This window comes from Dendrobates tinctorius, unplaced genomic scaffold (genome assembly GCF_039654945.1).
Source record: "Dendrobates tinctorius isolate UK_male_01 unplaced genomic scaffold, ASM3965494v1 ptg000156l, whole genome shotgun sequence".
In the NCBI taxonomy this organism is placed as follows: Eukaryota; Metazoa; Chordata; class Amphibia; order Anura; family Dendrobatidae; genus Dendrobates; species Dendrobates tinctorius.
Genome location: NW_027361823.1, coordinates 21,250,741 through 21,322,829, shown reverse-complemented (window position 1 = coordinate 21,322,829; position 72,089 = coordinate 21,250,741). Strand labels below are relative to the sequence as shown.

Here is a 72,089-nt window from a genome sequence, read left to right as displayed (position 1 = left end):
ATTAATGGGGTTCTTTGGTTAAAACAAGTTATCACCAATCCATGGGCTCCACAGGATAGGTGATCGCTTAGGTCCGACCATTAGATACTGCACTGATTGGAAGAATGAGGAAGTTTTATCGTTGATAGAACACTTATCCCCATTTTAAAATGGAGCGGCAGGTGGGATATCTGACAGCTTTTTTCGCCACTTCTTCCAGCCAGGACTCGTCTCTGCAAAAAATAACACAGTCATCAATAGCTGATCGTTTCCAGAGCACGTTCCCCACTTTTCCCCTGACTTCTACACTACGTCAGATGAAGAAGAAAAGCGATATAGTACCGCCCTGCACAGTAACAGGAACTCCCTTTTGTTCCCTACATGGAAAACAGGATACTAAAAAGTAAATTATATTACAAAAGTAAATTATATTACAGTAGTAATAATGTCCCTAATTGGACCCTAAAGAAATTATGTTCCCCACTTGTCACCATAAACTAATATATCATGTTCCTCATTCTGGCCCTCAAACAGTAATTAAGTCCCTCATCCTGGCCCCCTTTATTTAATATTCTCACCCAGCCTGGCCCCCTTTATTTTATAATATACCCCAGCCTGGCCCCCTTTATTTTATAATATGCTCCAGCCTGGCCCCCTTTATTTTATAATATGCCCCAGCCTGTCCCCCTTTATTTTATAATATGAACCAGCCTTGCCTCCTTTATTTTATAATATGCCCCAGCCTGGCCCCCTATGTCCCTTGTCCTGCCTGGCCCCAGATATCCATCCAGCTTCCTCAGCTATACATTCTGGCCCTCATATGTCCCATGTCCTAGTCCCTTTTACTGCCCCCTTCCCCCATAAATCCATCTTGGCCCCCCATATATATGCATCCTGGCTCCCCATATACCCATCCTGGCACCTTCCTCCTGTATATACATCTATTCTGGGCCCTTTCCCCCTTATATATATCCATCCTGGCCCCTTCCCCCTGTATATAAATCTATCCTGGCCCCTTCCCCCATATATATATATCTATATATATCCATCCTGGCCCCTTCCCACTGTATATATATCCGTCCTGGGCCCCTTCCCCCTGTATATATATATATATATATATATCCTGGCCCCTTTCCCCATATATATATATATATGTGAACTGCATTGTATTTTTACATGGTATGCATTGCTGAATTCCACCCTTCTTTCCCGTGCTCCTGAATGCCCCATGTGAACTCCATTGTATTTTTAAATGGCATGCATTGCTGAATACCACCCCTCTCTCCCATGCTCCTGAATGCCCCATGTGAACTGCATTGTATTTTTATATGGTATGCATTGCTTACCCATCTTCTTGTATCCTTAATTGTACTCCATTCTTGTTATCTCTGCCACACATCTAAGTGGTCTGTATAACCCCTTAAATAATAATAATAATAATGCTACATTTTATTTCTATAGCGCCGACATATTCCGCAGCACTTTACATTTCAGAGGGGATTTGTACAGACAATAGACATTACAGCATAACAATAATAATTCTGGAGTGGATGGGTAGCCAGTGTAATGACTGGCACAAGGTAGAAGCATCGGTGTAACGATTAATGAGGAATATGATCCTGGCTGCAGCATTCAAGACAGATTGGAGAGGGGAGAGTTTGGTAAGAGGGAGACCAATTAGAAGAGAGTTACAATAGTCGAGACGAGAATGAATACGAGAAACAGTAAGAGTTTTTGCAGAGTCAAAAGTAAGAAAAGGTCGAATTCTAGAAATGTTTTTGAGGTGCAGATGACAAGAGCGACACAGTGATTGAATGTGGGGGGCAAAGGAAAGCTCGGAATCAAGTATGACCCCAAGACAGAGGGCCTGTTGCTGGGGAGTAATAGTGGAACCACACACAGAAATGGCAATGTCGGGTATAGGTACATTAGTAGAGGGAGGAAACACCAGGAGTTCAGTCTTTGACAGGTTCAATTTCAGATATAGTGAGGACATGATTTTAGACACAGCGTTTAGACAATCGCCAGTATTTTCTAGAAAGGCTGGCGTGATTTCAGGAGAAGAAGCGTATAATTGGGTGTCATCAGCATAGAGATGGTACTGGAAACCAAATCTACTGATTGTTTGACCAATAGGGGCAGTGTACAAGGAGAAGAGGAGGGGGCCTAGAACCAATCCTTGAGGAACCCCAACAGTAAGGGGAAGGTGAGAGGAGGAGGAACCGGCAAAAGATACAGTAAAGGAGCGGTCAGAGAGATAGAAGGAGAACCATGAGAGAACGGTGTCCTTGAGGCCAATGGAACGGAGCATAGTGAGGAGGAGCTGATGATCCACAGTGTCGAATGCTGCAGAGAGATCCAAGAGAATTAGCATGGAGTAATGACCATTTGATTTACAGTAGCTGTTAGTAGATCATTAGAGACTTTAGTGAGGGAAGTTTCAGTAGAGTGTAGAGAGCGGAAACCGGATTGGAGAGGGTCGAGAAGAGAGTTATCAAAGAGATAGCGGATAAGACGGGAGTGGACCAGGCGTTCCAGGAGTTTAGAGATGAAGAGAAGATAAGAGACAGGTCTATAGTTAGCGGCACAGTTTTGGTCGAGGGATGGTTTTTTAAGTAGTGGATGTATGATGGGATGCTTAAGTGAGGAGGGAAAGATACCAGAAGAGAGAGAGAGGCTAAATATTTTAGTTAGGTGAGGGGTGACAGCAGGGGAAAGGGACTGGAGGAGATGTGACGGAAATGGGTCACTGGTGCAAGTGGTAGGGCGAGAAGATGCAAGGAGCCTGCTTGCTTCTTCTTCGGTGACTGGTTCAAAATCAGAGAGTGAGCTAGATGCAGTGAGGGAGGGAGGACAGTGCATGGTATGAGGTGATTGGGAGATAATTTCCTGACGAATCTGGTCAATTTTTTCTTTGAAGTAATTGGCCAGATCATCAGCTCGGAGCGCCGTGGTTGGGGCCTGTACTCTTGGGTTGAGTAGAGAATGAAAAGTGACAAAAAGACGTTTCGGGTTATTGGACAGTGAGGTAATGAGGGTGTTGAAAGAGGCTTGTTTGGAGAGGTGAAGGGCAGTGTTGTATGTTCTAAGCATCAACTTAAAATGGATGAAATCTTCGTGTAGATTGGATTTTCTCCACAGACGTTAGGCGCACCTGGAGCACCGCTGCAGGAAACGTGTTTGCAGGGTGTGCCAGTGTTGTCGTCGTCTGCGTTGTGGTATTCTATTTATAGGGGATGCAAATTCATCCAGGGCACTTTGAAGTGTTTCATTGTAATGCTTCAATGCAGAATCAGGACATGAGAGGGAGGAGATGGGGGCCAATGAAGACTGCAAGTTCTTCATATGTTTCTGGGTGTTAATGGCATATATGTTTCTAGAAGTATGGACAGTGGGGGTGACCTGAGCAGCCTGGCAGTTCTTGATAGAGAATGAAAGAAGACTGTGGTAAGAGAGCGGGAGAGGGGAGTTTGCGAAATCATCCACTGCACAAAGCCGAGAGAAGACCAAGTCGAGGGAGTTTCCGTCTTCATGCGTTGGAGAATTAGTAAGCTGCGAAAGGCCAAACGAGGAGGTTAGCGATAAAAGGTGAGTAGCAGATGGTGAGAGGGGAAGAGCAATGGGGATGTTGAAATCTCCCATGATGAGGGTAGGGATGTCACAGGAGAGAAAATGTGGAAGCCAAGTGGCAAAATGATCCAGGAACTGATGGGAGGGGCCGGGAGGACGATACACCACCGCCACTCGAATGGAGAAGGGGGTGTAGAGTCTGACGGCATGGACCTCAAAAGAAGGGAAGACTAGTGAGGGTGTTGAGGGATAACCTGAAAGGTACATTTTGGTGATAGGAGCAGACCAACGCCTCCACCTGCTCTATTGTCTGATCTTGGGGTATGAGAGAAGTGTAGTCCCCCGTATGAAAAAGCAGCAGCAGCGGTAGTGTCTGACTGCTGGATCCAGAGCCAGGAGGTTAAGAGAATTAGAAAGGAAAAAGTCATGAATGAAGGAGAGTTTGTTACACACTGAGCGAGAATTCCAAAAGTGCACAATTAAGAGAGACAGATGGCATGCAGGGAATATTAATAAGATTAGAGGGGTTTCTGAGTGTAGCAGTTGGGGGGTTTGACTTTCTATAACATGGGGGAACTGGGTTGGGAGCAATGTCTCCTGCGACTAGGAGAAGGAGGATAAAGAGTGAGCAGATGGTTAAATGATTTATGAGAGCGTCTCTTATGTTGAATGGTAGGACTGACTGGAACTGTGCAATTTAACAATGTGAAAAGAGTGTGAGTGTTATACATAGGAGAGGAAAGGAGTGAGGGGCCAATATGGATGGAGTGTAGAGAGTTAATGCCAGGGAGGTGGATGTGTGTGAATGCAGCGGCAAGGATATAAATTACACAAATGCATATGGTATATATTTGTTGTACTCCAAATGTAGAGGGAGTAGATATATATAAATGTCTTACCTGTCTCCTGCCCTGTCTAAGCCTGTCTAAGTGCCATGTTATAACTGCCAGTACTTTGATAAACTGTACTTCGATAAAGTGTGCATAAATGCCCCCTGCATAAATGCTCCCCCTAGCTATGTCTGAATATAAAGGAGGATAAGGCTAATATTTTTTTTTTGCTCTCTCTCTTCTTGTTAACCCCTTAAGCCCCAAGGGTGGTTTGAACGTTAATGACCAGGCCAATTTTTACAATTCTGACCACTGTCCCTTTATGAGGTAATAACTCTGAAACGCTTCCATGGATACCGGTGATTCTGACATTGTTTTCTCGTGACATATTGTACTTCATGTTAGTGGTAAAATTTCATTCAAATAACTTGCGTTTATTTGTGAAAAAAACGGAAATTTGGCGAAAATTTTGAAAATTTCGCAATTTTCCAACTTTGAATTTTTATGCCCTTAAATCACAGAGATATAGCACACAAAAAACTGAATAAGTAACATTTCCCACATGTTTACTTTACATCAGCACAATTTTGAAACCAAAATTTTTTTTTCTTAGGAAGTTATAAGGGTTAAAAATTGACCAGCGATTTCTCATTTTTGCAACACCATTTTATTTTTACGGACCACATCACATTTGAAGCCACTTTGAGGGATCTATATAATAGAAAATACCCAAAAGTGACACCATTCTAAAAACTGCACCCGTTAAGGTGCTCAAAACCACATTCAATAAGTTTATTAACCCTTTAGGTGCGTCACAGGAATTTTTTTAATATTTAAAAAAAAAAATGAACATTTAACTTTTTTTTCACTAAAAAAATATTCAGGTTCAATTTTTTTTAATTTACCAAGGGTAACAGGAGAAATTGGACTGCAAAAGTTATTGTGCAATTTGTCCTGAGTACGCCGATACCTGATATGTGGGGGGGAACCACTGTTTCGGCGCATGGCAGACCTCAGCAGGGAAAGAGCGCCATTTGACTTTTTCAATGCAAAATTGGCTGGAATTCAGATCGGACGCCATGTCGTGTTTGGAGAGCCCCTGATGTAACTAAACAGTGGAAACCCCCCCAAGTGACCCCATTTTGGAAACTAGACCCCCCAAGGAACTTATCTAGATATGTGGTGAGAACTCTGAACCCACAAGGGCTTCACAGAAGTTTATAACGTACAGCGGTACAATTAAAAAATCATATTTTTTCCACAAAAATGATCTTTTCACCCCCAATTTTTATTTTTCCAAGGGTAATAGGTCCCTAAAAGTTATTGTGCAATTTGTCCTGAGTACACTGATACCCCATATGTGGGTGTAAATGACTATTTGGGCGCATGACAGAGCTCGGAAGGGAAGCAGCGCCATTTGACGTTTTTGGCTGGAATTGAGATCGGACACCATGTTGCGTTTGGAAAGCCCCTGATGTACCAAAACAGTAGAAACCCCCCACAAATGACATCATTTTGGAAACTAGACCCCCCAAGGAACTTATCTAGATGTGTGGTGAGCACTTTGAACCCCCCAGTGCTTCACAGAAGTTTATAAAGCCCGTGCGTGAAAATACAAAAATCGTATTTTTTCCACAAACATGATCTTTTAGTACCCATTTTTTTTATTTTCCCAAAGGTAACAGGATAAATTGGACCCCAAAAGTTGTTGTCCAATTTGTCCTGAGTACGCTGACACCCCATATGTGGGAGAAAACTACTGTATGGGCACACGTCGGGGCTCGGAAGGGAAGTATTGACGTTTTGGAATGCAGACTTTGATGGAATGGTCTGCAGGTGTCATGTTGCCTTTGGAGAGCCCCTAATGTACCTAAACAGTGGAAACCCCCCACAAATGACCCCATTTTGGAAACTAGACCCCCTAAGAAACTTATCTAGATGTGTGGTGAGAACTTTGAACCCCTAAGGGCTTCACAGAAGTATATAATGCCCAGGCATGAAAATAAAAAAATCGTATTTTTTCCACAAACATGATCAATTAGTCACCAATTTTTTTATTTTCCGAAGGGTACCAGGAGAAATTAGACCACAAAAGTTGTTGTCCAATTTGTCCTGAGTACGCTGACACCTCATATGTGGGAGAAAACTACTGTATGGGCACACGTCGGGGCTCGGAAGGGAAGTAGTGACGTTTTGGAATGCAGACTTTGATGGATTGGTCTGCGGGTGTCATGTGCGTTTGGAGAGCCCCTGATGTACCTAAACTATTGAAACTCCCCACAAGTGACCCCATTTTGGAAACTAGACCCCCCACAGAACTTATCTAGATGTGTGGTGAGCACTTTGAACCCCCAAGTGCTTCACAGAATTTTATAACGCCTGGGCGTGAAAATAAAAAAATCATTTTTTTCCACAAAAATATTTTTGCCCCCAATTTTTTACTTTCCTAAGGGTAACAGGAGAAATTGGACCCCAAAAGTTGTTTTGCAATTTGTCCTGAGTATGCTGATACCCTATATGTGGGGGTAAAACACTGTTTGAGCGCATGGCAGAGCTTGGAAGGGAAGGAGCACCATTTGACTTTTTCAACGCAGAATTGGCTGGAATTGAGATCAGACACCATGTTGCATTTGGAGAGCACCTGATGGAAACAGTGGAAACCCCCCAATTATGACTCCAACTCTAACCCCAACACACCACTAACCCTTATCTCAGCCCTAACCCTAGCCCTAACCCTAATGGGAAAATGGAAATAAACACTTTTTTTTAATTTTATTATTTTTCCCTAACTAAGGGGGTGATAACGGGGGGTTTGATTTACTATTCATGGCGGTTTTTATGTTTGGCGGCTGTCGCACGCTAAAAGACGCTTTTTATTGTAAAAATAGTTTTTGCATCACCACATATTGAGAGCTATAATTTTTCCGTATTTTGACCCACCGAGTCATGTGAGGTCTTATTCTTTGCGGGACGAGTTGACGTTTTTATCGGTACCATTTTTGGGCACGTGACATTTTTTGATCGCTTTTTATTCCGATTTTTGGGACGCAGAATGAACAAAAACCAGCGTTTCATGAATTTCTTTTGGGGGGGTGCGTTTACACCGTTCCGCGTGCGGTAAAATTGATAAAGAGGTTTTATTCCTCGTGTCAGTACGGTTACAGCGATACCTCATTTAGGTCGTTTTTTTATCTTTTGTCATTTTTTTTGCAATGAAAACAATTTTTATATAAAAAATAATTATTTTTGCATCGCTTTATTCTGCGAGCTATAACTTTTTTATTGTTTTGCGGATGATGCTGTATGGCGGCTCGTTTTTTTTGCGGGACAAGATGACGTTTTCAGCGGTACCATGGATATTTATATGCGTCTTTTTGATCGCGCGTTATTGCACTTTTTGTTCGGTGGTATGATAATAAAAAATAAAAATAAAAAACGAAGCAAAAAATTATTTAAGGGGTTCGCTACGGACGCAGCGATACCAAATAGGTGTACTTTTATTGTTTTTTTTTTTCAAAAAATGAATTTATTGGGGAATATTTTTATTTTTTTTTACTAATTTATTTAGCGATTTTTTTAAAATTATTTTTACACCTTTTTTTTTTTTTTTTACTTTATTACATAGTCCCAGGTGGGACATCACTGTCCTGTGACAGATCGCTGATCTGTTACATCACAGATCACTGTGACAGATCAGCAATCTGTCACAGGCAGTTTTGCAGACTTCCTCATGCCTGCGCTTTGCAGGCAGTGAGGAAGTCAGCTCCCTACAGGCCCCGTCCCTCCCGAAGCTTCCCTTTAACTCCCGGTACACCGCGATCGTGTTTGATCGCGGTGTACAAGGGGTTAACGTGTCGGGGGCGGTCCGTGACCGCCCCTGACACATTGTGCCGGGTGTCAGCTGTGATAATCAGCTGACACCCGGCCGCGATCAGCGGCGCTCACCACGTGGGCGCCGCTTATCGCATTAGACGTACTATCCCGTCCTTGGGAATTAAGTCCCAGGGCACATGGACGGGATAGTACGTCTAATGGCAGAAAGGGGTTAATCAATCAAACTAAATTGAGACAGCAGGACCCAATAAAATGTTGTGGTCAGATAATTAATAAGTGACTAGCTTTTCTAACAACTTTTTTCAGCGCGAGTCTATCACAAATATTTATAATCCTTTTGATTTCCTTGTGGTTGGTATCTAGACTCACAGCAGTTAGAAATCCTTTTACACAGGCGCCACTTTATCTCTCTTCTTCATTTTTTTGTTTTTAAAAATTTTTCCCTGAACCTGTAGCTGGATATTTCCTTCTTTTGAATTCCCTGCGACCTATAGTATGATTTTGCACATCGCTTCCTATACACAGTACGAGCACCCACATAGCCTCCTATATACAGTATGAGCACCCACATATAGCCTCCTATATACAGTATGAGGCCACATATAGCCTCCTATATATAGTATGAGGCCACATATAGCCTCCTATATACAGTATGAGGCCACATAGCCTCCTATATACAGTATGAGGCCACATATAGCCTCCTATATACAAGAAAAAAGAGGGGGAGAAGCCAGCGCTGCTTGTGGTCAGAACGTAATACATAAAGTGTGAAAACACACATCGGTTTCTATCTGTATTCAAAAATGAGACATTTAGCAAAAAATTGATCAATTGTTTGAGCTACCCCGCCACGTCAAGGCAGTCTCGTATGGGGAGTCCTACTCTATGTTTTTTATGTTCGCTGTGCCATTACGGCCTCCTAAATGTATAAAAGCAAGACCTCATTACATGCACACTGTACCTCAAGCATTTCAGAATCGCTATATATATATATATATATATATATATATATATATATATATATATATATATATATATATATACAGTATGAGCACCCACATAGCCTCCTATATACAGTGTGAGCACCCACATAGCTTCCTATACACAGTATGAGCACCCACATAGCCTCCTATATACAGTATGAGGCCACATATAGCCTCCTATATACAGTATGAGCACCCACATAGCCTCCTATATACAGTATGAGCCTGCACATCGCTTCCTATATACAGTATGAGACCGCACATAGCCTCCTACAGTATATACAGTATGAGCACCCACATTGCCTCCTATATACAGTATGAGCACCCACATAGCCTCCTATATACAGTATGAGCACCCACATAGCCTCCTACAGTATATACAGTATGAGCACCCACATAGCCTCCTACAGTATATACAGTATGAGCACCCACATAGCCTCCGATATACAGTATGAGGCCGCATATAGCCTCCTATATATAGTATGAGGCCACATATAGCCTTCTGAATACACTGTTTGCCACCATATTGCCTCCTATATACAGTGTGAGTCCCCATATAGCCTGTCATATACAGTATGAGCCCTTATATAGCCTCCTATATCTAACTGCACTCACTTCGGTATCATTCATTTTCTATGAGACTGCTCTGTTCTCATGTTGTGCATTTATACATTTCGTAGGGCTTAATGGAATTATTGTGCTTGTTACACATCAACTCTGAAGATGCGCTCATTTATTAGACTTTGGTTAGAGCAACTTTAAAATATAATAATGATAATGGTCCTGTCGAGTAACAAGTTTATTTTACAAGCTTCTGGAGAAAGGCATAATGCCAGTCATTCAAGGGTTAATTCTTTGGAACACTAAGAGGGACTTTCCAGCCAATGAAACAACAGTATAAAACAACTGTGGTATCTATGGCAACTGTGCTGATGTCATAAACACATGCATCTATGATACAGGAGAAGATTCCAGAACCACAAGTCATTCCGCCGTAGGAGGAGCCGTACTTGATGTGTCTGGAGACCTGGAGCTTCATCACTCCACAATGGGAGGAAGGGGACACCGCCTAGCCAGCCAGATCAGCCATACCGCCTAGCCAGCCAGATCAGCCATACCGCCTAGCCAGCCAGATCAATGGGGTGACAGATGTTGCAGCCAGATCTCCCTCATGTCCAGTACTCGCCGCCTTCACCTTTATGTGTACGGCCTGGAGAGGTCGCATTAGGCTTCTCCATAACAAATAGGATACAATGTACAAATTCTGGTACAATTTGCTGTTACATGTTGGCATTAACCTTCTAAGCCCAAGGGAAGGGCAGTCCTACAGCCATGGTTCCCTAGAGGTTTCCTCCACAGGGGGTTTTTCCTCTCCTGAGTGCTGAAGGATGATTCTTCGTGAGTCGGGGGTTGTGCCATTTTCAGTGTCTTTTTCATAGTAATTGGCTGATTCTAAATTTCAGACACTGAATGAAATAATAATTATGAGATTTGGAATAAAATTTGGTCCATTTAACATCCAATAAAAGTGTTTTGTGTGTTTCTTTCACAATCTTGGGTTGGTGGGATTTTGTTGGGGATCAGGACCCAGCATCTATGATCAAGCCATGAAGCCAGATATGGAGTCGGAGCAATTTAACCCTGCGCTGGAAGACAGGACGGAGCAGAGATGACCAAGTCTTACTGCACAGTGAGCACAACTTCACACTCTTCCTTGCATTCAGATACACGAGGGGATTCAGGGCCAAACTGGGACTAAAAAGCAGCCCTTGTACACAAAATTCACCAGCCCACACACAATAAGTGTCCTCAACGAAAAATCGTAGAACACTGAGAGGTCATGTGGGATTTTGCTTTATTCGTTACCAGGGCCAGAGTAAAGTATTTTGGTGCCCAAGGCAGATGAAGACGAAGGTGTTAGGAGTGGCGGAAGGCACTAAAAAAAAAAAACAATTATTAAAGTGTCTTCGACACTCGGGGGCCACCGTGCTGCAGGTGATATGACCGCTGCTAGAGAGGCAGACCACTATGGTATTAATGTGCACGGGGTTAACTGCACCCGGAGTGCACCGAAGCAAGCCCTGTTAAAGACACAGAGCCGCAACCTTAAAGCACACAAAAATGCTGTGTCCGTTTAAGCCACAGAACAACAGCGACACGGTAATAAAGCATCACAGGAGCAGTCTTAAATGTCAGAACTACTCAGACAAGACCTACCGTGAAAAAGAGGTGCGAGACGTCACAACTGTGAACGCTCGAGGAACTGCAATCGCAGCGCGGTGTGAACGGAGCCTCAGCGGAGACACCGCGATATCGCTGGCGCGATGCAGGACGCTAGCTGCTGAGACAGGAATAGCTGGAGCGCGCTGGCGCTGCTACTGGTGGCTACCCAATCACTCACATAATCGTATTATCAGAGGGAAGGGGTTTCTTAATAAGTCAGTCACCAGTCCAAGCATCCGTCACCATACATACAGCAGCAGTATGAAAATACTAGCGCATGGCATAGCGGCCATGCGCACTTTTTATAGCGTGCGGGACCTGCCAGAAATCTCCAGAGGCCTGAGCTAAGCCAATAGAATCAGGAGCAGGACCTGAGCACCTGACTCCTGAACTCCAATGGGAGCTCATTCCAGGAGCATGCTCAGAAGCTGGCTGAAAGGACTTAGCCTCTGGAGACAAATGTGAGGATCTGGATCTCTGCATAAGTATGGCAGGACACCGATTCCTAACATTACCCCCCCTCCTAAGGCCCCCTCCTCCCTGAGCCCTCCGGGCGAATGCCCTGTGCCCAACGGTGGCATAGGGCTCAAACTCTTCAGAGGGCGATCTTGGTGTCCAGGTAGGGGTTACAGTAACTCGAGATACCTGGAAGGCATCAGAGGAACCGAGGTCACCAGGTTTCAAGAGGGACACTTGGGATATAGTAGGAGCGGGAGTGACAGAGGCACGCTGCCGCGTGTCGACAGATGTCGCCACCCTCTTTTTAGGAGGGTTAGTCTGAGCACAAGGTGCAAGCCTGAATAAATTTTTTTATGTCCCGAGCTCTATGGGCCACCAATACGCATCAGCCAACAGTTTTGAGACCTGCATATAGCCCCGATGGTGGTGCGTGTTAGATGCATGTGCCCAAGCGAGCACCTGAGCCCTGAGATGAGGAGGGACAAAGGTCTCGATAGCCGGTTCAGACTCCAACCTTTGCGGGGAACCGGCTTCCGGAGAAATTGCACAGACATAGTGAATACCGCAGATGGATTCCTGGTCAGAGTCTGTATTAAAGTTGGTGAGAGACACCTCCATGGGCTCAGGGGGTAGAACCTCTGGCTCGTCTAGCTCAAGGGGTACAAAAAATTTGGGAGCCGAAACGGATTTGCGCTTGGAGTGAGCACGCTCCATACCGCGCTCCGAAAAACGGAGATCGATACATGAGGAGACTGAGATTAGCTCTTCCAAGCTAGTGGGAATCTCTCTAGTAGAGAGAGCATCCTTCACATGCTCTGCTAGACCTCGCCAAAAAACGGGGATTAGGGCCTTGTCGGATCATTCCAACTTGGACGCCAGTGTCCGAAAACGGACGGCATACTGGCTAACCGAGAGTGACCCCTGAGTAAGGGCGAGTAACTGCAGGGACGTATTATGCGTGACCCGAGGACCGAGAAAAACTTGCCTGATGGCAGTTAGCAAGTTAGCTGCGGACCGAATCTCGGGGTCACCACGCTCCCACAGAGGCGTAGCCCATTCCAGCTCCTTGCCCGACAGTAGGGAGATAACAAAAGCCACCTTAGCCCGCTCCGTAGGGAATTGCGCAGCCAGCAGTTCCAGGTGTATCGAGCACTGGCTGATAAAACCCCTACAGGAGGCCCAATCCCCAGCATATTTATCGGGCAACGGGAGGCGGGTAACTGTCGGTGCAAGGGCGGACATGGACATACGTCCTACCGCATCTGTAAGTGCCTGGACGGCAGCATCTGTAAGTGCCTGGACGGCAGCATCTGTAGCCTGCGCAGCTGCGAGAGACCTCTCAAGGGTAGCAGGACGAGCCTCGAGCTGACGCACAAGCTGTAACAGCTGCTGCTGATTTGCCATCTCTAGCTAGACCCTGGCGCTAGTATTATGTTAGGAGTGGCGGAAGGCACTAAAAAAAAAAAAAATAATTAAAGTGTCTTCGCCACTCGGGGGCCACCGTGCGGCAGGTGATATGACCGCTGCTAGAGAGGCAGAGCACTATGGTATTAATGTTCACGGGGTTAACTGCACCCGGAGTGCACTGAAGCAAGCCCTGTTAAAGACCCAGAGCCGCAACCTTAAAGCACACAAAAACGCTGTGTCTGTTTAAGCCACAGAACAACAGTGACACGGTAATAAAGGGTCACAGGAGCAGTCTTAAATGTCAGAACTACTCAGACAAGACCTACCGTGAAAAAGAGGTGCGAGACGTCGCAACTGTGAACACTCGAGGAACTGCAATCGCAGCGCGGTGTGAACGGAGCCTCAGCGGAAACACCGCGATATCGCTGGCGCGATGCAGCACGCTAGCTGCTGAGACAGGAATAGCTGGAGCGCGCTGGCGACTACGCAATCACTCACACAATCGTATTATCAGAGGGAAGGGGTTTCTTAATAAGTCAGTCACCAGTCCAAGCATTCGTCACCATACATACAGCAGCAGTATGAAAATACTAGCGCATGGCATAGCGGCCATGCGCACTTTTTATAGCGTGCGGGACCTGCCAGAAATCTCCAGAGGCCTGAGCTAAGCCAATGGAATCAGGAGCAGGACCTGAACCCCTGACTCCTGAACTCCAATGAGAGCTCATTCCAGGAGCATGCTCAGAAGCTGGCTGAAAGGACAGCCTCTGGAGACAAATGTGAGGATCTGGATCTCTGCATAAGTATGGCAGGACACAGATTCCTAACAGAAGGCGCCCATTTTGCCTTTCTAACCGGCTAATTCTTCCCTTTTCCATTAGGTCTATGACATCATGTGATTAACATAGAAAGAACACCGTGAGCACAACTCAAGATGGTGCTAAGGTTAGGTTCCCAAACCGTTAAAGCAACAAATATGAACCTAGCACTCAACTTAAAGGTATTTGTAAGGCGGTTTATTGTAGTACACGAAAAAAGACGTTTCAGTCAATGTGACCTTCTTCAGTTACGTGTGGTATATAGATTGTGTAGAGCTTATAGGCATCTATCAGAAAGGACGACGGTGCTCTAGGCATTGAGGAGAATGATCTCTCTAAGGTAATGAGCTTGTCAGTATATAGGAGAGGGGCAAACGTGCCTCCAGATGCGGTGTCCGCCTTACAAATACCTTTAAGTTGAGTGCTAGGTTCATATTTGTTATCATGTGATTAATAACTGACGAGCAGAATCCTGCTAAGTCAGGCACATATACAGCACATTTGTATCTCATGAACCTACAACTCCCAGTATGTCCTTAACAATGGTAAGGAGATGCTGGGAGCTGTTATCAGTCTTTATCAGACTGCGGACTATATAGGAACCACAGTACTGATGAGACGCCGTCAGTATCAACAAGTAAAAATGTACATCCTGGTACCTTATAAGTGACCTCTGCTCTGATTAAGTCTTTTCTTTCTCTTAGTCTCCATCTTGTCCAGACGCCATGATGACTTTTCTCATCCACATCTCCTTTCTTTAGACTTCCCTCTTCTCCAGCCTCCTGCAGCACATCCCGACACGGAGTCCTTTCAAAATAACTGTTATTAAAATGCTCCTGAATAAAAAATATCTGTCCATATTATGACCTAAATAAGCCTCCTATAGTATATGGCCTCCACACTGTCCTGTAGTCCATCTGTTCAGAGATGGGAGCTGGAAAAACACAGAACAACCACTGAAACCATATCATCAGAACAGAAAGCAGGTTACACTCACAATATGCCAAAAACAGCCCTATGCCTTAAATAGGGGGATTGTAAAAGGGAGCACAATGGACACTCCCAACATGGAATTATCTACTAAAGACATGGAGTCAACAATCCACCAAGAAAATATAACAATATTTTGTATCATTAAATTGTAGCATCAAGAAGGCATACCCGTCTATATACACATATCTCAGGACCCCAGATATTCACCTCATTGGGGATACAATTGTGGCATGCCTTTATATGACCGGGGATCGTCTGTAACGTGCTCACACCATCCACATCATGTGCGGTGAGTTCTTACACGTAGTTCCCGGGATGTGAGGCCAATATAAATCAGCTTACAAGTACATATGGCATAATACACAACATGAGTTATATTTAGTTCTCACTTTAAGATTAACACATTAGTTTTTGCCGGTATTAGATTGGGTCATGCACAATACCACTAACCAATGTATTCTGTCTATGCTTAGCCTAGAAACGTATTAGCGTGTAGCCATTACTAATTTGCCCATATCCAAGATGGAGTCTGGTCAGCACGCCTGAGATGTGATGCGCCTCAGAGAATTGCCGATGGCACCTTTTCATTGACACCTGACAATCAGTGACGTCACAGGGGATTGTCGCATGTCCCGCCGTGTCACCTAGGTCGCCAGAAGTGATGTAATCTCCGCAGAGGCGTAGCTAGGGGTTCAGCTCAGGGGGGCAAAACATCTGAGTGGGCTCCTAACAGGAGAACATATCATTGGTGCAACCTGCGCAACCGCACATGGGTGCAAGAGGTATGGGGGCCCATATCTACCTCCAAAGAAGGTGCTCTTGGGCTGCAAAGGGCCCATATATTGTTCTTGCACAGGGGCCCTTTCTGTCTGTGTCTCCTTGTGGCCTCTAACTAGGTAATCATGCTATGGCGGTATAGGGGAACCTCAGGAGATGACCACACTGTTATTGAAAATAAATCTCTATACAAAGACCAGCACTGATATTACCGCCATATGGTGACACATAGTGGTAGATACCAGTCCTACAGAACACATAAGAGATTACAGTACAGTTATAGATGGTGACTTACAGCTGACGTTCTTTCAGGTGGAGTCATTCACTTTTCCTCTCTATTCCATGTGGCCCAGACCGACATGTCTACTTCTCCAGCCAGGACTCATCTGCAGAGAATACAACAATGACACATCTGACTTCTCACATTTCCAGCACCATTCACATGTAGAATCTTAATCCTTGTGTCCAATCCCCTGCTCAATGCTGGATTCACTAAACCAGCTCAGACAGATGTCTGTCCAGCCTCTGTTTAAAGACCTCCATTGAAGGAGAACTCACCACCTCTCATGGCAGCCTGTTCCACTCATTGATCTTCCTAACTGTCAAAATGTTTTTTCTAATATCTAATCTGTATCTTCTCCCTTTCAGTTTCATCCCATTGCTTCTTGTGTTTCCATGTGCAAATGTATTTCCAACCTGCACAAACTCCTCATCCTGCTGATACCCCAATACTGAGCCGCTGCTGCCATATGATTCCCAGAGCTCCTCTTACTGCCCCATATAGTAATGGCTAACATGAAAGGTAGACTCATCAATCCCTGACTGATGCACTAGCAGGATGCAGCAGACCTCCATTGAAAAAGGCTTCGTGCAGCACAGGTGCAACCCACTGATGAAGACAGCCAGTATCCAAAGAAAAAAGAGGAGCTGGCTGCGTAGTGGGAAAAATGCCCACAGATAAGGCTTGCATAGGACATCAGTCACACAGTGCGGTGCAAAGTGTCTGAACAGCCTATTGATCACGCCCATAGTATTAGCAGGCGGGCTGTTCAGCACTATATACATGCATCACACAGAAAAAACAAGCCAACAAAAAGAGGCCCAGCTGCATCCTGCAAAAATGATAAAAAGTGCAAAAAGATAAAAATACATGGGGTATTAATCAGGGTCGGACTGTGATGTCTGGGGCCCACCAGGGGAATGGACTCTAGGGGCCCACCCTACAGCTATATGCAAATATCTGTCAGTCGTTATCCCCATTAGACTGTGTTCACACACAGCGGCTTTTTTCGCGGTTTTCCCGTGAATTTACCAAAATATCCGCTCAAAAAACGCTTAAAAGAAGCTTCCCATTCATTTTAATGCATTTTGCACTTTTGTGCATATTGATGCGTTTTTTTACCGCGAAAAAAACGCTTCGCGGTAAAAAAAAACGTAGCATGCTCATTAATTTTGCAGTAAATTCCGTATTTCTGGCTATTTTCTATGTGTCTGGGGACACGGCAAAAACGTGCAAAAATCGCGGCAAAAGCGCTCGTTTTCTGGGAAGGAGTCTTGTTTTAATGCAGAAATTTTCTGCATGCGTGTGCACATAGCCTTATAGTGGAGCTTCGGCTGTAAAACACAGGCGGCTCCTGCACATCTACTGTGCGCCCCCATAACTGGGATGTATAATTATGGTAGTTTACATTAATGGGGTTCTTTGGTTAGAACAAGTTATCACCAATCCATGGGCTCCACAGGATAGGTGATCGCTTAGGTCCGACCATTAGAAACTGCACTGATTGGAAGAATGAGGAAGTTTTATCGTTGATAGAACACTTATCCCCATTTTAAAATGGAGCGGCAGGTGGGATATCTGACTGCAACTCCATTCATTCTCTTTGGGGCTTCTATAAAAGAAAACAAGTGTAGCCACTGAGGGAAAGAATGGATCAGTGGTCAAGTCAGACATGCTACTCCAGTCTAATGGGGATAAAAAGTTCCACATTTTGCTGAATAGGTCCTAGCAGTCAGACCCCCACCAATCAATACGTTATCACTTATCCTGTGGAGAGGTGATTACTTTTTTCCACAGGAAACCCCTGTAAGTGCATCTCTGCAGCTCTGTACAAAGGATTTAATCTCTAATAGAAATAAAGAATCTTCTCCTAATTAATAGAACAAATGACCGCCATATACAAAATAATCCCCTATACCAAGACCAATACTACCACATACAGGGGAGAAATCACACCTTGACCAGACCACATATTGACCTAACAATACTACTTACAAGGAAAAATACTGCCACACCATCACCAGACCACATATTACCACCACATAGTGATCGAATAATATGACATATTACCAGCATATAGGAACCAAATAATACCACATACAAGGAGAAATACTGCAACACCGAGACCTGACTACAAATTACCACCACATACTGACCGAATACACAATACTGATTATGAATACCAACCACAATACTAACAACACTTATTACCACCAGTCACATTATACACAGGAGCTCTGTATATAGTTTACAATGTGCGTGTACATGCAATATATGTGCAAAGAAAATTGTTTCAGCTCATCCCCATCTGTTTTCCATGAGATGTATTCAATCCGAGCACGGACCAGTCTCCACCAACGTCAGAAACATCCAAGAAAAAGTAAACGTCCATCTCAAGGAATAAAAATGATGAAGCTTTATTGCAAAAATCCAATAAAAACAATTTTTCAAGAAAAGGCTGCTATGTCCATAGAAAGTATACCCCGAAGGGATTACTTGGAACTGATCTGCAAGGTACCTTGATGTGTTTCCAAAATCTAGTGTTCTTAAACTTAGGTAGTTTAAGAACACTAGATGTTCGAAACGCGTCCAGGTGCTTTGCAGATCAGTTCCAAGTAATCCCTTAGGGGTATACTTTCTATGGACATAATTTAACATAATCCAACATAGCAATGAACATGATACTTTTTCCTATCTAGAAAAAAGGACGTTCATAATGGCATAAACAAGAGGACAACTCCCTTAGAAATATATGAACCTACAAAGAAAACGGAGTATAACGCCATAGAGTCAATAAACATAAATGGTTATAATATCAAAAATTATTCGCTCTTTATTAGTACAGGTGCATAAAAGGTGTACATTACAAAATACAATCATATGATCAGATGTCGGACATGACACTAAGAAAGAGAGGGGATGGATACACTGCACATGTATGGTAAATGCAATGGTACAAAAAATGATAATACATAGCCCCAAAAACCTGCATAAAGACTGATACCCATGCTGAAGAGTCTCACACTTGGCCGTCTAGTGTTACTACCAAAGTGAAGTATATACCAAAAGACATGGGGAATTCATACAGGGCCTTCCAGTAAAGTGCTATGTGTAAAAAGGTGTGGGGAAAATTATGGAAAGGTAACCATGCTTACCCATAAGGAAAGTGCATGTGCGTGGTGTCCAGCCCCAGAGCCCCTACGCACGTTTCGCGCTGGGCTTCATCGGGGGACATAGCAGCCTTTTCTTGAAAAATTGGTTTTATTGGATTTTTGCAATAAAGCTTCATCGTTTTTATTCCTTGAGATGGACTTCTACTTTTTCGTATACATGTAATACACTGACTCACCAGTGACATCTGTAGTTTAAGTCCTTCATCCTCGCTTTTCTTCTTCAACCAGCACAGACCGCCACTTCTTCCAGCCAGGACTCGTCTCTCCAAAAAATAACACAGTCATCAATAGCTGATCGCTTCCAGAGCACGTTCCCCACTATATATATACACACATACATACATACATACATACACACACATACATCTTGGCCCCTTACCCCATATATATATCTATATATCCATCCTGGCCCCTTCCCCCCCATATATATATCCATCCTGGCCACTTCCCAAAGTATATATATCCGTCCCGGGACCCTTCCGCCTATATATATATATATACAGTCATGGCCAAAAGTATTGACACCCCTGCAATTCTGTCAGATAATACTCAGTTTCTTCCTGAAAATGATTGCAAACACAAATTCTTTGGTATTATTCTCTTCATTTAATTTGTCTTAAATGAAAAAACACAAAAAGAATTGTTCTAAAGCCAAATTGGATATAATTCCACACCAAACTTAAAAAAGAGGGCGGACAAAAGTATTGGCACTGTTCGAAAAATCATGTGATGCTTCTCTAATTTGTGTAATTAACAGCACCTGTAACTTACCTGTGGCACCTAACAGGTGTTGGCAATAACTAAATCACACTTGCAGCCAGTTAACATGGATTAAAGTTGACTCAACCTCTGTCCTGTGTCCTTGTGTGTACCACATTGAGCATGGAGAAAAGAAAGAAGACCAAAGAACTGTCTGAGGACTTGAGAAACCAAATTGTGAGGAAGCATGAGCAATCTCAAGGCTACAAGTCCATCTCCAAAGACCTGAATGTTCCTGTGTCTACCGTGCGCTGTGTCATCAAGAAGTTTAAAGCCCATGGCACTGTGGCTAACCTCCCTAGATGTGGCCGGAAAAGAAAAATTGACAAGAGATTTCAACGCAAGATTGTGCGGATGTTGGATAAAGAACCTCCACTAACATCCAAACAAGTTCAAGCTGCCCTGCAGTCCGAGGGTACAACGGTGTCAACCCGTACTATCCGTCGGCATCTGAATGAAAAGGGACTGTATGGTAGGAGACCCAGGAAGACTCCACTTCTTACCCCGAGACATAAAAAAGCCAGGCTGGAGTTTGCCAAAACTTACCTGAAAAAGCCTAAAACATTTTGGAAGAATGTTCTCTGGTCAGATGAGACAAAAGTAGAGCTTTTAGGGCAAAAGCATCAACATAGAGTTTACAGGAGAAAAAAGAGGCATTCAAAGAAAAGTACACGGTCCCTACAGTCAAACATGGCGGAGGTTCCCTGATGTTTTGGGGTTGCTTTGCTGCCTCTGGCACTGGACTGCTTGACCGTGTGCATGGCATTATGAAGTCAGAAGACTACCAACAAATTTTGCAGCATAATTTAGAGCCCAGTGTGAGAAAGCTGGGTCTACCTCAGAGGTCACGGGTCTTCCAGCAGGACAATAACCCAAAACACACTTCATAAAGCTCTAGAAAATGGTTTGAGAGGAAGCAATGGAGACTTCTAAGGTGGCCAGCAATGAGTCCAGACCTGAATCCCATAGAACACTTGTGGAGAGAACTAAAAATGGCAGTTTGGAGAAGGCACCCTTCAAATATCAGGGACCAGGAGTAGTTTGCAAAAGAAGAATGGTCTAAAATTCCAGCAGAGCATTGTAAGAAACTCATTGATGGTTACCGGAAGCGGTTGGCCGCAGTTATTTTGGCTAAAGGTTGTGCAATCAAGTATTAGGCTGAGGGTGCCAATACTTTTGTCCGGCCCATTTTTGGAGTTTTGTGTGAAATGATCAATGTTTTGCTTCATTCTATTTTGTGTTTTTTCATTTAAGACAAATTAAATGAAGATAATAATACCAAAGAAATTGTGTTTGCAATCATTTTCAGGAAGAAACTGAATATTATCTGACAGAATTGCAGGGGTGTCAATACTTTTGGCCTTGACTATATATATATATTATATATATATATTATATATATATATATATATATATATGTGACCTGCATTGTATTTTTATATGGTATGCATTGCTTAACCATCTTCTTGTACTTGTATCCATAATTGCACTCCATTCTTGTTTTCTCTGACACACATCTAAGTGGTCTGTATAACCCCTTCCCCCTTTTATGACCTTTGCTTAAATAATAATAATAATAAAAATAATAATAGTAAATTTTATTTCTATAGTGCCGACATATTCCGCAGCACTTCACATTTCAGAGGGGATTTGTACAGACAATAGACATTACAGCATAACAATAATCACATAGATTATAACAAATACCAAGAGGAAAGAGGGCCCTGCTCGCAAGCTTACAGTCTATAAGGAAAGAGGTAGACACGAAAGTTGGGTGGTAACAGTTGCCCTGATTGTATGGACCAGCCACAATGTTAAGTGTGTAACAGTACAAACACAGAGGGCTAATGGATGCATAAAGCATGTGGGAACATGATGCGGGTAACCTGGTTATGGTAAAACTTTTGGCTGTGCCACACAGGGATAGATTAGGTTAATGTGTTGAGGCAATAGGCCAGTCTGAAGAAATGAGTTTTCAGGGCACGCTTAAAATTGTGGGGATTGGGGACTAATCGTATTGACCTGGGAAGTGCATTCCAAAGAATTGGCACAGCACATGTAAAGTCTTGGAGACGGGAGTGGGAGGTTCTGACTATTGAGGATGCTAACCTCAGGTCATCAGCAGAACGGAGGGCGCGGGTAGGGTGGTATACTGAAACAAGGGAGGAGATGTAGGGTGGTGCTGAGCCATGGAGGGCTTTGTGGGTGAGGCTATTAAGTTTATACTGAATTCTGGAGTGGATGGGTAGCCAGTGTAATGAGTGGCACAAGGTAGAGGCATCGGTGTAACGATTGGTGTGGAATATGATCCTGGCTGCCGCATTCAACAGATTGGAGAGGGGAGAGTTTGGTAAGAGGGAGACCGATTAGAAGAGAGTTACAATAGTCGAGACGAGAACGAATAAGAGAAACAGTAAGAGTTTTTGCAGAGTCAAAAGTAAGAAAAGGTCAAATTCTAGAAATGTTTTTGAGGTGCAGATGACAAGAGCGAGCCAGTGATCAAATGTGGGGAGCAAAGGAAAGCTCGGAATCAAGGATGACCCCAAGACAGCGGGCCTGTTGCTGGGGAGTAATAGTGGAACCACACACGGAAATGGCAATGTCGGGTATAAGTACATTAGTAGCGGGAGGAAACACCAGGAGTTCAGTCTTTGACAGGTTCAGTTTCAGATATAGTGAGGACATGATGTTAGACACAGCGTTTAGACAATCGCCGGTGTTTTCTAGAAAGGCTGGCGTGATGTCAGGAGACGAAGCGTATAATTGGGTTTCATCAGCATAGAGATGGTACTGGAAAACAAATCTACTGATTGTTTGACCAATAGGGGCAGTGTACAAGGAGAAGAGGAGGGAGCCTAGAACCGATCCTTGAGGAACCCCAACAGTAAGGGGAAGGTGAGAGGAGGAGGAACCGGCAAAAGATACAGTAAAGGAGCGGTCAGAGAGAGAGGAGGAGAACCATGAGAGAACGGAGTCCTTGAGGCCAATGGAATGGAGCATAGTGAGGAGGAGCTGATGATCCACAGTGTCGAATGCTGCAGAGAGATCCAATAGAATTAGCATGGCGTAATGACCATTTGAGTTAGCTGTTAGTAATCATTAGAGACTTTAGTGAGGGCAGTTTCAGTAGAGTGTAGAGAGCGGAAACCGGATTGGAGAGGGTCGAGAAGAGAGTTATCAAAGAGCTAGCGGATAAGACGGGAGTGGACCAGTCGTTCCTGGAGTTTAGAGATGAAGGGAAGATTAGAGACAGGTCTATGAGGGGCGTGGTCTGGCAGGCAATGTGAAAGGACGCAGGGTCTGTTTCTCCCTCTGGTGCCTGGAGTAATCCGCAGCCCCGCTGACACCACTGATATCCTCGGCCGGATGATCAGATAGATAAGAGGGGAGACTACCTGCAGCTGCATTCTGAAGCCCTGGTGAGGAGCAATGACCCGCCGGAGACAGAAAGATGCAGGGGAGATGGACTCTGCTCACAAGATGGAGCTGAGGCAAGGAAGGAGGCGGAGAGAGCCAACACTGAATGTCAGAGACGTATGGAGGCTCCAGCTAAGGCCTCTTTCACACTTCAGTTTTTTGCATCAGTCAAAATCCGCCAAAAGGACGGATGCTGGATCCGTTTTAGAACTGATGACAACGGATGCCACCCAGAGAGAGAGAAGGAGAGGAGAGAGAGAAGGAGAGAGAGAAGGAGAGAGAGAAGGAGAGAGAGAAGGAGAGAGAGAAGGAGAGAGAGAAGGAGAGAGAGAGAGAATTTTTTTTTTTTCGTCCGGCACCTGGAAAGAATTTCGGGTTAAATGAGTGTCTGGAGGATCCACCACAGAAAAAAACGTTGCAAGCTCAGTTTTCAAATCTTTGAGGATGGTGACGGATAGCAACTTTTGCCGGATCCTCAAAAAAAACGGATGCAACGGACGGCAATCCGTCACAATCCGCCATTAATGGAAGTCAATGGGGAAAAAAACGGATCCTCAAAAGAAAATTGAGGATCCGTTTTTTTTCAAAACCTGGCGGATTGTGACTGATTGCAAAAAACTGAAGTGTGAAAGAGGCCTAAGCTGAAGAAGTTTGCTAGAACTGAGGAGGATTCGCTGCGATCTGGAGGTAAATGAGGGGAGGAGGAGGAGAATGATTCAGAGGATTCCCCGGGAGAGATGGGGGAGGAAGAGGAGCAGCCGCAAAATGGAGGAGCTGTGGTGGGGGCAGGTGAGACCCAGGAGGCAGGGGAGGATCATGAGAATCCCACACTGAAGGACATATTTGCCGCCGTCTCCTTCTGTAAGAATGCCTTAAACACGCTGACATAGCAGGTTCTGGGAATTCAATCTGAAGTGGCTGGTTTAAAAAAGATATGAAAAAAGCTGATACCAGAACAGAAGAGGTAGAAAAGAGAGTGGGGCAAGCAGAGGACCACATCACTAAACTCCAGAAAGCAGAAAAAAGATTCGCTCAGCAAATCTCTGAAATAGTGGGCAAAAATGATGATCTAGAGAATCGCTCTAGACGTAATAATATAAGGATTGTTGGCCTCCCGGAAAAATCCGAAGGGAGAAACCCCACAGAATTTATGGAAGAGTGGCTCAGGGAGAAATTTGGCACAGATACTCTGACCAAGTTTTTTGCTGTGGAGCGTGCACACAGAGTTCCCATGCAGCCACAACCACCGGGTAGGGGACCACGCACTATGCTTGCTAAGCTTCTCCATTATAGGGATAGAGAAATAATTCTAAGGAGGGCGAGAGAGATGGGGGATCTTGCCATGAATGGTGAAAAAGTAGCTATCTACCCAGACTTTTCTATTGCAGTCCAAAAACAGCGTATGTAATTTGGAGGAGTGAAGAAGCGTCTTAGAGAGCTGGGAGTGCAGTACTCCATGATTTTCCCGGCTAAACTAAGGGTGGTGGCGCTTGATAAAGTGCAATTTTTCATCGATCCGATAGAAGCTAACCAATGGATTGACATTAATGCGCATAAATTCCGGTGGAAGACATGAGCTGGAATTGATTGATTAGTCAAGAGGACTATGCCTGAGATTGTTGGCTGAGGACATATTACATCTTTCACAGCTATGAGTAAGGACCCTCTAGTCCGAAACGCGTAAGCGTCTGTCACATTGGTGAACCATATGTTTTTTATGCATCTATTCTGTTTTTAATCATTTTTTTGGAATAAAGTCTTTTGATTTTAACCATCCTTTGGTCGAAGTTGCTAGAACATCTCCTAAGTATTGTGCCTACAAGATTTTCCGGAATCCAAGTTCCCTGCACCGCCCAGGATTGATTGCATTCCTCCAGACTTCACATCTGCTACGGTTTGGTGAGCTGACAAAAATTTTTTTCTTTCATGGCCCATCGGTGGTATGCCTCCTGGAGAGTCATCTTTTACCGGACACAACGAGACTCTTGAATAGGCGATGGATAGAGAGGGCATATCACTCTACTTTTTCTAGCTACGCAAGGGGGGTATCTGTGCTAATTCATACTTCAATACAATATGAGGAAATAGAGGTGCATATTGACCCGGATGGGCAGTGTGTAGTCATCAAATGTAAATTATTTGGCCACCTTATGTGCATTGCCGCTATTTATATTCCACCCCCCTACTCGAGTACTAAGCTAAGGGAGACTTGGGAATTCTCAGGAAGAGGGGGAGTATTGCCTCTTTTGATAGTGGGTGACTATAATAATGTAATAGACTCTTATTGGGACAGGAATAGGAGGCCGTTGGGAGTATTGAGTGACACTATAACCCCATTTGGCTATTTAGTTCGGGAAATGGGTTTGATGGACATTTGGAGGGTAAGAAATGACGGGAAACAGTGCTTCTCCTGCTATTCAGCTTCTTATAATACCCTATCTCGCATCAACATGGCATTAGCTAATGAGTTGATGAATGCAGTGTTGGGGGATGTGCAATACTTACCGAGAGTGATCTCGGACCACAGTCCCATCCTTGTGTCCATTAAACGGGAGCGTTTGAGAGGGGGGATAAGGGGAGAGTGGAAATTACATCCGGCCTGGATACAACATATAAATATGCAGGGCATCCTGCGGGAGATTGGGGAATTCTTTGTCCATATTGATGATAGTGCTCACCCTCTGGTGGTATGGGACGCCATGAAGGCATATCTCCGGGGAATTCTATACAGGGATATATGTAGGAGAAAGACACAAACTAAGCGAGATGAGGTGGATAGTCTGGAAGCCCTAACTAGGGCGGAAATAGAAATGGCACAGCACGCTACACCCGACACTCAACTGACACTTAGGCAGGCACATGAAAGGGTCAATAGGTTACTACTGGATAAAGCAACTAAGAAGCAGGCTTTTCAGAAGATTAGATTCTACAAAGAAGGGGAAAAAGTTGGTCATCTATTGTCGATTATAGCTGCAGCCCAGAGAGGCAGCTCATTTATACATAGTATGGATACTGCAAAGGGGACAAGGGTTACTGAGACGCCCGAAATTCTGGAGGTCTTCGCAGGTTTTTACCAGAACCTCTATTCATCGAGTAGAATGGGAGGGGAAGGGGAGGCAGAGGCATTTCTAGGAGCGGGACTGCTTCCAACACTATCTATGGAAGATAGGGATAAGTTGGAGTCTCCTATCACAGTAGAGGAGTTGGAGATGGCTCTACATGGCATGACTAATGAGAGGGCCCCGGGAGCAGACGGTCTTCCTGCGGAAATATACAAACACCTAGAAGAAATTCTGCTACCCAAGAAATTAATAGTGTTTGAGGAGGCTATGAAAGAAGGGATTTTGCCTGCGTCTTTGCGAGAGGCGGTGATAGTGGTGATTCCTAACAGGCCCGGATTGGCCACTTACCCAACCGGGCATTTTCCCGCTGGGCCGCCATTTTCATGCACTTATGGGCCGCTGGCTTGGCGCCCGCTCCTCTAGCCCTCAAGGCGGCAGGCAGCGCTGCAGCACCCTAGAGGGTTAAGAACGTGCCGCCGTGACGCTGCTCGTCGTCGGACGTTCTTTGAGGGCGGAGCCGGAGACTGCTGGTCGGGGGGAAACAGCAGTTGTCGCACAAAGCTGCCACATGGAGAAAGGATCGTGCGCTCGGCTCACCTCACACCAGCAGCTTGTCCTCGAAAGCCCCGTGGAAGTATTCCTGCTGCTTCGCACTCCATCTTCTCCCCACCTGACAGTGAGTGTCCGTGGGGGCGGCATTATGCGCTCTACTACCAGCAGCATCTACAATTTAGCCTGAATGCTGGTGCTGGTGCAAAGGCTTGTAAGTGATGAGATCACAGGAGAGAAGGTGTCAGGGCCCCCGATCATGTGACCCCTGTCTCCTCCCCTCCTGTGACCTCATCACAGGTCCTGTGCGCACAGACAGAGCACAGAGAGCAGCCATGTATGTGGAGTGCGGCTCTGCGGGTGGAGGTCGGTGCTGGAGGCTCCATTATTCTCTGTGGAGTGTGGCTCTGCGGGTGGAGGTCGGTGCTGGAGGCTCCATTATTCTCTGTGGAGTGTGGCTCTGCGGGTGGAGGTCGGTGCTGGAGGCTCCATTATTCTCTATGTGGAGTGCGGGTGGAGGTCGGTGCCGGAGGCTCCATTATTCTCTGTGGAGTGTGGCTCTGCGGGTGGAGGTCGGTGCTGGAGGCTCCATTATTCTCTATGTGGAGTGCGGCTCTGCGGGTGGAGGTCGGTGCTGGAGGCTCCATTATTCTCTATGTGGAGTGCGGCTCTGCGGGTGGAGGTCGGTGCTGGAGGCTCCATTATTCTCTATGTGGAGTGCGGCTCTGCGGGTGGAGGTCGGTGCTAGAGGCTCCATTATTCTCTGTGGAGTGTGGCTCTGCGGGTGGAGGTCGGTGCTGGAGGCTCCATTATTCTCTATGTGGAGTGCGGCTCTGCGGGTGGAGGTCGGTGCCGGAGGCTCCATTATTCTCTGTGGAGTGTGGCTCTGCGGGTGGAGGTCGGTGCTGGAGGCTCCATTATTCTCTATGTGGAGTGCGGCTCTGCGGGTGGAGGTCGGTGCTGGAGGCTCCATTATTCTCTATGTGGAGTGCGGCTCTGCGGGTGGAGGTCGGTGCTGGAGGCTCCATTATTCTCTATGTGGAGTGCGGCTCTGCGGGTGGAGGTCGGTGCTGGAGGCTCCATTATTCTCTATGTAGAGTGTGGCTCTGCGGGTGGAGGTCGGATCTGGAGGCTCCATTATTCTCTATGTGGAGTGTGGCTCTGCGGGTGGAGGTCGGTGCCGGAGGCTCCATTACTCTCTATGTGGAGTGCGGCTCTGCGGGTGGAGGTCGGTGCTGGAGGCTCCATTATTCTCTATGTGGAGTGCGGCTCTGCGGGTGGAGGTCGGTGCCGGAGGCTCCATTACTCTCTATGTGGAGTGCGGCTCTGCGGGTGGAGGTCAGTGCCGGAGGCTCCATTATTCTCTATGTGGAGTGCGGCTCTGCGGGTGGAGGTCGGTGCTGGAGGCCCCATTATTCTCTATGTGGAGTGTGGCTCTGCGGGTGGAGGTCGGTGCTGGAGGCTCCATTATTCTCTATGTGGAGTGCGGCTCTGCGGGTGGAGGTCGGTGCTGGAGGCCCCATTATTCTCTATGTGGAGTGTGGCTCTGCGGGTGGAGGTCGGTGCCGGAGGCTCCATTACTCTCTATGTGGAGTGGGGCTCTGCGAGTGGAGGTCGGTGACGGAGGCTCCATTATTCTGTATGTGGAGTGCGGCTCTGCTGGTGGAGGTCGGTGCCGGAGGCCCCATTATTCTCTATGTGGAGTGCGGCTCTGCGGGTGGAGGTCGGTGCCGGAGGCTCCATTATTCTCTATGTGGAGTGCGGCTCTGCGGGTGGAGGTCGGTGCTGGAGGTCCCATTATTCTCTATGTGGAGTGCGGCTCTGCGGGTGGAGGTCGGTGCCGGAGGCTCCATTACTCTCTATGTGGAGTGGGGCTCTGCGAGTGGAGGTCGGTGCCGGAGGCTCCATTATTCTGTATGTGGAGTGCGGCTCTGCGGGTGGAGGTCGGTGCCGGAGGCCCCATTATTCTCTATGTGGAGTGCGGCTCTGCGGGTGGAGGTCGGTGCCGGAGGCTCCATTATTCTCTATGTGGAGTGCGGCTCTGCGGGTGGAGGTCGGTGCTGGAGGCCCCATTATTCTCTATGTGGAGTGCTGCTCTGCGGGTGGAGGTAGGTGCCGGAGGCCCCATTATTCTCTATGTGGAGTGCGGCTCTGCGGGTGGAGGTCGGTGCTGGAGGCTCCATTATTCTCTATGTGGAGTGCGGCTCTGCGGGAGGAGGTCGGTGCTGGAGGCTCCATTATTCTCTATGTGGAGTGCGGCTCTGCGGGTGGAGGCTCCATTCTCTATGTGGAGTGCGGCTCTGCAGGTGGAGGTCGGTGCCGAGGCTCCATTATTCTCTATGTGGAGTGCTGCTCTGCGGGTGGAGGGATGTGCCGGAGGCTCCATTATTCTCTATGTGGAGTGCGGCTCTGCGGGAGGAGGTCGGTGCCGGAGGCTCCATTATTCTCTATGTGGAGTGCGGCTCTGCGGGTGGAGGTCGGTGCTGGAGGCTCCATTATTCTCTATGTGGAGTGCGGCTCTGCGGGTGGAGGTCGGTGCTAGAGGCTCCATTATTCTCTATGTGGTGTGCGGCTCTGCGGGTGGAGGTCGGTGCTAGAGGCTCCATTATTCTCTATGTGGAGTGGGGCTCTGCGGGTGGAGGTCGGTGCTGGAGGCTCCATTATTCTCTATGTGGAGTGCGGCTCTGCGGGTGGAGGTCGGTGCTGGAGGCTCCATTATTCTCTATGTGGTGTGCGGCTCTGTGGGTGGAGGTCGGTACTGGAGGCTCCATTATTCTCTATGTGGAGTGTGGCTCTGCGGGTGGAGGTCGGTGCCAGAGGCTCCATTATTCTCTATGTGGAGTGCGGGTGGAGGTCGGTGCCGGAGGCTCCATTATTCTCTATGTGGAGTGGGGCCCTGTGGGTGGAGGTCGGTGCCGGAGGCTCCATTATTCTCTATGTGGAGTGCGGGTGGAGGTCAGTGCTGGAGGCTCCATTATTCTCTATGTGGAGTGCGGCTTTGCAGGTGGAGGTCGGTGCCGGAGGCTCCATTATTCTCTATGTGGAGTGCTGCTCTGCGGGTGGAGGGATGTGCCGGAGGCTCCATTATTCTCTATGTGGAGTGCGGCTCTGCGGGAGGAGGTCGGTGCCGGAGGCTCCATTATTCTCTATGTGGTGTGCGGCTCTGCGGGTGGAGGTCGGTGCTGGAGGCTCCATTATTCTCTATGTGGAGAGTGGCTCTGCGGGTGGAGGTTGGTGCCAGAGGCTCCATTATTCTCTATGTGGAGTGTGGGTGGAGGTCGGTGCCGGAGGCTCCATTATTCTCTATGTGGAGTGCGGGTGGAGGTCGGTGCCGGAGGCTCCATTATTCTCTATGTGGAGTGGGGCCCTGTGGGTGGAGGTCGGTGCCGGAGGCTCCATTATTCTCTATGTGGAGTGCGGGTGGAGGTCGGTGCTGTAGGCTCCATTATTCTCTATGTGGAGTGCGGGTGGAGGTCGGTGCCGGAGGCTCCATTATTCTCTATGTGGAGTGGGCTCTGCGGGTGGAGGTCGGTGCTGGAGGCCCCATTATTCTCTATGTGGAGTGCGGCTCTGCAGGTGGAGGTCGGTGCTGGAGGCCCCATTATTCTCTGTGGAGTGTGGCTCTGCAGGTGGAGGTCAGTCCCGGTGGTTCCATTATTCTCTATGTGGAGTGCTGCTCTGCGGGTGGAGGGATGTGCCGGAGGCTCCATTATTCTCTATGTGGAGTGCGGCTCTGCGGGTGGAGGTCGGTGCTGGAGGCTCCATTATTCTCTATGTGGAGTGGGGCTCTGCGGGTGGAGGTCGGTGCTGGAGGCTCCATTATTCTCTATGTGGAGTGGGGATCTGCGGGTGGAGGTCGGTGCTGGAGGCTCCATTATTCTCTATGTGGAGTGTGGCTCTGCGGGTGGAGGTCGGTGCCAGAGGCTCCATTATTCTCTATGTGGAGTGCGGGTGGAGGTCGGTGCCGGAGGCTCCATTATTCTCTATGTGGAGTGCGGGTGGAGGTCGGTGCCGGAGGCTCCATTATTCTCTATGTGGAGGTCGGTGCTGCAGGCTCCATTATTCTCTATGTGGAGTGGGGCTCTGCGGGTGGAGGTCGGTGCCGGAGGCTCCATTATTCTCTATGTGGAGTGCGGGTGGAGGTCGGTGCTGGAGGCTCCATTATTCTCTATGTGGAGTGCGGGTGGAGGTCGGTGCCGGAGGCTCCATTATTCTCTATGTGGAGGTCGGTGCTGCAGGCTCCATTATTCTCTATGTGGAGTGCGGCTCTGCGGGTGGAGGTCGGTGCCGGAGGCTCCATTATTCTCTTTGTGGAGGTCGGTGCTGCAGGCTCCATTATTCTCTATGTGGAGTGCGGCTATGCGGGTGGAGGTCGGTGCTGGAGGCTCCATTATTCTCTATGTGGAGTGGGGCTCTGCGGGTGGAGGTCGGTGCCGGAGGCTCCATTATTCTCTATGTGGAGGTCGGTGCTGCAGGCTCCATTATTCTCTATGTGGAGTGCGGCTCTGCGGGTGGAGGTCGGTGCCGGAGGCTCCATTACTCTCTATGTGGAGTGGGGCTCTGCGGGTGGAGGTCGGTGCTGGAGGCTCCATTATTCTCTATGTGGAGTGCTGCTCTGTGGGTGGAGGGATGTGCCGGAGGCTCCATTATTCTCTATGTGGAGTGGGGCTCTGCGGGAGGAGGTCGGTGCCGGAGGCTCCATTATTCTCTATGTGGAGTGCTGCTCTGCGGGTGGAGGGATGTGCCGGAGGCTCCATTATTCTCTATGTGTAGTGGGGCTCTGCGGGAGGAGGTCGGTGCTGGAGGCTCTATTCTCTATGTGGAGTGGGGCTCTGCGGGTGGAGGTCGGTGCCGGAGGCTCCATTATTCTCTATGTGGAGTGGGGCTCTGCGGGTGGAGGTCGGTGCTGCAGGCTCCATTATTCTCTATGTGGAGTGCGGCTCTGCGGGTGGAGGTCGGTGCCGGAGGCTCCATTGTTCTCTATGTGGAGTGCGGCTCTGCAGGTGGAAGTCGGTGCCAGAGGCTCCATTATTCGCTATGTGGAGTGCGGCTCTGCGGGAGGAGGTCGGTGCTGGAGGCTCTATTCTCTATGTGGAGTGGGGCTCTGCGGGTGGAGGTCGGTGCCGGAGGCTCCATTATTCTCTATGTGGAGTGGGGCTCTGCGGGTGGAGGTCGGTGCTGGAGGCTCCATTATTCTCTATGTGGAGTGCGGCTCTGCGGGTGGAGGTTGGTGCTGGAGGCTCCATTATTCTCTATGTGGAGTGCGGCTCTGCGGGTGGAGGTCGGTGCCGGAGGCTCCATTATTCTCTATGTGGAGTGCGGCTCTGCGGGTGGAGGTCGGTGCTGGAGGCTCCATTATTCTCTATGTGGAGGTCGGTGCCGGAGGCCCCATTGTTCTCTATGTGGAGTGCAGCTCTGTGGGTGGAGGTCGGTGCTGGAGGCCCCATTATTCTCTATGTGGAGTGCGGCTCTGCAGGTGGAGGTCGGTCCCGGTGGTTCCATTATTCTCTATGTGGAGTGCGGCTCTGCGGGTGGAGGTCGGTGCTGGAGGCCCCATTATTCTCTATGTGGTGTGTGGCTCTGCGGGTGGAGGTAGGTGCTGGAGGCTCCATTATTCTCTGTGGAGTGGGGCTCTGCAGGTGGAGGTCGGTCCCGGTGGTTCCATTATTCTCTATGTGGAGTGGGGCTCTGCAGGTGGAGGTAGGTGCTGGAGATTCCCCATTACTGGGCACAGGGGGCAGTAACCTTTTCAGAGCTGAGACTATCTTGGTGCTTTTTTGTTGTCACTTTCTAAGAATCATAGCATTTTGTTCCTTTTCCTCTGGTAGATACATGTGACCCAAGTATGGAAAACAGGAAGTAACGAAACACATATTACAATGTCCCTTTCCTGTCCCCACATACAGTATAATGTTCCCACAGTATCACCATCCCCCCACATGCAGTATAATGTTCCCCAATACTGTCACCCCCACACACAGTATAATATTCCCACAGTACTGCCATCCCCCACACAGTATAATGTTCTCCCTGTACCGCCATCCCCCTCATACACAGTATAATGTTCCCCCAGTACCCAGTATCAGCTCTTGGTTTATGCAGGACTCTGCTGTCTGTGCTGGTTCTCATCGTCCTGGATGAGGTGAAGTTTGTGTGGGGTCAGGAAGAGTTTACAGGGTGGATGTAGCAGAGCTGTGTGTGCGCGAGGTGTACGGAGCGGAGCCGTGTGTGTATGTGTGAGGTGTACGGAGCGGAGCCGCACGTGTGTGTATGGAGCGGAGCTGCGTGTGTGCAAGGTGTATGGAGCGGAACCGCATGTGTACAAGGTTTACGGAGTGGAGCCATTTGTGTACAAGGTTTACCGAGCGTGGCCACGTGCGTACAAGGTGTACGGAGCAGAGCCGCATGTGTACGAGGTTTACGGAGTGGAGCCGTGTGTGTGCAAGGTGTACAGAACGGAGCCGTGTGTACGAGGCATAAAAAGCGGAACCGTGTGTGTATGATGTATGCGGTGCCATACGTGTACCAGGTGAATGGTGGGGAGCATTCATACCTCCCAGCGGGACAGTCCCGATTTTGAGAAAGATACTGCCCCGGCTGGGAGCTTACTTTTCGTGCGGACACAGGAGTACACGGCGGAGCACTTTAAAATTCGGATGTGACGTTCCACAAAAAGTGACGGGCTAGAAGCTGACAAGAAATGAGGTAATTTCGTGAGGAGATTGTGACGGAAAAATGGAGGCACTTTAGGGAATGCTTCAGATCCATCACCGTGTCCTCCTCCAACAGCACGGACAGCAGGATCACCTTGAACTCGGGGATGGCGGCCATGTGAGCGGATCATGATATGTCCTGCATCGGGAGGCTCAGGCGGGCACTACAGTGGGAGCCGGGCAGCTATAGTATCTTTATAGAATCTTTCTATCTCTGTTTCTTCATCTCTCTAATCTTTCTTTTTTTCTCTCTCTCTGTTCTTTCTTATTTTCTTTCTTTCTCTGTTCTTTCTTTCCCTTCTTTCTTTCTTTCTCTCTCTGTTTTCTTTTTTCTCTCTGTTCTTTCTTTTCCTCAGTACCAGTCAGCGTGCCCACAGTACCAATAAAATAAGGGGGGTAGGAAACTAGGTGGCACTGGTCACTTTGAGCCTGTCATACTTTTTACTGGTGTATAATCACATGCCCTGAGCACCCCCATAAAGAGGGCCAGCCCCAGAAAACAGGGTACAAACAAATCACTATTACTATCAGTCGAAGTGGACAATTATATACGTAAAGTTAATGATGTCCCTCTGCCAAGCAGTGCAGAGGATCAGAATACACTGAGGAGACTGAGTAGCGGGGTTTGGGGAGAAGAATTATATGGGGCCCATTATACTGTATGAAGTAATATATGGGGCCCATTATGCTGTATGGAGCATTATATGGGGCCCATTATACTGTACATAGTAACATATGGGGCACATAATACTGTATGGAGCATTATGTGGGGATAGAGGATGACTTTGTTTGTTGTGGATCTGACCGCTGGGACCCCTATGATCTTGGGAAACGTAGCTTTGAAGAGCACCATGTAAATGGAGCTGTGGTCAATCATACGCACTGTGGTGCCATTCACATGTGGCTCTTCAAATAACTCCTTAAAGAGAGTGATGAGGAGACGACAAAGTATAGCAAAAATTCACTGATCGGGGTGAGGAGTATTATAGTTTGTGGGCTGGTGGGGTTTGTGTGGCAGGGTTGCTTTTTTGTCCCAGTCCGACCCTGATTCCTAAGGACGGTAAGAATCCAGGAATTCCAGATTCATACAGGCCAATATCCTTGCTGACAGCTGATGTGAAAATACTGGCTAAAGTGCTGGCGAACCGACTAACTGGTGTTATTGATACATTGATCCATATGGATCAATCGGGGTTTATGCCCAACAGATCAACAGCAGCCAATATATGGAGACTATATCTCAATCTGCAGTTGCCAGTCTATAACGCAGGCGGGAGGGTGATAGCCTCACTTGATACCCATAAAGCCTTTGACTCTGTAGAATCGTCATACCTGTGGAGAGTGCTGCATAGTATGGGCTTTGGTCCTCAATTTACAGCGTGGATTCAGCTATTGTATACTCAACCCACAGCTAGAGTTAAGATTAATGGGGTAAGGTCCGCGGGAATACAGCTGCATAGAGGAACGAGGCAAGGCTGTCCACTATCACCGCTCCTGTTCGCTATTGCGATAGAGCCATTGGCGTCTGCTATTAGACGCAAAAAGGCAATAAAGGGGTTTCAATATGGCGATTTGGAGGAAAAGGTGGCCCTGTATGCGGATGACCTTTTGTTATTCCTAGGGGACCCCTCGGCTTCATTGGATCATGCTGTGCAGACCATTGAGGGGTTCGGTGAGATCTCAGGACTGACCATAAATTGGTCTAAATCAAGCCTATTTAAAGTGGACAAGGAGGTGGTATGGACTCAGGAAGACATAGGGGCCAATAAACTACAATGTGTGGGAATGTTTAAATATTTGGGGATACAGGTTTCCCTACCGGTGATTGAGTACCTTAATACTAATCTAGTACCCCTACTGGCAATTCTAAGAACTAAGGTGGATATTTGGTACAAATTACACTTGTCGGTGGTGGGAAGGATTAATCTACTTAAAATGGTTTTAATGCCCAAGCTTTTATATATATTACAAAACTCCCCAATCTGGATACCGCAGAAAAGGTTCGGAGTGGTGAATTCACTGTTTAGGGCCTTGGTATGGGGTAAGAAACAACCTAGAATAAGGCTTGAAACCTTGCAAAGACCAAAGGATGAGGGGGGACTGGCACTACCAAATCCAGAACTGTATTTTTTAGCTGCCCAAAGTCAACATCTCAGAAGGTGGTCTAATCAAGAGAAGGCAGGCGTCATCAGAGGAGTGCTGGAATACGTACTAAATAGAAGCCCGTTGATACTTGGCCTAGAGGATGCGAAGATGGGTGTAATGGGAGACGGGTGTCCCACTCTGCGACTCTTACAAGACCTGTGGAACAGACTAAAGAGGGTGAGAGGGGTGACCAGGTTGACTAGATTCACAGTTATATGGGATAATAGTAACCTCCCAGAGATTCGGAAACTTGGGAGACTGGAATGCTGGAAACGTAGGGGGGTGACATTAATGTCTCCAATTATGGATAACGGGGAACTGAGACCGTTTGTGCAATTACAGAGTGAGTTTCAGGTGCCGGATTCTGAATGGTACCACTACTGTCAGGTACGGCATGTCATTACGGCTCAAAAACTTTCCAGAAACCTGCAGATACAATCTGACATAGTGTTGGACTATATATGTGGTGGTGCTGGACTTACGAAAGGGGTAATTTCTAACACCTACAAAGATATGTTGCATACACATTTAATGGGGTTCCCACTTAAAGCAAGATCCAAATGGGAGGGAGAGATTGGGGTGATGACTGACGATGTATGGGACAGCGTCCTAGAATATGTCCTCAAACTCACTATGAGTGAACCAGCTAGGTTGTCCCATCTTTATGTGATCCATCGTGTGTACCGTACCCCCCTTCTGATTTTTAAAATGGGGCTGAGGGACAACTCTGGCTGTCCAAGATGTGGGGGGGTCTGATGCCGGAATCCTTCATATGATGCGGACTTGTCCCAGGCTATCTGCGTTCTGGTTTAATATCATTAACAGAATAGAAGGGGCTTACGGAAGTGTTATACCCAAAAACCCACTGGTCTGCATACTGGGATATGTGGAGGAAATTGAAATAGTTAGTAGTGCAAAGCTTGTTATAGCCAGACTACTATATGAAGCAAGGAAGCTGATTGCGAGGAACTGGATCAGGAAAGAACCACCTTCTGGGAGAGAGTTTGTGAAACAGGTGTCTTGTATCATCCAGCTGGAGGAAAGTATATATGCTAAAAGAGGCAATTCTAAAAATCTATGAGAGGTTGTGGAATCCCTGGTTACAATACGGTATACAGTAGTTAACTGATGGGAATGTGCTATATTTTACAATGCTGGTGTTGTAGATAAACCATTAATATCCGAACATGGGAACATTTCTGTTTTGTATGGTTTGATTGAAAATATGGGTAAAGAGGATGACTAATGGTAAATTACGGTGTAAGAGGAATCTTATGGAGAAAAGAGTTATATATGCTGTCTACATGGGGGGGGATGAGAGGGGGAATAGGGTTGTTCAATTTGTAAATCTACTGTTTGTGGAAGATTTACTGTATATTCTGTATTTTGAATTCTGATTAATAAAAATCTATTTGATAAAAAAAAAAAAAAAAAAAAAAGAGACAGGTCTATAGTTAGCGGCAAAGTTTTGGTCAAGGGATGGTTTTTTAAGTAGTGGATGTATGATGGCATGCTTAAATGAGGAGGGAAAGATACCAGAAGAGAGAGAGAGGTTAAATATTTTAGTTAGGTGAGGGGTGACAGCAGGGGAAAGGGACTGGAGGAGATGTGACGGAAATGGGTCACTGGTGCAAGTGGTTGGGCGAGAAGATGCAAGGAGCCTGCTTACTTCTTCTTCTGTGACTGGTTCAAAGTCAGAGAGTGACCTAGATGCAGTGGGGGAGGGAGGATATTGCATGGTATGAGGTGATTGGGAGATAATTTCCTGTCGAATCTGGTCAATTTTTTCTTTGAAGTAATTGGCCAGATCGTCAGCTCGGAGCTCTGTGGTTGGGGCCTGTACTCTTGGGTTGAGTAGAGAATGAAAAGTGACAAAGAGACATTTCGGGTTATTGGACAGTGAGGTGATGAGGGTGTTGAAATAGGCTTGTTTGGAGAGGTGAAGGGCAGTGTTGTATGTTCTAAGCATAAACTTAAAATGGATGAAATCTTGGTGTAGATTGGATTTTCTCCACAGACGTTCGGCGCACCTGGAGCACCGCTGCTGGAAACGTTTTTGCAGGGTGTGCCAGGGTTGTCGCCGTCTGCGTTGTGGTGTTCTATTTATAGGGGGTGCAAATTCATCCATGGCACTTTGAAGTGTGTCATTGTAATGCTTCAGTGCAGAATCAGGACATGAGAGGGAGGAGATAGGGGCCAATGAAGACTGCAAGTTCTTTATAAGTTTCTGGGTGATAATGGCCTGTATGTTTCTATAAGTATGGACAGTGCGGGTGACCTGAGCAGCCTGGGAGTTCTTGATAGAGAATGAAAGAAGACTGTGGTTAGAGAGCAGGAGAGGGGAGTTTGCGAAATCATCCACTGCACAAAGCAGAGAGAAGACCAAGTCGAGGGAGTTTCCGTCTTCATGCGTTGGAGAATTAGTAAGCTGCGAAAGGCCAAACGAGGAGGTTAGAGATAAAAGGTGAGTAGCAGATGGTGAGAGGGGAAGAGCAATGGGGATGTTGAAATCTCCCATGATGAGGGTAGGGATGTCACAGGAGAGAAAATATGGAAGCCAAGTGGCAAAATGATCCAGGAACTGAAGGGAGTGGCCGGGAGGACGATGCACCACCGCCACTCGCATGGAGAAGGGGGTGTAGAGTCTGACGGCATGGACCTCAAAAGAAGGGAAGACTAGTGAGGGTGTTGAGGGATAACCTGAAAGGTACATTTTGGTGACAGGAGCAGACCAACGCCTCCACCTGCTCTATTGTCTGATCTTGGGGTATGAGAGAAGTGTAGTCCCCCGTATGAAAGAGCAGCAGCAGCGGTAGTGTCTGACTGCTGGATCCAGGTTTCAGTAAGAGCCAGGAGGTTAAGAGAATTAGAAAGGAAAAAGTCATAAATGAAGGAGAGTTTGTTACACACTGAGCAAGAATTCCAAAGTGCACAATTAAGAGAGACAGATGGCATGTAGGGAATATTAATAAGATTAGAGGGGTTTCTGAGTGTAGCAGTTAGGGGGGTTTAACTTTCTATAACATGGGGGACCTGGGTTGGGAGCAATGTCTCCTGCGACTAGGAGAAGGAGGATAGAAAGAGCGAGCAGATGGTTAAGTGATTTGTGAGAGCGTCTCTTATGTTGAATGGTAGGACTGACTGGATCTGTGCAAATTAACAATGTGAAAAGAGCGTGAGTGTTATACATAGGAGAGGAAAGGAGTGAGGGGCCAATATGGATGGAGTGTAGAGAGTTAATGCCAGGGCGGTGGATGTGTGTGAATGCAGCGGCCAGGATATAAATTACACAAATGCATATGGTATATATTTGTTGTACTCCAAATGTATAGGGAGTAGATGTATATAAATGTCTTACCTGTCTCCTGCCCTGTCTAAGTGCCATGTTATAACTGCCAGTAATTTGATAAACTGTACTTTGATAAAGTGTGCATAAATGCCCCCTGCATAAATGCTCCCCCTAGCTATGTCTGAATATATAGGAGGTTAAAGCTAAGATTTTTTTTCTTTTTTTTTTGCTCTCTCTCTCCTTCTTAATCAAACTAAATTGAGACAGCAGGACCCAATAAAATGTTGTGGTCAGATAATTAATAAGTGACTAGCTTTTCTCCCAGCTTTTTTCAGCGCGAGTCTATCACAAATATTTATAATCCTTTTGATTTCCTTGTGGTTGGTATCTAGACTCACAGCAGTTAGAAATCCTTTTACACAGGCGCCACTTTATCTCTCTCCTTCATATTTTTGTTTTTAAAAATTTTTCCCTGAACTTGTAGCTGGATATTTCCTTCTTTTGAATTCCCTCCTACCTATAGTATGATTTTGCACATTGCTTCCTATATACAGTATGAGGCCACATATAGCCTCCTATATATAGTATGAGCACCCACATAGCCTCCTATATACAGTATGAGCCTGCACATCGCTTCCTATGTACAGTATGAGCACCCACATAGCATCCTATATACAGTATGAGGCCCCACATAGCCTCCTATATACAGTAGGAGCACCCACAGCCTCCTACAGTATATACAGTATGAGTACCCACATAGCCTCCTATATACAGTATGAGTACCCACATAGCCTCCTGTATACAGTATGAGCCTGCACATCGCTTCCTATATACAGTATGAGGCCGCATATAGCCTCCTATATACAGTATGAGCACCCACATATAGCCTTCTATATACAGTAGGAGCACCCACAGCCTCCTATATACAGTATAAGCCTGCACATCGCTTCCTATATAAAGTATGAGGCCACATATAGCCTTCTGAATACACTGTTTGCCACCATATTGCCTCCTATATACAGTGTGAGTCCCCATATAGCCTGTCATATACAGTATGAGCCCCTATATAGCCTCCTATATCTAACTGCACTCACTTCGGTATCATTCATTTTCTATGAGACTGCTCTGTTCTCATGTTGTGCATTTATACATTTCGTAGGGCTTAATGGAATTATTGTGCTTGTTACACATCAACTCTGAAGATGCGCTCATTTATTAGACTTTGGTTGGAGCAACTTTAAAATATAATAATGATAATGGTCCTGTCTAGTGACAAGTTTATTTTACAAGCTTCTGGAGAAAGGCATAATGCCAGTCATTCAAGGGTTAATTCTTTGGAACACTAAGAGGGACTTTCCAGCCAATGAAACAACAGTATAAAACACCTGTAGTAACTATGGCAACTGCGCTGATGTCATAAACACTTGCATCTATGATACAGGAGAAGATTCCAGAACCACAAGTCATTCCGCCGTAGGAGGAGCCGTACTTGATGTGTCTGGAGACCTGGAGCTTCATCACTCCACAATGGGAGGAAGGGGACACCGCCTAGCCAGCCAGATCAGCCATACCGCCTAGCCAGCCAGATCAGCCATACCGCCTAGCCAGCCAGATCAATGGGGTGACAGATGTTGCAGCCAGATCTCCCTCACGTCCAGTACTCGCCGCCTTCACCTTTATGTGTACGGCCTGGAGAGGTCGCATTAGGCTTCTCCATAACAAATATGACACAATGTACAAATTCTGGTACAATTTGCTGTTACATGTTGGCATTAACCTTCTAAGCCCAAGGGAAGGGCAGTCCTACAGCCATGGTTCCCTAGAGGTTTCCTCCACAGGGGGTTTTTCCTCTCCTGAGTGCTGAAGGATGATTCTTCGTGAGTCGGGGGTTGTGCCATTTTCAGTGTCTTTTTCATAGTAATTGGCTGATTCTAAATTTCAGACACTGAATGAAATTAATAATTATAATAATTATGAGATTTGGAATAAAATTTGGTCCATTTAACATCCAATAAAAGTGTTTTGTGTGTTTCTTTCACAATCTTGGGTTGGTGGGATTTTGTTGGGGATCAGGACCCAGCATCTATGATCAAGCCGTGAAGCCAGATATGGAGTCGGAGCAATTTAATCCTGCGCTGGAAGACAGAACGGAGCAGAGATGACCAAGTGTTACTGCACAATGAGCACAACTTCACACTCTTCCTTGCATTCAGATACACGAGGGGATTCAGGGCCAAACTGGGACTAAAAAGCAGCCCTTGTACACAAAATTCACCAGCCCACACACAATATCTGTCCATATTATGACCTAAATAAGCCTCCTATAGTATATGGCCTCCACACTGTCCTGTAGTCCATCTGTTCAGAGATGGGAGCTGGGAAAACACAGAACAACCACTGAAACCATATCATCAGAACAGAAAGCAGGTTACATTCACAATATGCCAAAAACAGCCCTATGCCTTAAATAGGGGGATTGTAAAATGGAGCACAATGGACACTCCCAACATGGAATTATCTACTAAAGACATGGAGTCAACAATCCACCAAGAAAATAGAACAATATTTTGTATCATTAAATTGTAGCATCAAGAAGGCATACCCGTCTATATACACATATCTCAGTACTCCAGATATTCACCTCATTGGGGATACAGTTGTGGCATGCCTTTATATGACTGGGGATCGTCTGTAACGTGCTCACACCATCCACATCATGTGCGGTGAGTTCTTACACGTAGTTCCCAGGATGTGAGGCCAATATAAATCAGCTTACAAGTACATATGGCAGAATACACAACATGAGTTAGATTTACTTGTCACTTTAAGATTAACACATTAGTTTTTGCCGGTATTAGATTAGGTCATGCACAATACCACTAACCAATGTATTCTGTCTATGCTTAGCCTAGAAACGTATTAGCGTGTAGCCATTACTAATTTGCCCATACCTAAGATGGAGTCTGGTCAGCACGCCTGAGATGTGATGCGCCTCAGAGAATTGCCGATGGCACCTTTTCATTGATACCTGACAATCAGTGACGTCACAGGGGATTGTCGCATGTCCCGCCGTGTCACCTAGGTCGCCAGAAGTGATGTAATCTCCGCAGAGGCGTAGCTAGGGGTTCAGCTCAGGGGGGCAAAACATCTGAGTGGGCTCCTAACAGGAGAACATATCATTGGTGCAACCTGCGCAACCGCACATGGGTGCAAGAAGTATGGGGGCCCATATCTACCTCCAAAGAAGGTGCTCTTGGGCTGCAAAGGGCCCATATATTGTTCTTGCACAGGGGCCCTTTCTGTCTGTGTCTCCTTGTGGCCTCTAACTAGGTAATCATGCTATGGCGGTATAGGGGAACCTCAGGAGATGACCACACTGTTATTGAAAATAAATCTCTATACAAAGACCAGCACTGATATTACCGCCATATGGTGACACATAGTGGTAGATACCAGTCCTACAGAACACATAAGAGATTACAGTACAGTTATAGATGGTGACTTACAGATGATGTTCTTTCAGGTGGAGCTATTCACTTTTTCCATCTATTCCATGTGGCCCAGACAGACATGTCTACTTCTCCAGCCAGGACTCATCTGCAGAGAATACAACAATGACACATCTGACTTCTCACATTTCCAGCACCATTCACATGTAGAATCATAATCCTTGTGTCCAATCCCCTGCTCAATGCTGGATTCACTAAACCATCTCAGACAGATGTCTGTCCAGCCTCTGTTTATAGACCTCCATTGAAGGAGAACTCACCACCTCTCGTGGCAGCCTGTTCCACTCATTGATCTTCCTAACTGTCAAAAAGTTTTTTCTAATATCTAATCTGTATCTTCTCCCTTTCAGTTTCATCCCATTGCTTCTTGTGTTTCCATGTGCAAATGTATTTCCAACCTGCACAAACTCCTCATCCTGCTGATACCCCAATACTGAGCCGCTGCTGCCATATGATTCCCAAAAACAGAGCTCCACTTACCGCCCCATATAGTAATGGCTAACATGAAAGGTAGACTCATCAATCCTTGACTGATGCACTAGCAGGATGCAGCAGACCTCCATTGAAAAAGGCTTCGGGCAGCACAGGTGCAACCCACTGATGAAGACAGCCAGTATCCAAAGAAAAAAGAGGAGCTGGCTGCGTAGTGGGAAAAATGCCCACAGATAAGGCTTGCATAGGACATCAGTCACACAGTGCGGTGCAAAGTGTCTGAACAGCCTATTGATTGACGTGTCTGGAGATGCGGCAAAAAACGCTCGTTTTCTGGGAAGGAGTCCTGTTTTTATGCAAAAATTTTCTGCATACGTGTGCACATAGCCTTATAGTGGAGCTTCGGAAGTAAAACACAGGCGGCTCCTGCACATCTACTGTGCGCCCCCATAACTGGGATGTATAATTATGGTGGTTTACATTAATGGGGTTCTTTGGTTAAAACAAGTTATCACCAATCCATGGGCTCCACAGGATAGGTGATCGCTTAGGTCCGACCATTAGATACTGCACTGATTGGAAGAATGAGGAAGTTTTATCGTTGATAGAACACTTATCCCCATTTTAAAATGGAGCGGCAGGTGGGATATCTGACCGCAGCTCCATTCTCTTTGGGGCTTCTATAAAAGAAAAAAAGTGTAGTCACTGAGGGAAAGAATGGATCAGTGGTCAAGTCAGACATGCCACTCCAGTCTAATGGAGATAAAAAGTTCCACATTTTGCTGAATAGGTCCCAGCAGTCAGACCCCCACCAATCAATACATTATCACTTATCCTGTGGAGAGGTGATTATTACTTTTTTCCTCAGGAAACCCCTGTAAGTGCATCTCTGCAGCTGTGTACAAAGTATTTAATCTCTAATAGAAATAAAGAATCTTCTCCTAATTAATAGAACAAATGACCGCCATATACAAAATAATCCCCTATACCAAGACCAATATTACCACATACAGGGGAGAAATCACACCTTGACCAGACCACATATTGACCTAACAATACTACTTACAAGGAAAAATACTGTCACACCATCACCAGACCACATATTACCACCACATAGTGATCGAATAATATGACTTATTACCAGCATATAGGAACCAAATAATACCACATACAAGGAGAAATACTGCAACACCGTGACCTGACCACAAATTACCACCACATACTGACCGAATACACAATACTGATTAGGAATACCAACCACAATACTAACAACACTGTTATTACCACCAGTCACATTGTACACAGGAGCTCTGTATATAGTGTAAATGCACAGGTAATACAGTGATCGCCAGTGACATTATACACAGGAACTCTGTATATAGTATCAGTGAACAGGTAATACAAAGATCACCAGTGACATTATACACAGGAGCTCTGTATATAGTGTCAGTGTACAGGTAATACAGGGATCACTAGTGACATTATACACAGGAGCTCTGTATACAGTGTCAGTGAACAGGTAATACAATGATCACCAGTGACATTATACACAGGATACTCAGGTAGTTTAAGCACATTAGATGTCCGAAACGTGTCCAGGTGCTTTGCAGATCAGTTCAAAGTAATCCCTTAGGGGTATACTTTCTATGGACATAGCAGCCTTTTCTTGAAAAAATTTTTTTTTGGGATCTTTGCAATAAAGCTACATCATTTTTATTCCTTGAGATGGACTTCTACTTTTTCGTGTACATGTAATACACTGACTCACCAGTGACATCTGTAGTTAAAGTCCTTCATCCTCGCTTTTCTTCTTCAACCAGCACAGACCGCCACTTCTTCCAGCCAGGACTCGTCTCTGCAAAAAATAACACAGTCATCAATAGCTGATCGTTTCCAGAGCACGTTCCCCACTTTTCCCCTGACTTCTACACTACGTCAGATGAAGAAGAAAAGCGATATAGTACCGCCCTGCTCAGTAACAGGAACTCCCTTTTGTTCCCTACATGGAAAACAGGATACTAAAAAGTAAATTATATTACAAAAGTAAATTATATTACAGTAGTAATAATGTCCCTAATTGGACCCTAAAGAAATTATGTTCCCCACTTGTCACCATAAACTAATATATCATGTTCCTCATTCTGGCCCTCAAACAGTAATTAAGTCCCTCATCCTGGCCCCCTTTATTTAATATTCTCACCCAGCCTGGCCCCCTTTATTTTATAATATGCCCCAGCCTAGCCCCCTTTATTTTATAATATGCCCCAGCCTGGCCCCCTTTATTTTATAATATACCCCAGCCTGGCCCCCTTTATTTTATAATATACCCCAGCCTGGCCCCCTTTATTTTATAATATGCTCCAGCCTGGCCCCCTTTATTTTATAATATGCCACAGCCTGGCCCCCTTTATTTTATAATATGCCCCAGCCTGGCCCCCCATGTCCCTTGTCCTGCCTGGCCCCAGATATCCATCCAGCTTCCTCAGCTATACATTCTGGCCCTCATATGTCCCATGTCCTAGTCCCTTTTAATGCCCCCTTCCCCCATAAATCCATCTTGGCCCCCCCAGGAAAGATCTTTGAACAAATTATTAAACAACATGTAAGTCAATACCTGGATAAGAATGAAGTGATCAAACAGAGTCAGCATGGGTTTGTAACTAATAAGTCATGTCAGACTAACTTAATTTCCTTCTATGACGGTATCACTGATTGGGTGGATCAAGGAAATGCTGTAGATATAGTATATCTTGACTTCAGCAAAGCATTTGACAAAGTCTCTCACACAATCCTTATTGAAAAAATGACTAAGTATGGAATGGACAAGGCAACTGTTAGGTGGATTCATAGCTGGCTTAGTGATCGGACCCAAAGAGTGGTCGTAAATGGCTGCACATCCAGTTGGAAGAATGTCTCAAGTGGGGTACCACAGGGCTCTGTCCTGGGCCCTGTATTGTTCAACATCTTTATCAACGATTTAGATGAAGGAATTGAGGGTAAACTGATTAAATTTGCTGATGACACAAAGCTAGGAGGGATAGCTAATACTAGAGAAGAGAGAGAGAGGATTCAAAAAGATTTAAATAAACTGGAGAAGTGGGCAGTAACTAACAGAATGGTTTTTAACAGGGAGAAATGCAAAGTACTACATCTGGGCAATAAAAATGAAAAAAGCATATATAGAATGGGAGGAATAGGGCTAAGTGACAGCACATGTGAAAAAGACTTGGGTATACTAATAGATCACAGACTGAATATGAGTCAACAGTGTGATGCAGCAGCAAAAAAGGCAAATGCAGTTCTAGGATGTATTAACAGAAGCATACAGTCTAGATCACGTGAAGTCATTATTTCCCTCTACTCCTCTTTGGTCAGACCTCATCTGGAATATTGTGTCCAGTTTTGGGCACCACATTTTAAAAAAGACATCAACAAACTGGAGCAAGTTCAGAAAAGAGCGACCAGAATGGTGACCGGTCTGCAAACCCTGTCTTATGAGGAAAGGTTGCAGGATTTGGGAATGTTTAGTTTGCAAAAGAGAAGACTGAGAGGAGACTTAATTGCTGTCTACAAATATCTAAAGGGCTGTCACATTGTAGAAGGATCAACTTTATTCTCATTTGCACAAGGAAAGACTAGAAGCAATGGGATGAAACTGAATGGGAGGAGACACAGATTAGATATTAGAAAAAACTTTTTGACAGTTAGAGTGATCAATGAGTGGAACAGGCTGCCACGAGAAGTGGTGAGTTCTCCTTCAATGGAAGTCTTCAAACAGAGGCTGGACAGACATCTGACTTGGATGATTTAGCGAATCCTGCTTTGAGCAGGGGGTTGGACCAGATGGCCCAGGAGGTCCCTTCCAACTCTACGATTCTATATATATGCATCCTGGCTCCCCATATACCCATCCTGGCACCTTCCTCCTGTATATACATCCATTCTGGGCCCTTTCCCCATATATATATATATATATATCCATCCTGGCCCCTTCCCCCTGTATATATATCCATCCTGGCCCCTTCCCACTGTATATATATACGTCCGGGGCCCCTTCCCCCTATATATATATATATATATATATATATATATATATATATATATATATATATATCCTGGCCCCTTTCCCCATATATATATATGTGAACTGCATTGTATTTTTACATGGTATGCATTGCTGAAATCCACCCTTCTTTCCCGTGCTCCTGAATGCCCCATGTGAACTCCATTGTATTTTTAAATGGCATGCATTGCTGAATTCCACCCCTCTCTCCCATGCTCCTGAATGCCCCATGTGACCTGCATTGTATTTTTATATGGTATGCATTGCTTACCCATCTTCTTGTATCCTTAATTGTACTCCATTCTTGTTATCTCTGCCACACATCTAAGTAGTCTGTATAACCCCTTAAATAATAATAATAATAATAATAATAATAATGCTACATTTTATTTCTATAGCGCCGACATATTCCGCAGCACTTTACATTTCAGAGGGGATTTGTACAGACAATAGACATTACAGCATAACAATAATCACATAGATTATAACAAATACCAAGAGGAATGAGGGCCCTGCTCTCAAGCTTACAGTCTATGAGGAAAGAGGTAGACACGAAAGATGGGTGGTAACAGTTGCCCTGATTGTATGGACCAGCCATAATGTTAAGTGTGTAACAGTACAAACACAGAGGGCTAAAGGATGCATAAAGCATGTGGGAACATGATGCCGGGAATCTGGTTATGGTAAAACTTTTGGCTGTGCCACACAGGGATAGATTAGGTTAATGTGTTGAGGCCAGTCTGAATAAATGCGTTTTCAGGGCACGCTTAAAATTGTGGGGATTGGGGACTAATCGTATTAACCTGGGAAGTGCATTCCAAAGAATTGGCGCAGCACGTGTAAAGTCTTGGAGACGGGAGTGGGAGGTTCTGACTATTGAGGATGCTAACCTCAGGTCATAAGCAGAACGGAGTGCGCGGTTAGGGTGGTATACTGAAACAAGGGAGGAGATGTAGGGTGGTGCTGAGCCATGGAGGGCTTTGTGGGTGAGGGTAATAAGTTTATACTGAATTCTGGAGTGGATGGGTAGCCAGTGTAATGACTGGCACAAGGTAGAAGCATCGGTGTAACGATTAATGAGGAATATGATCCTGGCTGCAGCATTCAAGACAGATTGGAGAGGGGAGAGTTTGGTAAGAGGGAGACCAATTAGAAGAGAGCTACAATAGTCGAGACGAGAATGAATACGAGAAACAGTAGGAGTTTTTGCAGAGTCAAAAGTAAGAAAAGGTCGAATTCTAGAAATGTTTTTGAGGTGCAGATGACAAGAGCGACACAGTGATTGAATGTGGGGGGCAAAGGAAAGCTCGGAATCAAGTATGACCCCAAGACAGAGGGCCTGTTGCTGGGGAGTAATAGTGGAACCACACACAGAAATGGCAATGTCGGGTATAGGTACATTAGTAGAGGGAGGAAACACCAGGAGTTCAGTCTTTGACAGGTTCAGTTTCAGATATAGTGAGGACATGATTTTAGACACAGCGTTTAGACAATCGCCAGTATTTTCTAGAAAGGCTGGCGTGATTTCAGGAGAAGAAGCGTATAATTGGGTGTCATCAGCATAGAGATGGTACTGGAAACCAAATCTACTGATTGTTTGACCAATAGGGGCAGTGTACAAGGAGAAGAGGAGGGGGCCTAGAACCAATCCTTGAGGAACCCCAACAGTAAGGGGAAGGTGAGAGGAGGAGGAACCGGCAAAAGATACAGTAAAGGAGCTGTCAGAGAGATAGGAGGAGAACCAGGAGAGAACGGTGTCCTTGAGGCCAATGGAACGGAGCATAGTGAGGAGGAGCTGATGATCCACAGTGTCGAATGCTGCAGAGAGATCCAAGAGAATTAGCATGGAGTAATGACCATTTGATTTACAGTAGCTGTTAGTAGATCATTAGAGACTTTAGTGAGGGCAGTTTCAGTAGAGTGTAGAGAGCAGAAACCGGATTGGAGAGGGTCGAAAAGAGAGTTATCAAAGAGATAGCGGATAAGACGGGAGTGGACCAGGCGTTCCAGGAGTTTAGAGATGAAGAGAAGATAAGAGACAGGTCTATAGTTAGCGGCACAGTTTTGGTCGAGGGATGGTTTTTTAAGTAGTGGATGTATGATGGGATGCTTAAGTGAGGAGGGAAAGATACCAGAAGAGAGAGAGAGGCTAAATATTTTAGTTAGGTGAGGGGTGACAGCAGGGGTAAGGGACTGGAGGAGATGTGACGGAAATGGGTCACTGGTGCAAGTGGTAGAGCGAGAAGATGCAAGGAGCCTGCTTGCTTCTTCTTCTTCGGTGACTGGTTCAAAATCAGAGAGTGAGCTAGATGCAGTGAGGGAGGGAGGACAGTGCATGGTATGAGGTGATTGGGAGATAATTTCCTGTCGAATCTGGTCAATTTTTTCTTTGAAGTAATTGGCCAGATCATCAGCTCGGAGCTCCGTGGTTGGGGCCTGTACTCTTGGGTTGAGTAGAGAATGAAAAGTGACAAAGAGACGTTTCGGGTTATTGGACAGTGAGGTAATGAGGGTGTTGAAAGAGGCTTGTTTGGAGAGGTGAAGGGCAGTGTTGTATGTTCTAAGCATCAACTTAAAACGGATGAAATCTTCATGTAGATTGGATTTTCTCCACAGACATTAGGCGCACCTGGAGCACCGCTGCAGGAAACGTGTTTGCAGGGTGTGCCAGTGTTGTCGTCGTCTGCGTTGTGGTATTCTATTTATAGGGGATGCAAATTCATCCAGGGCACTTTGAAGTGTTTCATTGTAATGCTTCAATGCAGAATCAGGACATGAGAGGGAGGAGATGGGGGCCAATGAAGACTGCAAGTTCTTCATATGTTTCTGGGTGTTAATGGCATATATGTTTCTATAAGTATGGACAGTGGGGGTGACCTGAGCAGCCTGGCAGTTCTTGATAGAGAATGAAAGAAGACTGTGGTAAGAGAGCGGGAGAGGGGAGTTTGCGAAATCATCCACTGCACAAAGCCGAGAGAAGACCAAGTCGAGGGAGTTTCCGTCTTCATGCGTTGGAGAATTAGTAAGCTGCGAAAGGCCAAACGAGGAGGTTAGCGATAAAAGGTGAGTAGCAGATGGTGAGAGGGGAAGAGCAATGGGGATGTTGAAATCTCCCATGATGAGGGTAGGGATGTCACAGGAGAGAAAATGTGGAAGCCAAGTGGCAAAATGATCCAGGAACTGATGGGAGGGGCCGGGAGGACGATACACCACCGCCACTCGAATGGAGAAGGGGGTGTAGAGTCTGACAGCATGGACCTCAAAAGAAGGGAAGGTGAGGGTGTTGAGGGATAACCTGAAAGGTACATTTTGGTGATAGGAGCAGACCAACGCCTCCACCTGCTCTATTGTCTGATCTTGGGGTATGAGAGAAGTGTAGTCCCCCGTATGAAAAAGCAGCAGCAGCGGTAGTGTCTGACTGCTGGATCCAGAGCCAGGAGGTTAAGAGAATTAGAAAGGAAAAAGTCATGAATGAAGGAGAGTTTGTTACACACTGAGCGAGAATTCCAAAGTGCACAATTAAGAGAGACAGATGGCATGCAGGGAATATTAATAAGATTAGAGGGGTTTCTGAGTGTAGCAGTTGGGGGGTTTGACTTTCTATAACATGGGGGAACTGGGTTGGGAGCAATGTCTCCTGCGACTAGGAGAAGGAGGATAAAGAGTGAGCAGATGGTTAAGTGATTTATGAGAGCGTCTCTTATGTTGAATGGTAGGACTGACTGGATCTGTGCAATTTAACAATGTGAAAAGAGTGTGAGTGTTATACATAGGAGAGGAAAGGAGTGAGGGGCCAATATGGATGGAGTGTAGAGAGTTAATGCCAGGGAGGTGGATGTGTGTGAATGCAGCGGCAAGGATATAAATTACACAAATGCATATGGTATATATTTGTTGTACTCCAAATGTACAGGGAGTAGATGTATATAAATGTCTTACCTGTCTCCTGCCCTGTCTAAGTGCCATGTTATAACTGCCAGTACTTTGATAAACTGTACTTTGATAAAGTGTGCATAAATGCCCCCTGCATAAATGCTCCCCCTAGCTATGTCTGAATATAAAGGAGGATAAGGCTAATATTTTTTTTTTGCTCTCGCTTTTCTTGTTAACCCCTTAAGCCCCAAGGGTGGTTTGCACGTTAATGACCAGGCCAATTTTTACAATTCTGACCACTGTCCCTTTATGAGGTAATAACTCTGAAACGCTTCCATGGATACCGGTGATTCTGACATTGTTTTCTCGTGACATATTGTACTTCATGTTAGTGGTAAAATTTCATTCAAATAACTTGCGTTTATTTGTGAAAAAAACGGAAATTTGGCTAAAATTTTGAAAATTTCGCAATTTTCCAACTTTGAATTTTTATGCCCTTAAATCACAGAGATATAGCACACAAAAAACTGAATAAGTAACATTTCCCACATGTTTACTTTACATCAGCACAATTTTGAAACCAAAATTTTTTTTTGTTAGGAAGTTATAAGGGTTAAAAATTGACCAGCGATTTCTCATTTTTGCAACACCATTTTATTTTTACGGACCACATCACATTTGAAGCCACTTTGAGGGATCTATATGATAGAAAATACCCAAAAGTGACACCATTCTAAAAACTGCACCCCATAAGGTGCTCAAAACCACATTCAAGAAGTCTATTAACCCTTTAGGTGCGTCACAGGAATTTTTTGAATATTTAAAAAAAAAAATGAACATTTAACTTTTTTTTCACTAAAAAAATATTCAGGTTCAATTTTTTTTAATTTACCAAGGGTAACAGGAGAAATTGGACTGCAAAAGTTATTGTGCAATTTGTCCTGAGTACGCCGATACCTGATATGTGGGGGGGAACCACTGTTTCGGCACATGGCAGACCTCAGCAGGGAAAGAGCGCCATTTGACTTTTTCAATGCAAAATTGGCTGGAATTCAGATCGGACACAATGTCGTGTTTGGAGAGCCCCTGATGTACCTAAACAGTGGAAACCCCCCCAAGTGACCCCATTTTGGAAACTAGACCCCCCAAGGAACTTATCTAGATATGTGGTGAGAACTCTGAACCCACAAGGGCTTCACAGAAGTTTATAACGTACAGCGGTACAATTAAAAAAATCATATTTTTTCCACAAAAATGATCTTTTCACCCCCAATTTTTATTTTTCCAAGGGTAATAGGTCCCTAAAAGTTATTGTGCAATTTGTCCTGAGTACACTGATACCCCATATGTGGGTGTAAATGACTATTTGGGCGCATGGCAGAGCTCGAAAGGGAAGCAGCGCCATTTGACGTTTTTGGCTGGAATTGAGATTGGACACCATGTTGCGTTTGGAAAGCCCCTGATGTACCAAAACAGTAGAAACCCCCCACAAATGACACCATTTTGGAAACTAGACCCCCCCAAGGAACTTATCTAGATGTGTGGTGAGCACTTTGAACCCCCCAGTGCTTCACAGAAGTTTATAAAGCCCGTGCGTGAAAATACAAAAATCGTATTTTTTCCACAAACATGATCTTTTAGTACCCATTTTTTTTATTTTCCCAAAGGTAACAGGATAAATTGGACCCCAAAAGTTGTTGTCCAATTTGTCCTGAGTACACCGACACCCCATATGTGGGAGAAAACTACTGTATGGGCACACGTCGGGGCTCGGAAGGGAAGTATTGACGTTTTGGAATGCAGACTTTGATGGAATGGTCTGCAGGTGTCATGTTGCCTTTGGAGAGCCCCTAATGTACCTAAACAGTGGAAACCCCCCACAAATGACCCCATTTTGGAAACTAGACCCCCTAAGGAACTTATCTAGATGTGTGGTGAGAACTTTGAACCCCCAAGGGCTTCACAGAAGTATATAATGCCCAGGCATGAAAATAAAAAAATCATTTTTTTCCACAAAAATATTTTTGCCCCCAATTTTTTATTTTCCTAAGGGTAACAGGAGAAATTGGACCCCAAAAGTTGTTTTGCAATTTGTCCTGAGTATGCTGATACCCTATATGTGGGGGTAAAACACTGTTTGAGCGCATGGCAGAGCTTGGAAGGGAAGGAGCACCATTTGACTTTTTCAACGCAGAATTGGCTGGAATTGAGATCAGACACCATGTTGCATTTGGAGAGCACCTGATGTGCCCAAACAGTGGAAACCCCCCAATTATGACTCCAACCCTAACCCCAACACACCACTAACCCTAATCTGAGCCCTAACCCTAGCCCTAACCCTAATGGGAAAATGGAAATAAACACTTTTTTTTAATTTTATTATTTTTCCCTAACTAAGGGGGTGATAACGGGGGGTTTGATTTACTATTCATGGCGGTTTTTATGTTTGGCGGCTGTCGCACGCTAAAAGACGCTTTTTATTGTAAAAATAGTTTTTGCATCACCACATATTGAGAGCTATAATTTTTCCGTATTTTGACCCACCGAGTCATGTGAGGTCTTATTCTTTGCGGGACGAGTTGACGTTTTTATCGGTACCATTTTTGGGCACGTGATATTTTTTGATCGCTTTTTATTCCGATTTTTGGGACGCAGAATGAACAAAAACCAGCGTTTCATGAATTTCTTTTGGGGGGGTGCGTTTACACCGTTCCGCGTGCGGTAAAATTGATAAAGTGGTTTTATTCCTCGTGTCAGTACGGTTACAGCGATACCTCATTTAGGTCGTTTTTTTATCTTTTGTCGTTTTTATTGCAATGAAAACAATTTTCTATAAAAAATAATTATTTTTGCATCGCTTTATTCTGCGAGCTATAACTTTTTTATTGTTTTGCGGATGATGCTGTATGGCGGCTCGTTTTTTTGCGGGACAAGATGACGTTTTCAGTGGTACCATGGATATTTATATGCGTCTTTTTGATCGCGCGTTATTGCACTTTTTGTTCGGTGGTATGATAATAAATCATTTTTTGCTTCGTTTTTTATTTGTATTTTTTTTAAGGGGTTCGCTAAAGGGGTTAACTAATGGGACAGTTTTATAGGGCGGGTCGCTACGGACGCAGCGATACCAAATAGGTGTACTTTTATTGTTTTTTTTTTTTTTCAAAAAATGAATTTATTGGGGAATATTTTTTATTTTTTTTTACTAATTTATTTAGCGATTTTTTTAAAATTATTTTTACACTTTTTTTTTTTTTTTTTTACTTTATTACATAGTCCCAGGTGGGACATCACTGTCCTGTGACAGATCGCTGATCTGTTACATCACAGATCACTGTGACAGATCAGAAATCTGTCACAGGCAGTTCTGCAGACTTCCTCATGCCTGCGCTTTGCAGGCAGTGAGGAAATCAGCTCCCTACAGGCCCCCCGTCGCCATCTTGGATACGGGGGCCTGTAGGGAAAGAGCACCCCGCAGCAGCGCTGCACATTGCGCTGCCGTGGGGGGCTCAGGGAAGCACGGAGGGAGCCCCCTCCCTGCCGAAGCTTCCCTTTAACTCCCGATACACTGCGATCGTGTTTGATCGCGGTGTACAAGGGGTTAACGTGTCGGGGGCGGTCCGTGACCGCCCCTGACACATTGTGCCGGGTTTCAGCTGTGATAATCAGCTGACACCCGGCCGCGATCAGCGGCGCTCACCACATGGGCGCCGCTGATCGCATTAGACGTACTATCCCGTCCTTGGGAATTAAGTCCCAGGGCACATGGACGGGATAGTATGTCTAATGGCAGAAAGGGGTTAATCAAACTAAATTGAGACAGCAGGACCCAATAAAATGTTGTGGTCAGATAATTAATAAGTGACTAGCTTTTCTCCCAGCTTTTTTCAGCGCGAGTCTATCACAAATATTTATAATCCTTTTGATTTCCTTGTGGTTGGTATCTAGACTCACAGCAGTTAGAAATCCTTTTACACAGGCGCCACTTTATCTCTCTCCTTCATTTTTTTGTTTTTAAAAATTTTTCCCTGAACCTGTAGCTGGATATTTCCTTCTTTTGAATTCCTTCCTACCTATAGTATGATTTTGCACATCGCTTCCTATATACAGTATGAGGCCACATATAGCCTCCTATATACAGTATGAGGCCACATATAGCCTCCTATATACAGTATGAGGCCACATATAGCCTCCTATATACAGTATGAGGCCACATATAGCCTCCTATATACAGTATGAGGCCACATATAGCCTCCTATATACAGTATGAGGCCACATATAGCCTCCTATATACAGTATGAGGCCACATATAGCCTCCTATATACAGTATGAGGCCACATATAGCCTCCTATATACAGTATGAGGCCACATATAGCCTCCTATATACAGTATGAGGCCACATATAGCCTCCTATATACAGTATGAGGCCACATATAGCCTCCTATATACAGTATGAGGCCACATATAGCCTCCTATATACAGTATGAGGCCACATATAGCCTCCTATATACAGTATGAGGCCACATATAGCCTCCTATATACAGTATGAGGCCACATATAGCCTCCTATATACAGTATGAGGCCACATATAGCCTCCTATATACAGTATGAGGCCACATATAGCCTCCTATATACAGTATGAGGCCACATATAGCCTCCTATATACAGTATGAGGCCACATATAGCCTCCTATATACAGTATGAGGCCACATATAGCCTCCTATATACAGTATGAGGCCACATATAGCCTCCTATATACAGTATGAGGCCACATATAGCCTCCTATATACAGTATGAGGCCACATATAGCCTCCTATATACAGTATGAGGCCACATATAGCCTCCTATATACAGTATGAGGCCACATATAGCCTCCTATATACAGTATGAGGCCACATATAGCCTCCTATATACAGTATGAGGCCACATATAGCCTCCTATATACAGTATGAGGCCACATATAGCCTCCTATATACAGTATGAGGCCACATATAGCCTCCTATATACAGTATGAGGCCACATATAGCCTCCTATATACAGTATGAGGCCACATATAGCCTCCTATATACAGTATGAGGCCACATATAGCCTCCTATATACAGTATGAGGCCACATATAGCCTCCTATATACAGTATGAGGCCACATATAGCCTCCTATATACAGTATGAGGCCACATATAGCCTCCTATATACAGTATGAGGCCACATATAGCCTCCTATATACAGTATGAGGCCACATATAGCCTCCTATATACAGTATGAGGCCACATATAGCCTCCTATATACAGTATGAGGCCACATATAGCCTCCTATATACAGTATGAGGCCACATATAGCCTCCTATATACAGTATGAGGCCACATATAGCCTCCTATATACAGTATGAGGCCACATATAGCCTCCTATATACAGTATGAGGCCACATATAGCCTCCTATATACAGTATGAGGCCACATATAGCCTCCTATATACAGTATGAGGCCACATATAGCCTCCTATATACAGTATGAGGCCACACATAGCCTCCTATATACAGTATGAGGCCCCACATAGCCTCCTATATACAGTATGAGGCCCCACATAGCCTCCTATATACAGTATGAGCACCCACATATAGCCTTCTATATACAGTATGAGACCGCATATAGCCTCCTATATACAGTATGAGCACCCACATAGCCTCCTACAGTATATACAGTATGAGCACCCACATAGCCTCCTATATACAGTATGAGCCTGCACATCGCTTCCTATATATAGTATGAGGCCACATATAGCCTTCTGAATACACTGTTTGCCACCATATTGCCTCCTATATACAGTGTGAGTCCCCATATAGCCTGTCATATACAGTATGAGCCCCTATATAGCCTCCTATATCTAACTGCATTCACTTTGGTATCATTCATTTTCTATGAGACTGCTCTGTTCTCATGTTGTGCATTTATACATTTTGTAGGGCTTAATGGAATTATTGTGCTTGTTACACATCAACTCTGAAGATGCGCTCATTTATTAGACTTTGGTTGGAGCAACTTTAAAATATAATAATGATAATGGTCCTGTCTAGTGACAAGTTTATTTTACAAGCTTCTGGAGAAAGGCATAATGCCAGTCATTCAAGGGTTAATTCTTTGGAACACTAAGAGGGACTTTCCAGCCAATGAAACAACAGTATAAAACACCTGTGATAACTATGGCAACTGCGCTGATGTCATAAACACATGCATCTATGATACAGGAGAAGATTCCAGAACCACAAGTCATTCCGCCGTAGGAGGAGCCGTACTTGATGTGTCTGGAGACCTGGAGCTTCATCACTCCACAATGGGAGGAAGGGGACACCGCCTAGCCAGCCAGATCAGCCATACCGCCTAGCCAGCCAGATCAGCCATACCGCCTAGCCAGCCAGATCAATGGGGTGACAGATGTTGCAGCCAGATCTCCCTCACGTCCAGTACTCGCCGCCTTCACCTTTATGTGTACGGCCTGGAGAGGTCGCATTAGGCTTCTCCATGACAAATATGACACAATGTACAAATTCTGGTACAATTTGCTGTTACATGTTGGCATTAACCTTCTAAGCCCAAGGGAAGGGCAGTCCTACAGCCATGGTTCCCTAGAGGTTTCCTCCACAGGGGGTTTTTCCTCTCCTGAGTGCTGAAGGATGATTCTTCGTGAGTCGGGGGTTGTGCCATTTTCAGTGTCTTTTTCATAGTAATTGGCTGATTCTAAATTTCAGACACTGAATGAAATAATAATTATGAGATTTGGAATAAAATTTGGTCCATTTAACATCCAATAAAAGTGTTTTGTGTGTTTCTTTCACAATCTTGGGTTGGTGGGATTTTGTTGGGGATCAGGACCCAGCATCTATGATCAAGTCGTGAAGCCAGATATGGAGTCGGAGCAATTTAACCCTGCGCTGGAAGACAGGACGGAGCAGAGATGACCAAGTCTTACTGCACAGTGAGCACAACTTCACACTCTTCCTTGCATTCAGATACACGAGGGGATTCAGGGCCAAACTGGGACTAAAAAGCAGCCCTTGTACACAAAATTCACCAGCCCACACACAATAAGTGTCCTCAACGAAAAATCGTAGAACACTGAGAGGTCATGTGGGATTTTGCTTTATTCGTTACCAGGGCCAGAGTAAAGTATTTTGGTGCCCAAGGCAGATGAAGACGAAGGTGTTAGGAGTGGCGGAAGGCACTAAAAAAAAAAAACAATTATTAAAGTGTCTTCGACACTCGGGGGCCACCGTGCTGCAGGTGATATGACCGCTGCTAGAGAGGCAGACCACTATGGTATTAATGTGCACGGGGTTAACTGCACCCGGAGTGCACCGAAGCAAGCCCTGTTAAAGACACAGAGCCGCAACCTTAAAGCACACAAAAATGCTGTGTCCGTTTAAGCCACAGAACAACAGCGACACGGTAATAAAGGGTCACAGGAGCAGTCTTAAATGTCAGAACTACTCAGACAAGACCTACCGTGAAAAAGAGGTGCGAGACGTCACAACTGTGAACGCTCGAGGAACTGCAATCGCAGCGCGGTGTGAACGGAGCCTCAGCTGGCGCGATGCAGGACGCTAGCTGCTGAGACAGGAATAGCTGGAGCGCGCTGGCGCTGCTACTGGCGGCTGCCCAATCACTCACACAATCGTATTATCAGAGGGAAGGGGTTTCTTAATAAGTCAGTCATCAGTCCAAGCATCCGTCACCATACATACAGCAGCAGCATGAAAATACTAGCGCATGGCATAGCGGCCATGCGCACTTTTTATAGCGTGCGGGACCTGCCAGAAATCTCCAGAGGCCTGAGCTAAGCCAATAGAATCAGGAGCAGGACCTGAGCACCTGACTCCTGAACTCCAATGGGAGCTCATTCCAGGAGCATGCTCAGAAGCTGGCTGAAAGGACTTAGCCTCTGGAGACAAATGTGAGGATCTGGATCTCTGCATAAGTATGGCAGGACACCGATTCCTAACATTACCCCCCCCTCCTAAGGCCCCCTCCTCCCTGAGCCCTCCGGGCGAATGCCCTGTGCCCAACGGTGGCATAGGGCTCAAACTCTTCAGAGGGCGATCTTGGTGTCCAGGTAGGGGTTACAGTAACTCGAGATACCTGGAAGGCATCAGAGGAACCGAGGTCACCAGGTTTCAAGAGGGACACTTGGGATATAGTAGGAGCGGGAGTGACAGAGGCACGCTGCCGCGTGTCGACAGATGTCGCCACCCTCTTTTTAGGAGGGTTAGTCTGAGCACATAAGGTGCAAGCCTGAATAAATTTTTTTATGTCCCGAGCTCTATGGGGCCACCAATACGCATCAGCCAACAGTTTTGAGACCTGCATATAGCCCCGATGGTGGTGCGTGTTAGATGCATGTGCCCAAGCGAGCACCTGAGCCCTGAGATGAGGAGGGACAAAGGTCTCGATAGCCGGTTCAGACTCCAACCTTTGCGGGGAACCGGCTTCCGGAGAAATTGCACAGACATAGTGACAACCGCAGATGGATTCCTGGTCAGAGTCTGTATTAAAGTTGGTGCGAGACACCTCCATGGGCTCAGGGGGTAGAACCTCTGGCTCGTCTAGCTCAAGGGGTACAAAAAATTTGGGAGCCAAAACGGATTTGCGCTTGGAGTGAGCACGCTCCATACCGCGCTCCGAAAAACGGAGATCGATACATGAGGAGACTGAGATTAGCTCTTCCAAGCTAGTGGGAATCTCTCTAGTAGAGAGAGCATCCTTCACATGCTCTGCTAGACCTCGCCAAAAAACGGGGATTAGGGCCTTGTCGGATCATTCCAACTTGGACGCCAGTGTCCGAAAACGGACGGCATACTGGCTAACCGAGAGTGACCCCTGAGTAAGGGCGAGTAACTGCAGGGACGTATTATGCGTGACCCGAGGACCGAGAAAAACTTGCCTGATGGCAGTTAGCAAGTTAGCTGCGGACCGAATCTCGGGGTCACCACGCTCCCACAGAGGCGTAGCCCATTCCAGCGCCTTGCCCGACAGTAGGGAGATAACAAAAGCCACCTTAGCCCGCTCCGTAGGGAATTGCGCAGCCAGCAGCTCCAGGTGTATCGAGCACTGGCTGATAAATCCCCTACAGGAGGCCCAATCCCCAGCATATTTATCGGGCAACGGGAGGCGGGTAACTGTCGGTGCAAGGGCGGACATGGACATACGTCCTACCGCATCTGTAAGTGCCTGGACGGCAGCATCTGTAAGTGCCTGGACGGCAGCATCTGTAGCCTGCGCAGCTGCGAGAGACCTCTCAAGGGTAGCAAGACGAGCCTCGAGCTGACGCACAAGCTGTAACAGCTGCTGCTGATTTGCCATCTCTAGCTAGACCCTGGCGCTAGTATTATGTTAGGAGTGGCGGAAGGCACTAAAAAAAAAAAAAAAATTATTAAAGTGTCTTCGCCACTCGGGGGCCACCGTGCGGCAGGTGATATGACCGCTGCTAGAGAGGCAGAGCACTATGGTATTAATGTTCACGGGGTTAACTGCACCTGGAGTGCACTGAAGCAAGCCCTGTTAAAGACACAGAGCCGCAACCTTAAAGCACACAAAAACGCTGTGTCTGTTTAAGCCACAGAACAACAGCGACACGGTAATAAAGGGTCACAGGAGCAGTCTTAAATGTCAGAACTACTCAGACAAGACCTACCGTGAAAAAGAGGTGCGAGACGTCGCAACTGCGAACGCTCGAGGAACTGCAATCGCAGCGCGGTGTGAACGGAGCCTCAGCGGAAATACCGCGATATCGCTGGCGCGATGCAGCACGCTAGCTGCTGAGACAGGAATAGCTGGAGCGCGCTGGCGACTACGCAATCACTCACACAATCGTATTATCAGAGGGAAGGGGTTTCTTAATAAGTCAGTCACCAGTCCAAGCATTCGTCACCATACATACAGCAGCAGTATGAAAATACTAGCGCATGGCATAGCGGCCATGCGCACTTTTTATAGCGTGCGGGAACTGCCAGAAATCTCCAGAGGCCTGAGCTAAGCCAATGGAATCAGGAGCAGGACCTGAACCCCTGACTCCTGAACTCCAATGAGAGCTCATTCCAGGAGCATGCTCAGAAGCTGGCTGAAAGGACTTAGCCTCTGGAGACAAATGTGAGGATCTGGATCTCTGCATAAGTATGGCAGGACACAGATTCCTAACAGAAGGCGCCCATTTTGCCTTTCTAACCGGCCAATTCTTCCCTTTTCCATTAGGTCTATGACATCATGTGATTAATATAGAAAGAACACCGTGAGCACAACTCAAGATGGTGCTAAGGTTAGGTTCCCAAACCGTTAAAGCAACAAATATGAACCTAGCACTCAACTTAAAGGTATTTGTAAGGCGGTTTATTGTAGTACACGAAAAAAGACGTTTCAGTCAATGTGACCTTCTTCAGTTACGTGTGGTATATAGATTGTGTAGAGCTTATAGGCATCTATCAGAAAGGACGACGGTGCTCTAGGCATTGAGGAGAATGATCTGTCTAAGGTAATGAGCTTGTCAGTATATAGGAGAGGGGCAAACGTGCCTCCAGATGCGGTGTCCGCCTTACAAATACCTTTAAGTTGAGTGCTAGGTTCATATTTGTTATCATGTGATTAATAACTGACGAGCAGAATCCTGCTAAGTCAGGCACATATACAGCACATTTGTATCTCATGAACCTACAACTCCCAGTATGTCCTTAACAATGGTAAGGAGATGCTGGGAGCTGTTATCAGTCTTTATCAGACTGCGGACTATATAGGAACCACAGTACTGATGAGACGCCGTCAGTATCAACAAGTAAAAATGTACATCCTGGTACCTTATAAGTGACCTCTTCTCTGATTGAGTCTTTTCTTTCTCTTAGTCTCCATCTTGTCCAGACGCCATGATGACTTTTCTCATCCACATCTCCTTTCTTTAGACTTCCCTCTTCTCCAGCCTCCTGCAGCACATCCCGACACGGAGTCCTTTCAAAATAACTGTTATTAAAATGCTCCTGAATAAAAAATATCTGTCCATATTATGACCTAAATAAGCCTCCTATAGTATATGGCCTCCACACTGTCCTGTAGTCCATCTGTTCAGAGATGGGAGCTGGAAAAACACAGAACAACCACTGAAACCATATCATCAGAACAGAAAGCAGGTTACACTCACAATATGCCAAAAACAGCCCTATGCCTTAAATAGGGGGATTGTAAAAGGGAGCACAATGGACACTCCCAACATGGAATTATCTACTAAAGACATGGAGTCAACAATCCACCAAGAAAATAGAACAATATTTTGTATCATTAAATTGTAGCATCAAGAAGGCATACCCGTCTATATACACATATCTCAGGACCCCAGATATTCACCTCATTGGGGATACAGTTGTGGCATGCCTTTATATGACTGGGGATCGTCTGTAACGTGCTCACACCATCCACATCATGTGCGGTGAGTTCTTACACGTAGTTCCCGGGATGTGAGGCCAATATAAATCAGCTTACAAGTACATATGGCAGAATACACAACATGAGTTATATTTACTTGTCACTTTAAGATTAACACATTAGTTTTTGCCGGTATTAGATTGGGTCATGCACAATACCACTAACCAATGTATTCTGTCTATGCTTAGCCTAGAAACGTATTAGCGTGTAGCCATTACTAATTTGCCCATACCTAAGATGGAGTCTGGTCAACACGCCTGAGATGTGATGCGCCTCAGAGAATTGCCGATGGCACCTTTTCATTGACACCTGACAATCAGTGACGTCACAGGGGATTGTCGCATGTCCCGCCGTGTCACCTAGGTCGCCAGAAGTGATGTAATCTCCGCAGAGGCGTAGCTAGGGGTTCAGCTCAGGGGGGCAAAACATCTGAGTGGGCTCCTAACAGGAGAACATATCATTGGTGCAACCTGTGCAACCGCACATGGGTGCAAGAGGTATGGGGGCCCATATCTACCTCCAAAGAAGGTGCTCTTGGGCTGCAAAGGGCCCATATATTGTTCTTGCACAGGGGCCCTTTCTGTCTGTGTCTCCTTGTGGCCTCTAACTAGGTAATCATGCTATGGCGGTATAGGGGAACCTCAGGAGATGACCGCACTGTTATTGAAAATAAATCTCCATACAAAGACCAGCACTGATATTACCGCCATATGGTGACACATAGTGGTAGATACCAGTCCTACAGAACACATAAGAGATTACAGTACAGTTATAGATGGTGACTTACAGCTGATGTTCTTTCAGGTGGAGTCATTCACTTTTCCTCTCTATTCCATGTGGCCCAGACCGACATGTCTACTTCTCCAGCCAGGACTCATCTGCAGAGAATACAACAATGACACATCTGACTTCTCACATTTCCAGCACCATTCACATGTAGAATCTTAATCCTTGTGTCCAATCCCCTGCTCAATGCTGGATTCACTAAACCAGCTCAGACAGATGTCTGTCCAGCCTCTGTTTAAAGACCTCCATTGAAGGAGAACTCACCACCTCTCGTGGCAGCCTGTTCCACTCATTGATCTTCCTAACTGTCAAAATGTTTTTTCTAATATCTAATCTGTACCTTCTCCCTTTCAGTTTCATCCCATTGCTTCTTGTGTTTCCATGTGCAAATGTATTTCCAACCTGCACAAACTCCTCATCCTGCTGATACCCCAATACTGAGCCGCTGCTGCCATATGATTCCCAGAGCTCCTCTTACTGCCCCATATAGTAATGGCTAACATGAAAGGTAGACTCATCAATCCCTGACTGATGCACTAGCAGGATGCAGCAGACCTCCATTGAAAAAGGCTTCGTGCAGCACAGGTGCAACCCACTGATGAAGACAGCCAGTATCCAAAGAAAAAAGAGGAGCTGGCTGCGTAGTGGGAAAAATGCCCACAGATAAGGCTTGCATAGGACCTCAGTCACACAGTGCGGTGCAAAGTGTCTGAACAGCCTATTGATCACGCTCATAGTATTAGCAGGCGGGCTGTTCAGCACTATATACATGCATCACACAGAAAAAACAAGCCAACAAAAAGAGGCCCAGCTGCATCCTGCAAAAATGATAAAAAGTGCAAAAAGATAAAAATACATGGGGTATTAATCAGGGTCGGACTGTGATGTCTGGGGCCCACCAGGGGAATGGACTCTAGGGGCCCACCCTACAGCTATATGCAAATATCTGTCAGTCGTTATCCGCATTAGACTGTGTTCACACACAGCGGCTTTTTTCGCGTTTTTCCCGTGGATTTACCAAAATATCCGCTCAAAAAACGCTTAAAAGAAGCTTCCCATTCATTTTAATGCATTTTGCACTCTTGTGCATATTGATGCGTTTTTTTACCGCGAAAAAAACGATTCGCGGTAAAAAAAAACGTAGCATGCTCTTTTATTTTGCGGTAAATTCCGCATTTCTGGCTATTTTCTATGTGTCTGGGGACACGGCAAAAACGTGCAAAAATCGCGGCAAAAGCGCTCGTTTTCTGGGAAGGAGTCTTGTTTTAATGCAGAAATTTTCTGCATGCGTGTGCACATAGCCTTATAGTGGAGCTTCGGCTGTAAAACACAGGCGGCTCCTGCACATCTACTGTGCGCCCCCATAACTGGGATGTATAATTATGGTAGTTTACATTAATGGGGTTCTTTGGTTAGAACAAGTTATCAACAATCCATGGGCTCCACAGGATAGGTGATCGCTTAGGTCCGACCATTAGAAACTGCACTGATTGGAAGAATGAGGAAGTTTTATCGTTGATAGAACACTTATCCCCATTTTAAAATGTAGCGGCAGGTGGGATATCTGACCGCAGCTCCATTCATTCTCTTTGGGGCTTCTATAAAAGAAAAAAAGTGTAGCCACTGAGGAAAAGAATGGATCAGTGGTCAAGTCAGACATGCTACTCCAGTCTAATGGGGATAAAAAGTTCCACATTTTGCTGAATAGGTCCTAGCAGTCAGACCCCCACCAATCAATACGTTATCACTTATCCTGTGGAGAGGTGATTATTACTTTTTTCCACAGGAAACCCCTGTAAGTGCATCTCTGCAGCTGAGTACAAAGTATTTAATCTCTAATAGAAATAAAGAATCTTCTCCTAATTAATAGAACAAATGACCGCCATATACAACATAATCCCCTATACCAAGACCAATACTACCACATACAGGGGAGAAATCACACCATGACCAGACCACATATTGACCTAACAATACTACTTACAAGGAAAAATACTGCCACACCATCACCAGACCACAAATTACCACCACATACTGACCGAATATACAGTACTGATTATGAATACCAACCACAATACTAACAACACTGTTATTACCACCAGTCACATTATACACAGGAGCTCTGTATATAGTGTAAATGCACAGGTAATACATTGATCACCAGTGACATTATACACAGGAGCTCTGTATATAGGGTCAGTGAACAGGTAATACAACGATCACCAGTGACATTATACACAGGAGCTCTGTATATAGTGTCAGTGTACAGCTAATACAGTGATCACTAGTGACATTATACACAGGAGCTCTGTTTATAGAGTCAGCGTACAGATAATAGTTGTCACCAGTGACATTATACACAGGAGCTTTGTATATAGTGTAAAGATAATACAGTGATCACTAGTGACATTATACACAGGATCTCTGTAAATAGTGTCAGTGTACAGGTAATACAGTGATCACCAGTGACATTATACACAGGAGCTCTGTACACAGTACAATGTGCGTGTACATGCAATATATGTGCAAAGAAAATTGTTTCAGCTCATCCCCATCTGTTTTCCATGAGATGTATTCAATCCGAGCACGGACCAGTCTCCACCAACATCAGAAATATCAAAGAAAATGTAAAAGTCCAGCTCAAGGAATAAAAATGATGAAGCTTTATTGCAAAAATCCAATAAAAACAATTTTTCCAAGAAAAGGCTGCTATGTCCATAGAAAGTATACCCCAAAGGGATTACTTGGAACTGATCTGCAAGGTACCTGGATGCGCTTCGAACATCTAGTGTTCTTAAATTCAGGTAGTTTAAAAACACTAGATGTTCGAAACGCGTTCAGGTGCTTTGCAGATCAATTCCCAGTAATCCCTTAGGGGTATACTTTCTATGGACATAGCAGCCTTTTCTTGAAAAATAGTTTTTATTGGATTTTTGCAATAAAGCTTCATCATTTTTATTCCTTGAGATGGACTTCTACTTTTTCGTGTACATGTAATACACTGACTCACCAGTGACATCTGTAGTTAAAATCCTTCATCCTCGCTTTTCTTCTTCAACCAGCACAGACCGCCACTTCCACCAGCCAGGACTGGTCTCTGCAAAAAATAACACAGTCATCAATAGCTGATCGCTTCCAGAGCACGTTCCCCACTTTTCCCCTGACTTCTACACTACGTCAGATGAAGAAGAAAAGCGATATAGTACCGCCCTGCACAGTAACAGGAACTCCCTTTTGTTCCCTACATGGAAAACAGTTTACTAAAAAGTAAATTATATTACAGTAGTAATAATGTCCCTAATTGGACCCTAAAGAAATTATGTTCCCCACTTGTCACCATAAACTAATATATCATGTTCCTCATTCTGGCCCTCGAACAGTAATTAAGTCCCTCATCCTGGCCCCCTTTATTTAATAATCTCACCCAGCCTGGCCCCCTTTATTTTATAATATGCCCCAGCCTGGCCCCCTTTATTTTATAATATACCCCAGCCTGGCCCCCTTTATTTTATAATATGCCCCAGCCTGGTCCACTTTATTTTATAATATGCACCAGCCTGGCCCCCTTTATTTTATAATATGCCCCAGCCTGGCCCCCTTTATTTTATAATATGCCCCAGCCTGGTCCACTTTATTTTATAATATGCACCAGCCTGGCCCCCTTTATTTTATAATATGCCCCAGCCTAGCCCCCTTTATTTTATAATATGAACCAGCCTTGCCCCCTTTATTTTATAATATGCCCCAGCCTGGCCCCCTATGTCCCTTGTCCTGCCAGGCCCCAGATATCCATCCGGCTTCCTCAGCTATACATACCCGCCCACATATGTCCCATGTCCTGGTCCCTTTTACTGCCCCCTTCCCCCATAAATCAATCTTGGCCCCCCATATATATGCATCCTGGCTCCCTATATGCCCATCCTGGCCCGTTCCTCCTGTATATATACACTCACTGGCCACTTTATTAGGTACACCTGTCCAACTGTGTGTTAAGACTTAATTTCTAATCAGCCAATCACATGGCGGCAACTCAGTGCATTTAGGCATGTAGACATGGTCAAGACAATCTCCTGCAGTTCAAACCGAGCATCAGTATGGGGAAGAAAGGTGATTTGAGTGCCTTTGAACGTGGCATGATTGTTGGTGCCAGAAGGGCTGGTCTGAGAATTTCAGAAACTGCTGATCTACTGGGATTTTCACGCACAACCATCTCTAGGGTTTACAAAGAATGGTCCGAAAAAGAAAAAAAATCCAGTGAGCGGCAGTTCTGTGGCCGGAAATGCCATGTTGATGCCAGAGGTCAGAGGAGAATGGGCAGACTGGTTCGAGCTGATAGAAAGGCAACAGTGACTCAAATTGCCACCCGTTACAACCAAGGTAGGCAGAAGAGCATCTCTGAACGCACAGTGCGTCGAACTTTGAGGCAGATGGGCTACAGCAGCAGAAGACCACACTGGGTACCACTCCTCTCAGCTAAGAACAGGAAACTGAGGCTACAATTTGCACAAGCTCATCGAAATTGGACAGTAGAAGATTGGAAAAACGTTGCCTGGTCTGATGAGTCTCGATTTCTGCTGCGACATTCGGATGGTAGGGTCAGAATTTGGCGTAAACAACATGAAAGCATGGATCCATCCTGCCTTGTATCAACGGTTCAGGCTGGTGGTGGTGGTGTCATGGTGTGGGGAATTTTTTCTGGGCACTCTTTGGGCCCCTTGGTACCAATTGAGCATCGTTGCAACGCCACAGCCTACCTGAGTATTGTTGCTGACCATGTCCATCCCTTTATGACCACAATGTACCCAACATCTGATGGCTACTTTCAGCAGGATAATGCGCCATGTCATAAAGCTCGAATCATCTCAGATTGGTTTCTTGAACATGACAATGAGTTTACTGTACTCAAATGGCCTCCTCAGTCACCAGATCTCAATCCAATAGAGCATCTTTGGGATGTGGTGGAACGGGAGATTCGCATCAGGGATGTGCAGCCGACAAATCTGCGCCAACTGTGTGATGCCATCATGTCAATATAGTCCAAAATCTCTGAGGAATGCTTCCAGCACCTTGTTGAATCTCTGCCACGAAGAATTGAGGCAGTTCTGAAGGCAAAAGGGGGTCCAACCCCTTACTAGCATGGTGTACCTAATAAAGTGGCCAGTGAGTGTATATCCATCCTGGGCCCCTTCCCCCATATATATATCCATCCTGGCCCCTTCCCCCGTATATATATCCATCCTGGCCCCTTCCCCCGTATATATATCCATCCTGGCCCCTTCCCCCATATATATATCTATATTTATCCATCCTGGCCCCTTCCTCCGTATATATATGAATCCTGGCCCCTTCCCACTGTATATATATCCGTCCTGGGCCCCCTTCCCCCTGTATATATATCTATATCCTGGCCCCTTTCCTATATATATATATATATATATATACACAGTGGGTACGGGAAGTATTCAGACCCCTCTAAGTTTTTCACTCTTTGTTTCATTGCAGCCATTTGGTAAATTCAAAAAAGTTCATTTTTTTCTCATTAATATACACTCTGCACCCCATCTTGACTGAAAAAACAGAAATGTAGACATTTTTGCAAATTTATTAAAAAAGAAAAACTGAAATATCACATAGTCATAACTATTCAGACCCTTTGCTCAGTATTGAGTAGAAGCACCCTTTTGAGCTAGTACACCCATGAGTCTAATTGGGAATGATACAACAAGTTTTTCACACCTGGATTTGGAGATCCTCTGCCATTCTTCCTTGTAGATCCTCTCCAGTTCCGTCAGGTTGGATGGTGAACGTTGGTGGACAGCCATTTTCAGGTCTCTCCAGAAATGCTCAATTGGGTTTAGGTCAGGGTTCTGGCTGGGTCAGTCAAGAATGGTCACAGAGTTGTTCTGAAGCCACTCCTTTGTTATTTCAGCTGTGTGCTTAGGGTCATTGTCTTGTTGGAAGGTGAACCTTCGGCCAAGTCTGAGGTCCAGAGCACTCTGGAAGAGGTTTTCATCCAGGATATCTCTGTACTTGGCTGCATTCATGTTTCCTTCAATTGCAACCAGTTGTCCTGTCCCTGCAGGTGAAAAACACCCCCATAGCATGATGCTGCCACCACCATGTTTCATTGTTAGGATTGTATTGGGCAGGTGATGAGCAGTGCCTGGTTTTCTCCACACATACCGCTTAGGCTGGTTTCACATTTGCGTTTTTTTGCGCTTGAAAAAAACGCATACGTGCGCATGCGTTTTTTCCCCTATATTTAACATGGGTGCGCATACCTGCGCGCTGGCATGCGCACGTATGCGATTTTCATGCGCTGCGTTTTTTTGGGGTGTGCGTTTGTATTTCACAGACGCTACATGTTGCATTTTTTGGTCCTGCAAAAAAGCGCATGCGCACGTATGCGCACGTTTTGCGCTAAAAATGGCCATTATAGCCTATGGATGCGCATACGTGTGCACTGGCATGCGCATGTATGCTTTTTTTAGCGCTGCGTTTTTTTGGTGGTGTCCACTTGTTGTACTAGTTATAAACTTCTAAAGTCAAAAAAAAAAAGTCTATATAAAGGAGGTGCCTGCCAAAACTCTGCCACTACTACACTGACAGATTTGAGAGCAGACAGTCACCAAGGAACCCATTATCAGCGCAAGAATGTGAGTATATTAAATTATATGCCTGTCCTTTTAAATTATGTATGTACTAATGATTTTTATTATTTTTACATGCAGTATGTCTTCAGAATCCGAATATTCCCCATCGCGGCAGGAATTGGCGCAAGCAGACCGTGAGGTGATTATTTTCGTGCATCTGGTAAGTATATCTGCTGCTACTCCAAATCTCTTACGTTTTTTTCAACTTTTTTAAGACATCATCATCTTCTGCGGACGGGACTTCTGAGGGCGAAGAGCAGGAGCAGCGAAGCCAAGTCCCGGTGGTGATACGGAATGTATGTATCAAATGATTTGTAATGTTCTTTATTTTTTATCTTCTTTTTTTACTCTTTTTTATGTTTCTTTTTTTTGTAACTTTTTATTCAATTTAAATTTGATTATTCTACTGAATGTGTTTTGTCTAGGTTCCACAACGGGATGAAGACGTCTACCTGGATAATGAGCAGCTCATCAGCCTGGTCCAGGAGCATGCGCCGTTGTGGGACAGCCGTGACCGGCTGTACAAGGACAATGTGGTGACCCGGCGGCTATGGAATGAGGTGGCCGCAGCGTTGATGGATGGCTGGGACAGCGCCACAGCATCCTCCAAAAAGGCGTTTAGTGAGTATTTCCCTGCTCTGTATTGTGCCGCAGTGACTGTTGTCCTTGATGGCACTGTTGGGTTTCGTGCTAGGTATATTCTAGCAGGAAACCCAACAGTGTCATCGGGCTCTACAGTGACTGCTTTGAGTATTGTATTGCTATATTGTGCCGCAGTGACTGTTGTCCTTGACGGCACTGTTGGGTTTCTTGCTAGGTATATTCTAGCAGGAAACCCAACAGTGTCATCGGGCCCTACAGTGACTGCTTTGAGTATTGTATTGCTATATTGTGCCGCAGTGACTGTTGTCCTTGACGGCACTGTTTTTTTTTTTCCCAACAGTGGACAAAGTCCGAACACGTTGGCGTTCGATCAAGGACCGCTTCAACTGTGATGTTCGTGCTGAGGGCCAGGTTCGCAGTGGATCTGCGTCAAGGACCAGAACTAGATACCGTCACTATCACGCGTTGCAGTTCCTAAGACCGGTCCTTGCCACGAGATCGTAAGTATTATAAATTTTGGGTTTTTATTTTTATTAATCTGTGTTTTTCTAATCCACAGCTGATGCTTCTTGTAAAGGTATGGTAGTAATGATTTTCCTTTCTTCCACAGCACCTGGAGCAGCACCCTGCAACCTGGCCCTGGAGCGGTCCTTCCTCGGACGTCCTCTGACCCGTCCCAGCCATCCGACAGCCAGGAAGCACCTTGCAGGTCAGCCACACACACAGCTGGTGACCAGGAAGCTGGGCCATCAGGTGTTCCCCTGTCCCAGGTCTCTGCCACTGGTTATGCGGGCACTACCCGCCAGCGGCAGAGGGCCTTGGACAGGAATGTCTTGCCCGAGTTTATGCATTTGAGCGAGGCCTTTAATTCCAGCCTCAAGTCGCTGTCCGACAGAGTTGAAAGCGGTTTTGCACTCATGGAACGTGGTTTTAACCACTTTGAACACCGCTTCAATTCTGTAGAACAGCGCCTTGACCGTCTGGAGGCCGACCTCAACAGACCAGCACACCATTTTTTTAGTAAGATTGAAAAGGGCATGGCGGAACACCTTAGTCCTGAGCAACAGCTGAATGTGCTGCAGGCCTGCAACAATGCTTTCTTGCAGGCTATGCAGCATAATCGGTACGGTCAGCAGTCAGTGGTGTCATTTCCACCTGTGCCACCATTGACTCGCTTCACCTCACTACCGACTTGTGCTGCATACCACTGCACGGACACCTCTATTCAAAGCCAGGACACCCACCGTTACACCACCACAAGTCTGAGTGCAGCTGGTCACTTCACCGACACCACCATGGCAAGCGCTGCTCCTGTCTGGAGCACCACCGCCACTCCCATGCATGCGTGGAGCTCAGCCACCACTAGGCAAACATGGAACAGCCCTGCCGCTACAACAACATGTAGTAGCCCTGCCACCACCACTCCGCAAACCTGGACCATCACTGCCGCCACCAGT

General features: G+C 45.6%; 2 long non-coding RNA genes across 2 annotated transcripts; both read right to left on the bottom strand.

Moving 5' to 3' along the window:
- Positions 1-41,329: 41,329 nt before the first annotated feature.
- Positions 41,330-45,188, bottom strand: LOC141051335 (uncharacterized). Its single transcript, XR_012220630.1, has 3 exons — positions 44,970-45,188; positions 42,767-42,857; positions 41,330-41,395 (listed from the first exon to the last, which is right to left on the bottom strand). It is a non-coding gene; the product is annotated as an uncharacterized lncRNA (long non-coding RNA).
- A 16,587-nt stretch (positions 45,189-61,775) lies between these two features.
- On the bottom strand, positions 61,776-67,263 carry LOC141051252 (uncharacterized). The gene is made up of 4 exons (XR_012220606.1): positions 67,193-67,263; positions 66,387-66,473; positions 63,378-63,468; positions 61,776-62,119 (listed from the first exon to the last, which is right to left on the bottom strand). It is a non-coding gene; the product is annotated as an uncharacterized lncRNA (long non-coding RNA).
- Positions 67,264-72,089: the final 4,826 nt, after the last annotated feature.